General features: G+C 35.7%; 3 protein-coding genes across 3 annotated transcripts; 1 reads left to right on the top strand and 2 right to left on the bottom strand.

The window, feature by feature from the left end:
* Positions 1 to 2606: 2606 nt before the first annotated feature.
* Positions 2607 to 6224, bottom strand: LOC130990213 (pentatricopeptide repeat-containing protein At1g80270, mitochondrial-like). The gene is made up of 3 exons (XM_057914440.1): positions 6033 to 6224; positions 5115 to 5688; positions 2607 to 4152 (listed from the first exon to the last, which is right to left on the bottom strand). The coding sequence occupies exons 1-3, from the start codon at positions 6065 to 6067 to the stop codon at positions 2902 to 2904; spliced, it is 1860 nt and encodes a 619-aa protein (XP_057770423.1). The 5' UTR covers positions 6068 to 6224; the 3' UTR covers positions 2607 to 2901.
* Positions 6225 to 22698: 16474 nt separating this feature from the next.
* On the top strand, positions 22699 to 28224 carry LOC130990215 (pyrophosphate--fructose 6-phosphate 1-phosphotransferase subunit beta-like). The gene is made up of 16 exons (XM_057914443.1): positions 22699 to 23009; positions 24130 to 24291; positions 24388 to 24509; positions 25669 to 25722; positions 25818 to 25924; positions 25999 to 26104; positions 26218 to 26281; positions 26395 to 26483; positions 26564 to 26695; positions 26841 to 27011; positions 27103 to 27218; positions 27293 to 27403; positions 27499 to 27584; positions 27720 to 27764; positions 27852 to 27920; positions 28001 to 28224. Exons 1-16 carry the CDS (start codon positions 22838 to 22840, stop codon positions 28075 to 28077), a joined length of 1683 nt encoding a protein of 560 aa, XP_057770426.1. The 5' UTR covers positions 22699 to 22837; the 3' UTR covers positions 28078 to 28224.
* A 341-nt stretch (positions 28225 to 28565) lies between these two features.
* On the bottom strand, positions 28566 to 33254 carry LOC130990214 (CDPK-related kinase 1-like). Its single transcript, XM_057914442.1, has 11 exons — positions 31972 to 33254; positions 31197 to 31327; positions 30880 to 30921; positions 30660 to 30768; positions 30483 to 30561; positions 30102 to 30398; positions 29790 to 29902; positions 29561 to 29668; positions 29408 to 29470; positions 29150 to 29317; positions 28566 to 29073 (listed from the first exon to the last, which is right to left on the bottom strand). Exons 1-11 carry the CDS (start codon positions 32458 to 32460, stop codon positions 28936 to 28938), a joined length of 1737 nt encoding a protein of 578 aa, XP_057770425.1. The 5' UTR covers positions 32461 to 33254; the 3' UTR covers positions 28566 to 28935.
* Between the last annotated feature and the right edge of the window lie 33134 nt (positions 33255 to 66388).

A 66388-nucleotide genomic window follows, 5' to 3' on the forward strand; every position in this document is an offset into this window, starting at 1 on the left:
AATAGATAAATGTAAATACTGAAAATAATAAGAACACAAAGAGTTTTACGTGGTTCGTAAAATAATTTCTTACGTTTACGGTCAGTCGATCACACTGGCAAATCACTGGGCTTGTGCTTGTGGGTGCACAACAAACCTTGCTTCTGAAACACTCGTTTCAGAGCCAACACACTGGGTTGGACTTTTCTCCTTCTTAACTCGCAGTTGCTAAGACAACACACATCTAGCTTGCGGAGGTTAAAATTCTCTGAGTTCAGACAACCGTCTCGAACTCTCTCTATCTCAAACGCTCTTCTCACTTTGGTAGAAAATGGTTCAAATCTCTAACTTAAGATCACTGAGAACAGGCTCTCAAGTAATCAAAGTCCCTAGAAGCTTCTAAGAGAATATGTGTATATCAGGTGGGTTGATATTTAGCAATGGGAATTCTCTTGTTTGATTCAAGTGTTGTGGCTAAGTATAAGTTGAGTCTTGAGTTTGGCAGAGCTTCAACGTATGTTCTTGCATCGGTGAGGTCGAAGGTTGACTCTTGAGCTATATTTATAGGCGAATGAGGATGAATAGATCCGTTTGAGGGGATCTTTCAATGCTGTCTGCCGTTTGACTTGTCATTTCAAATATGGCTCAGGTCTTCGTCCTCTATCTCCTTTACGTCGAAAGAGGCATGGTCTTTCTAAATTAGAAGATGGTGTTACAGTGTAAGGTAACACGGAAAAGGAAACTCTGCAAGGTGAAGGACGATTCACCATATCCTTGAATTAAATGCACTGTCCTTAGCATTAAATGCAGCGTGTACTGGAAGTATTCAAGTTGTCCTTCGTTAACACTGAGTGTGTTATTCATTACTCCAATTTCAGTTCGTATCTGCACTATCAGTTTGAGGTTTCTATTCGAAGCTTTCCTTTCAGTTATATCATAAGTATTATACTCCCTCCGTCCACCAAAAATATGCCACAATTTCCTTTTTCGTCCGTCCACAAAAAATATGCCACATCCATTTTTAGTAGTAGGGTCCACACCATTCCACTCACATTTAAAGTGGGATCCTTACTTCACTACCAACTTCACTCACATTTTATTAAAACTCGTGCCGAAAGTAAAGTGGCATATTTTTGGTGGACGGAGGGAGTATGTCTTATTCATTGTCCTCATGTTACACGAAAAATAGGGGGTCTCACTGGAGCGCGCCCCTATATATATATATATAGGGGCGCGCTCCAGTGAGACCCCCTATTTTTCGTGTAACATGAGGACAATGAATAAGACATATAATACTAATGAACAAGACGTATATCTAACGAACAAGATGTATATACTGATGAAAAATAAAATTTAAAAAATTCGTAATGAATAAGACATATATACTGATGAACAATACAGTATATACTGATGAATAACAAAATTTAAAATATTCTGCTCCCTCCAGGATTCGAACCCTGCGAAAAAAAATCATCCTCCAGATACAATATCAGCCATAGGATTGATAAAATAAACGTACGAGATCGTGCCCTAAATCTCACTAAAATTAGGGGGTCTCATTGGAGCGGCCCCATATATATATATATACATATATATATATATATATATATGAGAGAGCGCTCCGATCCAATGAGACCCCCTATTTTTGGTGAGACCTGAGACACGATCTCATGCGTTTATTTCATCTATCCTATAGTTGATATTGCATCTAGAGAGAGAATTTTTTTTTTCTCAGGGTTCGAATCCTGGAGGGAGCGAAATATTTTAAATTTCGTTATTCTTCAGTATATACTGCATTGTTCATCAGTATATACTGCCTTGTGGCCCTTGTTCATCAGTATATATGTCTTATTCATTGTCATCAGTGTCTCACGAAAAATAAGGGGTCTCACTGGAGCGCGTCCACACACACACACACACACACACACACACACACACACACATATATATATATATATATATATATTGCAAAATATTGAACATATCAATAATTTTGATAAACATACGTATTTGTTGAAAATCTCGCACTCCAGGTTTCAAACTCCAAACCAAAATACTTGTTCATCCAAATTATTGATTTGTTCAATGTTTCACAATTTCACAAAATATTTAATGTCTCAATGGAACCTAACCCAAGAGCGCCTATATTATATGTATGTGTGTGTGTGTATAACCAGTCAAAATTCTTATTAAAAATATAAGTATTTATTGAATTTTTAGTTTATATATATATATATATATATATATATATATATATATATATATATATATATATATATATAATTATTACATTGAATTAATGGAATGAAAATATATAAATTGTATGAATATCTTTTTATGTTAAAAATTGAATATTTATTGCATTTGATCCGGATCAAATTGATCCAAGTAACATCACCCAAATATATTAGAGGTTAAATCAACATTACTTACAACATTACTTAATGGCTAAATAATAAAATATAATTTAATTTTTTAATACTTTTATTATTATATCTCGAACTATCCATTTCAACCTCTTCATCGATTTACTATTTACACTTTTGGCATTTTAATTTCAATAATGTTTTAATGTACATGAGACTAGTCTTATATAGTGTTGATATCTAATTTTAAGATCCAATAGCTTTGTACATAGAAGATTGATAAAACATAACTAGTATATATAATTACAAAATAAGTTGCTGAGTCAATTAACAAAAATAAATAAAGAAAGCAAGCTTGCAAGGGCGAGTCTCTCCAAGTAAGCCCACTTTTCGCAACCGGGGAAAACTGATATGAAACTGAAGCCCTCAAATTGCTTCATCAAGCGGCCTAGTCGATGAAGTAGACCATCGAGTAGCTCAGAATAGCAGTTGCAGATAGCTAAGAAAACAGCCCTCAAAACTCCTTTTTCACCTTGAAACCACCATCCCTCTTCCCCTACGGCAGCGACTTGGCTGCCACCGCCGCGGCCGTAAATTTACTTGCTCGAGCCAATAGAGCAGCCAGTTTTTGATCTGGGATGACATTATCGGCCTTCATCCTCTCCCTCAACCCATAAGCCGGTGCTTTTGCATTGATGTAGGCATAGAGGAGGGATCGATAAGGCCGGGCCGACGATGTGAACCCGGTCCGTTTCATCTTGAGAAATATCCTCTCAGCATTTTCCACATCCCCTTTCCCTGCATAAGCATCCAAGATACTCAAGAAAGAACCAAGAAGATGCATCCCCCTTCTATCTCTAAGAGCCTTCTGAAGAATGGATTCAGCTTTACCGACTTCTCCGCCTCGAGCATAGAGTTTCACGAGCGCGTGCCAGGCTGGTGGCGTGACAGTGACGCCACTCTCGGTCATCTGTCTCACGAGCTCCTCCCCTTTATCCAGCATTTTGTTGTCTGCATACATATTCAGCATCAAAGCATAATGCTTTGAAGAGGGCCTCCTCACAATTCTCAGCAATTTACTGAAGGCCGCCTCAGCATCTTCGATTCTGTTGAGGCGTCCCCACGCTTGGATCCCGGCTATGCACTCTGCCATATCGGAATTGGATTCACATTTTCTCCAGATTCTCACAACTTCCTCTGCCCTTCCAAGGGAACCATAGATGGGAAGCAGAAATCGACAAGCCCAACGGTTTTCAGCCAAATCGCCTCCTTCCATATCTTTCAATACAGCCTCGGCTTTAACTTTTAGGCCGCTGTCAACATAAGACTTGGCCACGGAGGCCAAAATATGCATACTAGGTTCTAAACCGTCGGACTTCATTTCTTCTAAAAGTCGCTCCATCCCACTAATATGACCAGACTGCCACTTCGCGTCAATCAAAATCTTGTAAGTGAAAGCTGACCGTTTGATATTTTCTCTCTTCATCAACGACAAGACGTCAGCAATTTTCTTCCTGTTGGTCCTCTTGTACAGAAGTAGCAACTGGTCACAAGAAAAGCATGAAATGGGGAATAAGTCCTTCATTTTATTGAAAAGCTCCTCGGCTTTGTTCACATCTATTGCAGTGACACAAGCTGCCAATAGAGTTCGGTAGACAACTTCAGTTCTTAGAGATTCGGGAATAATCTCCTGAATGTACTTTTCTGCCTCGACTATCCCACGCACTTTGGCAATTAAATCAACACGAGAAGCATAATTGCTTTCGGTTAACTCAGTAAGCTTTCTTGAATCCAACCACTCAGAAAGCTGCAAAATATGAAGAGAAAACAAGTTAGCTCCTTCAAACCACCAAGACATAGAGAATGCAAGCTAGGTCAAGTATTAGTATTAAGAAAATTCAAGCATAAAAAGGAAAGACGAAGCTGGCTTCACAAAGCAAGCAAAGCCATCATCAGATTGCATCATTTCCCAACCAAAAACTAGAATCCAAAACTATCCACACTTTGGTTGCAGAAAGCAAGCTAAGTTAATCAGATTGCCTCATATCCCAACCAAAAGCTAGAATCAAAATTTCTCCACTCTTTGGCTGTATTAGCCTGTTTACATTCAGTAAGGAAGATTCAAGAAAAAGCTTCCTAGTGTAAGAAGCACAACTAGTATGACATAAAGCACTAAGACTTATCAAAGAGTCAAAGATAGGACGAGAGGCAAGATCTTAGTCGGAGAACAAACAGGTACTACAAACCTCATTGTACAACACGAGTAGAAGTAGATAGCAGCTATGGGAAACGGATATTCTCAAAGAAGACTAGACTAGAAATCTTTAACCGGCCCTAATAAAAACCAACGGGTTGACAGATTGTTGTCCATGAACTGCGATAAAAGTTGAACTGAGCTATTGACTTCCTAGAGTAAGAAGCACAATTAGTACGACACAAAGCACCATGACTTAACAGATATAGGACGGGAGGTAAGATCTTGGTCGGAGAACAAACAGGTATTAAAAACCTCAGACGAGGAGAAGTTAATAGCAGCTGCTGAGAAATATGGGAAATGGATATTCTCAAAGAAGACTAGAATCTTTAATCGGCCCTATATAAACCAATAGTTGACTACAGAGCACATTGGTGTCCGTGAACTGCAATAAAAGTTAAACTGAGCTATTGTCTTCATTTCGTGAATCTAAAGCTAATCAAGGATACAATGAAAGCTGAGACAAACATTAAATAAAGTCTATATCACGATAGTACAAAAATGAGAGCACAAACCTGCAAGGCCTGGCTGAACATTCTCCTCTTCCGAAAATGCAATATGTTTGCTGATACTTCAGCAAGGGTCACCTCATTTCCAGCTTCAACCCACTTCTCCAAAGCCCTGCTCACTGGTAACCTGGTATCAGCAAGTATAGCTTTAGTCATGCCAGAAGGGGCTTTAATTTTCCGAGTTTTCTCCTTCCCGGCATCAGCCTCATCAGCTCCTGAAATCTCCAACTCATTCCGCGTATAATCGGCAAAACTCTCACCCAAAGTGAGCTCTGACTCGAAGATCGACTCATCATCCATCTCATCTCCAGATGCAGCGTCCTCGGCTGCATCTTGTCGAGCTTGAAGGACATGAAATATATCGTGGTGCTCAGCACCAGCCTGGGAACAAAAGGTGTGAGCTTTCAAGTGTGATTTTGAAGGAACAGATGTGTTGCAGAACCTTCGTGAGCACATTGTTGAATCCAATACTTTTCCTTGAGATTCAACAGTTTCAGCATTGCAATTCTCAATTAAACAATTTGCTATCTCTGAATTTACATATCTAACTCGTGAGGTCCCTGAATTTAAGCCTCGGCTCCTGGAAAGAAAATATAAAATAAAATAAAAAACCATATCACAATTGACAACGGGATCAAAAATTTGCATGCTTCGTTTTCAATTAGGTCACAAATATTCCAGCAATTAAACAAGAACGTAACGACCAGCAACAATGCCGAAATAAGAGACACAAAGGGATTGATCAAATGTGCAAAAAGCTTCTCCGAGAAATGCATAACCTTTCAACTGCTTCATTTGAAAATTTTCACCAAAGTAAACACTTCAGATTTCACAAAAACTAGAATTGCAGGTGCCAACCCACCCCTCCCTCTGATAAATAATATAGGTATATATATGGTAAGAATTGAGAAATTGGTGAATTACTTGAGATGAATGGACGCTCTTCGAATCGCCCACATACTGTTTGTCGAAATTCCTAAAGTTCACTGCAAGAAATTAGCAATCATGACAAAGAGTAAAACGAGAGAGAAATGGATGTGAGAATTCTTTAAACCCTAGAACCCCACTTGGGAAGAAATGTTTAAGAAAATTACGAGGGTCAAACCATGAACTTAGTTCTCAGCTTTCCGAGCTTCTAAAGTGTCACATCAGCATTGGAAATTCACGTACCTTTTCTTTCTTTTCTAAGGGTTAATTGCATGAAAATACACGAACTTTAGTCACTTTTTCATTCTGCACACCGACTTTGAAATTTACATTTTAAACCATGAACTTTGCATTCGTTCCATTTTTTCCTTAAAATTCACCTCCGGCCATCGGAAATCTGAGGTGGCGCCTTTTGGCGCCACGCGTATGTGACACGTCATTAATGTGTGCTGACGTGTCTTTAATTTAATACTCTCTCTCTATCTACTTCTCTCTCTCTTTCTTTTCTCTCTCTCTAATATTCACCTCCGTCCCGCGCTTCCCTCGTCCCACACAACTCGAGCCGCCGCCGCCGAGACCCGCCTCCACGTCGCCATAGACGACGTCAAAGAAGCAAATAAACTTCTGAGAAAGATCGGTATAGTATCCCTCTCCGACGTCCATACCTTCTTCCCGGGCGAGGCACTCGACTGCTCGCTGCACATCCTCGCCACCAGCTTTACTCGTATCCAACAAGTTGCAATCCACCTCGATCATACCTTTACCGTGAGCAAGAGCCATAGACTGCATGGATGGAAGCCCGCCGCTTCTGCCGCTGATTCTCTTTGCTATTCTCCGAACAACAGCCATGTCAGTCGAGAATATTGGGACGTTGTAGTTTTCGACCCACTGTGTGGCTCCAACGACAACGACCCCTTTCCTCGGAACAGCACGAGGAGGGCCCTCATCGGGTTTCAGCTGCAGAGTTTCGGATTGGAGGCTGCCGCAGATGGAGTTGGCTGATGAATCCCGCAGAAAGGCAGAAGAACAGAGAAAAGTTCAGGTGATTGTCTCTTGAGATTTTTGATGTCATTAGAAGAAGTTTTTCTTTTAATTTTACTCCATTTCTTCAACTTATGAATGCAGTTGGAGAAACGAAAGCAGGAGGATGAATTAAAGTAAGTCATGCAACACGAAAAGCATTTGGAGCGCATCAAGGTATTAGATTGTTTCTCTTAGCATTAATTCTATTTTAGCACACTATTATCAACAGGAAAAGCATTTGGAGCACATTATTATCTTGGCATTTTCCCCGGAAAATCATAAATATTCTGTGAGTTGTTGAAGTTGTCTTGAACAATCTATAGCTGTTACCAAATTATGACACCACCAATATTCATTCTTCTGATCTAAGAAAATTTGTCTTCAAAATTTCTGTTGGCTAGAAGGTTTTACGTTTTTCTTTCCTAAAGGAACAATGGAAGAGTTCTTCTTCAAAGCGGAAAGAGAAACCGACTGAAGATGAGGAGGGGGGAAAAAGAGGAGGAAAGGGGGAAAACGGAGGAGGAAAGATAAGAAATCACGCTATGAATCCGAGGAAGCAGAAGCTGAGGCAGACGATCAAGAGGAGATGGATTATGATGACAACAGAGAGCAGTATAATCAGACAAATGATGTCGACGACAAAGAAGACGCTCCTCAAGATCTTCTTGCAGCAGCTGGGCTAGAAGATAAAAGAGAAAAGTTGATGAAGAAACAAAAAGATGATAGATTAAGAGAAAAGTAGCCGAGCGACCTCCCCTCGACTGATCGTAGTTCAGAACTTCAGAACAACGAAGCTGCCGCTGGCAACGGTGCTTGGGTTTGGAGTCCTTCTGTGGGCTTCTTTGACGTCGTCTACGGCGACGTGGAGACGGGTCTCGGCGGCGGTCCGTGCGGCGGCAGTGGCGGCGGCGGCTCGAGTTGTGTGGGCGAGGGAAGCGCGGGGACGGAGGTCAATATTAGAGAGAGAGAGAAAAGAAAGAGAGAGAGAGAAGTAGATAGAGAGAGAGTATTAAATTAAAGACACGTCAGCGCACATTAATGACGTGTCACATACGCGTGGCGCCAAAAGGCGCCACCTCAGATTTCCGATGGCCGGAGGTGAATTTTAAGGAAAAAATGGAACGAATGCAAAGTTCATGGTTTAAAATGTAAATTTCAAAGTCGGTGTGCAGAATGAAAAAGTGACTAAAGTTCGTGTATTTTCATGCAATTAACCCCTTTTCTAAATTTGAATTATGGTGAAAAAATGCACAAAATTTATAGAAAGTTCGAGTAGGTGCGTTGCGGGGGGCGGTACTCGAGCAATACTCGAGTCTTCGAGTATGCTCGAAGGGGGGAGATGGAAGGCGCGTGCAATTAATTAAAAAAATAGAGAAATTTGAATTTAAATTCGAATTTTGACTGCTTTGCCTCGATATTTGTGCTTTGACCGATCGTTTCTAATTTTTTTTTTCTTCTTCTCCTCTTTAAAAAACCCCATCTTCTCCATTTTTCTTCACACATCTTCTTCTCCAATTTTCTTCTCCTCCATTTCTCTTCAAGAATTTTCTTCCTTCATGGATCCACACAACCCTTTCTACGATCCAAATTGGTGCGCCGATCTCTCCTCCGATTACCATCCCGATATGGGAGGAATCAACTTGGAGGAGACCCCGCCCGAGGAGGAACCGGTCAGTGCACAGCAGAGTGTCTCCCAACCAAAGAAGGGCGGCCGGGGGAAGGAAATGGCCACCAAAATCAAGCACGACAAAGAAGGAAGAATCCGTCATACTTACCTTCCCGAGCATACGGATCTCATCGTCCAAATTTGGGCGGAGGAGACCAACGACGCGATCCGTGGGACGGATCAGAAGGGGGAGGCGTATTGGGGCCGGATCCGCGCACGTGTGAACCCCATCCTCGGCGTCGACCTTAAGATTCGGCAACTTCAAGGCCACTGAGCCTGAGTAGCAGCGGATGTGCGTCTCTGGGAAGCTATTTAGGTGGAGACGTGCAACAATTGGTCATCCGGTCATTCGGATGATATGCTTCGTGACAAGGCCCAAATCCTCTTCAAGGCACGAAGCCCACAGAAGGCCGCATTCAATTTTTGGAACCCGTGGAAAGTTCTCCGGAACAATCCCAAGTTCAAGTCGATGTACCTCCTTGGAGACGTGCATGCCTCTAAGAGGACAAAGACTACGAAAGAGGGCGGCTTCACCACTTCGGCGTCGGGCGAGGAGATCTCTTCTTTCCGGCCCATTGGCAACAAGGCGGCGAAGGCGGCAAAGGGGAAAGGGAAGGCATCAGCGTCGCATATGAGCTCGGATCCTCCACCGGAAATAGTGGAGAGGTTGGACAGGTCCGACCAGCAGATGAGGGCATTCACCGCCCAGTACCAGCGAAGGAACGATATCAAGGAGATGGAGCTCGATATGCAGCTCCTGAACGCGGATACGACGCACATGACGGACGCACAAAGGGCATTGCACGCGTCCATGGTTGCCGACGTGCTCAGGCGTCGTAATCTAGACTAGGATTTTAATTATGTAATTTTAATGATGGTTTTTTATGATGTTTTAGGTGTTTTTAATTTTTATGTAATTTTTTTTTAAGTTTTAGGTGTTTTAAAATTTTATGTTTAATGGCGTATTTAACTATTAGAAAAATATGTTATTTAATTATGCAATTAAATTTAAATGAAAAACATAAAAATCAAAACTAATGTTATCAAGTAGGCTATCAAGTAGGCTATCAAGTAACCCCATTGCGGATGCTCTTATAATTTTCTTCTGAATTGACAGTTGAAAAATTAATTAAGTTAAATATATTAATTTTTACCTTATATTAATTGTTTAATGTATTTTAGCCCCCTAATTTTTTTTTTCTTGTTTGAACAATATTTTGGAATATATTATTTTTAATATTAAAATATCTTTTATATTTAAATTTATGAAATTATTTTTTTGTACCCCCAATTTAAAAATCCTGGATCCACCACTGCTTCCTCCTCCGGCGCCGGCTTGTCATGCTTGATCTTGTAGGCGATTTCCTTCCTCCAGCTATCTTTCTTCAATTTGGCAGCACTATGAGCCGCCGGTTGGAGGATCATCGCCCAAGTTACATCCCGTAAAATCGGGATGATAGTCGCCGGAGAGATCGGGGTACCAATTTGGATCATATATATTTGGGTTGTGTGGATTCATAGAGATTGTAGAGAGAGGAAGAAGATTGAAGATGGTGGAGAGGAAATGGAAGTGGGAGAAATGAAGATGGTGGAAATGGAAGAAATGAAGATGGAAGAAAGGGAAATTTAAAGAAGAGAAAAAAAAAAAAAAAAAAAAAAAGGAAAAAGCCAAATAGTCGAATGGACCGAATTTCAAAAAAAAATCAAAAATGCCAAAAATTTGCCGAATTTCAAATTTGAAATTAATTTTTTTATTATTATTATTCTGGCGCGTGTAGGGAAGATCGGGTATACTCGAGCGCTCGAGTATCCCTCGAGTAGGGCGGCCTTGCAACGCCCTACTCGAGTAAGGGCCATCGAGTAGGGCGATTGACAAACATGGTTTTCATACCTCAATTCCACATGTTTTGTTGTCATTTCCCTTCATGTTTTGCTTGTGAATGCTTGTTTGTGCCCGAATATTTAGTTTTATGAAGATTTGATATCTTGGTGTAGTTTTGGAGTAATTTCAGGAAAAATAAAGGATTAATTGGAGCATTTTGAAGATATGAGATTGAAGTACGTCTCGAGAGGAATCCGTGAGCGCAAACGGCGACCAAATCCGAGTCCGGACGAGGGAGAACGGAGCAAAACGAGCGGACTGTGCAAAACGCCCAGTACCCCGCGGTCACCACCCGCGGCCGCGGGGTGGGACCGCGGGTCAGCTGTTCCCAATTCCAGGGGTGTACCGCGGTCACCACCCGCGGCCGCGGAGCGGGACCGCGGGTTCCCTGAGTTTTGCCCACGTTTGAGCACCACGGGCGCGGGCCATGACCGCGGGAAAAGAGCGGAGTCGCGTTTTTTAGCCCTTAAACCCCTTTCTCCCCCTTTTCCTCACATTATTCATCATCCCCAACATTCAACACACCCATTTCCATCTTCCCCAATTCCTCCACACCAAACCCTAGCCTCCATTACCACATCTTTTTACCAAGATTGAATGCATTGAAGAGGAGAGAAGATTGAAGAAAGCTCGTTAATAGGATTTGTCACTTCTTACTCTCTCTTTCATTTATGTATTTCTTTGATTTAGGTTTGTTGTTTGTGAACATGTTTGAATAAATCCCCCATTGGTTTGGGGATTAGGCTAGTTGATTATGTGATGGATTGATTATTATGCTTAATATATGTCTTGATTATTTCCTTGTTATTATCTTTTCAAGCCCTAGCTTTAATTCTTGTATGGATTGTTGGCCACTTTCTATGCATTTCTAATTTGTGATTTGAATTGGGAGAGGATAATCATAATAGATTAGGAGCTTGAAACATATTGACTCAATAAACCGGGAGGTTGAGAGTTGGGTGAGAGTTTACCGATCCTTTGTGCTTTTGGGAGTTATAGGTTAGAAGTTGACCGGGGACGGCAACTATGACCCGTAATCTACCGTTTTAGTCGTCCGGGAGGGGGCTAGAACTAGTGGGGAGATCACTCTAGATAAATAGGAATATCAAGACTAATATTGAGCTAATTTGAAGTCCATTGCTAATCCATCGATGCCTAATCCCTAAACCACCTTCATCACTTAATTAATCCACTTTGTTTGATTGTTCTTATTTTGTCTTTGAATTTGTTAGTTAATCAAACCACTCACCTCCTTGTTTAGTCTAAATAGCTCTAGCATAATGAATTAGGATAATCACTAGATTGAACTACTAATCCTTGTGGGATACGACCTTGCTTCCCTATATTGCAACTACACCGTATACTTGCGGCGTGGTGAAAATAATAGCGAACAGCGATGTAGATGCTCTTAGACCAAAATTAGATGAACTTTCGACTGTCAACTAAGCTCTAATTTCGCCGAAAGTCAAATTCAAGTGAAAATTTCAACAAAAATATAAATTCATGTATATTTTGACTTAATTAAAAGTTCATGTGAAAATACAATTTTTTCCAAAGTTCGTGTATTTTTTGGTCATAACCCCTTCTAAAATCTCCTATAACAATAAACTAATTTCTTATCTTTTGAGGGTCCCACCATAATACACACTTCCTTTATATATCTAAATATATGTTTCCTAATTAATTTTATTTAGATTATTATTTATATATTTTGTTTTATTTTTAATTTAAAATTTTATATTTTAATTATCTTATATGACAAAATAAATTAACTTCATAATTATAATAATAATTAAAATTACATTACTAATATTAAAATTACATTAATTGAAAGTGCATATACATAATAATTCAAATTAATATTGCTTAATTGTAGGCATCTGTGGCATTGAATTGTGCTCAAATATATTGTGTCAAATCATGTTGAAGTTGGAGACGAGCTTGTTTATTTGTTAAATTGTTGTGATTTTGGAGATAATTTTCATTTGTTTTCCAATTATTAGTACCCATTAGTATTGGTTGCTGAGAAGTTGTATCTACTTCAGACCAGTTGATCGTTTCTTTACCCTCATCCTCAATGTCATATTGTACAAAATAATACATGTGAGCATTATATTGCAGAGGTCTTCTTTGAAATAATACATGTGAGCATTATATTGCAGATGTCTTCCTTCAAATAAGATCATGCGGGACTTTGAACTACTGTCAACGAGCTTGTAGTACTCCAAACACTTTTTCGATGTCTTTTCTTGCAGTCTCTTGTCTCTGTGCAAATTTCTGTCTCATCGAGTCTCTTGGTGTTGGGTATGATGAGTTTAGAAATAATCCCAACAATAAAAGATAAACAGAAATAGTAAAACGACACAAGATATACTTGGTTCGATCATAAATGATCTACATCCACGGTGGTTGCCCGGTTTTCCACTATGTTTTGTGAGAAGTTTACAATTACAAGTGAAGAGTTAGAATGAATGAATCCCCATCTTTCCATGTATAAGAGCCCTATTTATAGGTGACTAATTGGGCCTAACCCTAAAGCCTACGAAACAGAGAAATAAGGCCCAAATCGGTGACATGGCTGAATCTGACAAAGCTAGAGGCCATAGTTGGAATCTGGCGTAGCTGGAGGCCAAAGCTGGCACCTGGCATAGCTGGAGGCCAAAGCTGCAACTGGCAAAGCTGGAGGCCATAATTGGAATCTGGCGTAGCTGGAGGCCAAAGCTGGCACCTGGCATAGCCGGAGGCCAAAGCTGGAATTTACATGGTGTACAGCGCTGATGCATATTTTACTCCTCATCAGGGTAACTCTTGACGAATGAAGCCCAAGTCAAATAAATTTCATCTATCAGATAGTATCCTTTGTTATACGTCCGACCATTCACCATGAATTGAACTGGTGGCGCGTTATTCTAATGGAATAGATTAAATAATGGAGACTCGTGAAGAACATTGATATCATTGCTTACTTCGGAGACGCCAATGAAAGCATGTCATATCCACAAAGTTATCGATGCCCCTACTTAAAGAACTATTACAGGAACTCTGTGACCACGTCATGTATAGTACCCTTTGTAAGTGACGGGACAATTCCTCCACTCCCAATGCATACAATTGAGACTTCCAAATATTCCCAAGAAGCCATGTCTTTCTTCATGCATTTGTACCAAGTGTTTAGTATCTACTGCATTTGGAGTCCTCAAATATCGATCACCATAAATGGCAATCCTGCAAAATTCATGTAGACATTCCAATGCAGTACTCTCACCCATCCGCATGTACTCATCAAGTGAATCACCGGGATCCGCATATGCCAATTGTCGAATAGTTGCGGTGCACTTTTGGAGTGGTAATAAACCATTCCTTCTAGTTGCATCTTGCTTTAATGTGAAATGTCAAGATCGTTGTTGCCCATCGCATCAACGATCTTAACAAATAACTCTCTTCGCATTCGGAACCAACAAAGAACAAGATCTCCATCGTAGATGGTTCGTCACAGAAGAATCACAAACGAGACCGTTTGATAGCCCACCACTTTCACGCTCTCTATCCCTATATTCTCTAGGACCGTTTCTTCCTCGTGAAGTTTGAGTCGTTGCTACGTCTGCATCAAGCATAGCAATCATCTCTCGCATAATAGGTCGGTTGCCGAATCTCGAATGTATTGCTTCCATATTTCATCAATTTCGTGTGGACTAGGAATGAGTGAATATGATGAAGGGAGTCTGAGATTTTTGTGGTTCAATGAAGAATGAAGCACTGTATATACAGTGATAACATTTATGACCGTTAAATGTCAGTTATTGTGGTTGTTGGATTATAAATCTATATTTATTAGGGAAAATAGCTTCAAAATCCACCAAATTTGAGTGAATTCTTGTTTTTCCCATTACTTTCGAATTTCTTGTCAAAATTCATAACCTTTGATCCTATTTGTGATTTTTCCTTAATGACGTTATCCGACCATAAAATTGATGACGTGTAACTTACGTGTCATACTTATGTTGAGTGGATTAAATTAGGATTAAACGTCATCGCCTTGAGACTAAATTAATTAGGGTAAATAACGTCAAAATCCACCAAGTTTGAGTGAGTTCTTGTTTTTCCCATGACTTTCGAATTTCTTGAGTCCATCTTGAAGCTCTTGTGCCAAAGTCTTCAAATCTGAATCATCTTCTCCACAATCCATTTCAGTGTTTGGTTTTTCCTTCATTTTGTTGTTATTGAGAAGCCCTAATCCAACTTCACAGTCTACAATCGTCCCAGTATAGCAACGGTATGAAGCACGAGGACATGTATGAAATCAACGCTCTGAATTTTTATTTGTGTGCGAAACTTGAATCACAGATGGGAGCCCATGGCCACAGAGTATTCGAGCGTGATGATGAATGTGAGGTAGGCATGGGAACTCCAAATTCAGAATTGAGAGTTTTCGGGAATTTCTCTTCAAGAACCCTCATTTGAAAAACTCATCTTCAGAATCTGATTTAATCCCCGAAATTAAACCAAAACGATGATGTTTAAGGGTTAATTAAACGAAGTCGTTTTACTCGCCAGGTGACGTAGTGTACGTGTATTTTTCAATTGCCATGTAATCATTAATTTGGAGAAATTTTCAATTTATGGAAAAATTGCAAATCAGATCAAATGTTATGAATTTTTATGAGAAATTAGAAAGTCATGGGAAAAACAAGAATCGACTCAAACTTGATGAATTTTGATGCTATTTGCCCTGTTTATTACAACTTTAACCATTGAATGCCAGTTGTTGTGGTTGTTGGATTATAAATGTACATTTATTACGTTCTAAAATCTTATATTTAATAGGAAAATGACTTACGTATGATTGGACTTACATGTGATTGGCACCTTCGTGTCAATTGATTCGATATTTGTCCAGCATATACAAGGAACGAGTGGTACAAAAAAATTAATTCGTATCATTCGTGCCAAGTACGCAGGCAGAGACGTATATTACGTTGAGAAAGAAAATAATCTTTAGTTTTCCCCAGTTCATCAATGCCGTCCCCTGAACGATGCTTTTCTCGAGTGCGAGAAAGTGAATGAATGATGAAAATGAAATTTTTGTTAGATTTTGTGTTCATTGCGTGTTGATTTGCTCATATGATTTGTAGTTGTAATTATATTTGTTGAAAAATGAAGAAAATGAAACAAAATGTGGATTCTAATTTTGTAAAATCAATTATACTTAGACTTGGTGGAACAAAATGAAAGTCTAAAGTTTTTTATTGTTATTATTGGAATACATTGCGTCATTTTTGTGGAACAACTAGTACCAAACGCCATATTCGTACCATTCGTCCAAGTACTTGCGTGATAGCACTTGACACGAATGGTATGAAATTGCTTACTCAAACCATTTGTTCCAAGGTTTGTCGCGCCAGCTCTTGGGATAATGGTACGAATATGCAGTTTCGTACCAAGGTCTGTCGCGACAGTAGGTGGGGTGATTGATACGAAATGACATATTAGTAGCATTCGTCCCAAGAGCTGGCACGACATATCTTCAACGCCCCAAGAATGTATCTGTAGATACACTTGGTGTGAATGGTGCGAAATGATATATTTCATACCATTCGCTTGTATAATGTGCAACAGAACTATGAACGGACATAATGGATGGTGTTAACGGGTGCGGTTGGACCATCCATTCCTCCGGTTGGAGGATGGTGCAAATTCATTTCATTCAAGATCTGCATAGATCTAAATTTGCATCTCAACTTGAAGAATCAACATATATGATCTGTTGAATATGCATGACGAACAAGAACTCCAGAAGTCCTAAGACTCGATGAACTAAAGAAAGCTAGCTGAGTTGAAGAGCGAAGCTTGCTGAAGCCGAAAGACGTTGGCTACTAATATGCCATGAAACCCTAGCGGATGATATACCATGTTAATCGAAAGTCAAAGATTAGTTTGAAAGTGAAGTCATCCTACGACCCATTGCAAACGAATCTTGGATCATTGATTGCGAATCCTGCAATATCTGGAGTTGGTATAGACAAAATATAGATATGGTCAGAATGTCAAAATTCTTTTGTACGAAGTTACAGAGTGTAGACAGTGACATTCCATGGATCAAAAGGAAAGATTTCAACGACATGCAATCGAATTTCGAAGACGTTCTCTCCAACGGAACAATTCCAATATGAGAGTATAAATACCCTGCCACTCCCACTAGAACAACTATCAGAAATGTTGTACATTTGAATTCTCAAGTAATCAAAAGTCATAACTTTCATTCTCAAGAGCTTAACGATTTTTGAAGAGGGGAGTCCTATCAAATTTAAGTGATTTCATGTGGGATTTTAAGATCTATTTTCCAATAATTTCAAACAAACATTCCCTTAGTTTCTAAGTGATTTTCATTGTTAATTCTCGGCCTAGATTCAAACACTCCGACTCTTTAAATTGTTCTTCATTGTAACAGTGTGTTTATAGTTATAAACTCGTCTTCAAACACTCACCCCTTGTATAAGTTAGGTGTTGTTGTTAGATGTCTGTAAACAAGTAAGCTACAAATTCGTAGTCTGAAAGCTAAATTATATTCGGAAGCGACCGAGTAAATCGTATATAACGGACAAGTTCGTAGTCAGTAGAGTTGCTAACTGATCACTCTAGATAGACAAATATTATTTGGACTACCAGTCAGTCGACTTAAGTTATCTTAGCTGATATTTACTTCTGTTGAACTTGTCTTAAGCAATATTTAGTAAGCAACGAAAAGTTTGTTGTAATACACCAATACGTACTCGCTCGGGACTAACACCTATCATCGATTTTTTCTTTTTTTTTCTTTTCAGAGTTTGTAGTGTAAAAACGGTGTTCTTGAAAATTTTGGTGACTTAAGTAGTAAAATGTCCAAGTAATTTATACTTTTTCGTGGACTTAAATAGGGGCGAGAATTTGAATTTCTGATCGAATTTTGGCTCAAAATGGACCGATCGAAAGTTTGGATTTTGAAGAAAAATGAATATGATCTAAACCAAAATGTTCAAAAATTCGAATCCGAATATCCAAAAATTTTATGATCAAATTCGATTCGAACCGCAAATTTCAAAAGTCCAAAAAAAATATGAAATTTAATATTATATATATATATATATATATATTATAAATAAAATATATATTATAAAGATACTCTATTGGTCCCCTAAAATTATGTATTTATTTTTCTTTTTGGTACGTCCTCCAAATATATGCATTTTCTATTTTTGAACATAACCTTGTACATAATTGGATCCACCCTTATAGCTTATACTTATTTACCTAGAATCAAATGAACAATACCCTAAATGTGAGTAATCTTATTCAAGCGGAATATGTTCTTGGTGTAGCGTGATTGGGGGAGCACTACTCATTGTCTTATCTTTTGTGCTAGTGTCAGGGATGTTTGGAAGAAATCTAGCTGGTGGTTCTTTATCAAGGATAAAGCAAGACACTCACTGGAGGACATTTGCCGCACCGTTCAGCATGTGGCTGGCTCAGAGGACTTCGAGATTTTCTGTATTGGTTTGTGGCGGGTATGACACTGGTTATGTGAGGTCAAGCATGGGAAGGCTGCAGCTGGTTTGCTCGATTTCTTGACCGAATGTGAGCTGCCTATCAAAGCATTTAAGGAAGCGCAGAGTAAGGTTGATTCTCAGCTGCAACTTCTGCCTAAGGAAGGGGATAAACGCTGGATACCTCCTCGTCGCGGCACTCTGAGACTTGACGTTGATGTCTCTGTTTACGATGGTAGCAGTGCGGTTGGGGTTGGCTTCCTGATCAGAGACTCGGCTATCCTCGCGGTGGTGGCACGGCGGGTTGGCTGCACCAAGACCACGCTGATGGGTGAATTACATGCTTTGATGCTTGGAGTTGACTTCTGTTTAGAGAATGATTTGGGTCTCGTGATTGCATTCTCAGATTCTCTTCTTGCGGAGAACGTCTTGCATGAGAATTATCGAGAGAGGCAAATCGTGCCGCTCATGCTTTAGCGAATTTCGCCGCTTGATCGAATGGTGTAATGATCTGGAAGTCGGATTTCCCAATCTGGCTCACAGATATTGTTCATCGTGATTTGATTTAATATAGTTGTTGCGTTTCTCCTAAAAATATATATATACTATTAAAATTCGTGTCAAATAATTATCTGCATAATTTTAGGGGACATAAATAGTAATTCGAATTTCAAATTTTGAATTTTTCCACTTTTAAAATATAGTATCAATCAGAATCGATACAAAAATTCAAAATTTGTGAATAAAACTCAATTCAATTTGAAAAATCCAAATCGAATTTTGAACATTGGTTTGGTTCGAAACCGATATTTATATTTCATGTATTTTGCTCGCTTGATGCAAAACTGCAAAAGTGTAGGTACGTCTTATGTCAAAATTTAAATTAATTTGTAAATAAATGAAAGTTGAAGAATTTTGAAATGATGAAATTTAAGAATATATCAAAGTTCATTTAAATATAAGATATGTTTACTTTCCATTGATATGAAATGGTGTCTCTTCTAATACAGGAGACTAAAATCACGTCCCAAAATACCAAATTAATTAGACCATCCACAGTGGGATACTCGATCCTACTTACTCGAGCAAGTTGGGGATCGAGTACCCCACAACAGCCGAAGGTAACTCGAGGGAGATTCGATTTTTCGGGTAAGGCCTGATGGCTGAAATGTACGGCGCGTGTACCACACACGCCAATTAAAAAAAATCGAATTTTAAATTCTAACGGCTCTTTGCCGACTTAAACAAAAAAACAAAAAAAAATTAATTTTCGATCATTCTACCGTTGCCTTTTGGTTTTTTTTTTTCTTCTTCTTTATGTACTCCTTCCACCATTTTTGCATTCACCACAATCATCTTCTTCCATCTTCTTCCTCATTCTCTCTCAAATTCTCTCAACAAAAATGGATCCATACAATCCAAACTATTACAATCCAAATTGGGTTCCCGACCTCTCCGGCGATTATCATCCCGATTTTTCGGGTTTTAACTTGGAGGAGGAACCTCGTCAAAGCAGCAAGGAGGAAGAGGCACCACCCGCCCACAGTGCGTCGAAGCCCAAGAAAGGAGGGCGGCAGAAGGTGATGGCCTTCAAAGAGAAGGCGTCAGCTCCTATGCCGGAGGAAGGAAGGACCCCCGTCACACCTACACCCCCGAGGAGACAGACCTTATTGTCAGAATTTGGACAGAGGACACCAACGACGCCATCCGGGGTGTCGACCAAAAGGGGAGGCCTATTGGCAACAGATTCTCGATCGGATGAACCCCCTCATCGGCGCCAACCTCAAACACCGCCAAATAAAGGGACACTAGGCCCGAGTAAGTGCAGAGGTGAAGTTATGAGAAAATATCTGGGTGGATACGTGCATCAAGTGGCCTTCGAGCCATTCTGATGACATGCTCCGACAGAAGGCCCAAACTATCTTCGCCGCTAGGAACACTTCTGGCCTCTTCACCTACTGGAATGCATGGAAGATGCACTACAAGAAAACAGGCAATTAACGACCAAAATTTTCGATCGTTAATTTTGCGGCCTTAACGACCGATTTATTTTTATTTTTTATTTATTTTTATTTTTTAACGACCGAAAATTCGGTCGCTAATTATTTTGTTAATATTTTAATATTATATTTTTCTTAACGACCGAATTTTCGGTCGTAAAAATTATTTTTTTATATTTTAATTATTTTTTAAAGTTTAACGACCGAAAATTCGGTCGTTAATATATATATTTTTTATTTTTATTAAAGAAATGGTTTTTTTTTAATTATTTTTTTAAAAAAAAATTAAATTTTTTTAACGACCGAAGTATTCGGTCGTTAATATTAATTTTTTAATTTTTTTAATATTTTTTAAATAAAAAAATATTTTTTTTAATTATTTTTTTTAAAGACCGAATTTTTCGGTCGTTAAAATTAATTTTATTTATTTTTTATTTATATTAATTAATTAATTTATTTATTTTATTTAACAACGACCGAAATCGTTAATATTAATTTTTCAATTTTTAAAATTTAAAATTTCATTTTTATTTTTATTTTTATTTTTTGATTATATATATATATAAATATTTAATTATTTTTTATTATTTTTCTATTTAATTATTATTTTTTAATTATAGAGAATATTTTAAAAATGATTGTTATTTTCATAATATTATTCTAAAAAAATAGATAATATTGATTGTTAATAAAAATGTGATATTATTTGCAAATAATAATAAATTATTATATTTATATTATAATAAATTATTAGACTTATTAGATTTTCTAAATTATTAGATTCATTATTTTCAAAATATTAATAATTTTATTATTTTAAAATAATAAAATTATTTTTCAAATATTAATTTTATTAATATTGATTATTTGATTTAATATTGATTTTGTTGTATATTTAATTGTTATTTTTCATACTCATATTTTCTTTTCTTTTTTTAATTACGATAATATTAATTTTTTATTATTTTAAATTCGATCGTATATTTACCTTCAATGTTTCGCAGGCACCACAAATCTTAGTTATTATCTCGACATATTATAAGGTTATAAATGATTAATGATATTTTATATTGAATGAGAGTTTAAATGAATTAATAGGTACTATATATATCAATAATACGAGTGTTCTGTACTGGTAACTACTCGTAAGGAACTTCAAGGTTAAGCGTGCTTGACTTAGAGTACAAGTAAGATGGGTGACCTACTGGGAAGTTCGTCAAATGGTATGCAATTAAGGTCAAAATACATTAGAAATACACTAAAAATACTTGTGGGATACAAAGAAAAAAAAATTATTTTTTTAGAAAAAAAAATATTTTTTTAATTAATTTTTAACGACCGAATTTTCGGTCGTTAAAAATAAAATTTCGGTCGTTATTTAAAAAAAATTAAAAAAAAAATTATTTATATTTTTTATTTTTTTTTTCTCTTTTTAACGACCGAAAAAAACGGTCGTTAAATCGGTCGTTAAAAATATTAATGACCGATTTTTGGATTTTAACGACCGAAATTTCGATCGTTAGAGCCGCATTTTCTTGTAGTGATGCTCCGGACCAACTGGAGGTTCAAGTCTATGTACCTCGAGGGAGACGTGCATGCCTCCAAGAGGACAAAGACGTCGGAGATGGGTGACTTCACCACCTCGACGTCGGGCGAGGAAATCACGTCTTCCCGGCCGAATGGGAACAAAGCGGTGAAGGCGGCGGCGAGGGTGGCTAAAGGGAAGGGGAAGGCGTCGGTATCGCAAGCCTCGGAGGCTCCACCCGAAACCAAAGAGATGTTTGAGAAGTCCGACAGCAAGATCACCCGAATCATGGAGATGTATGACCAAAAGAATGCCCTCAAGAGAGAGATCCATGACGATCGGGTCATGTTCATGAAAACTTCCGACATGACTCCGGAGCAGCTAGAATGGCACAAGGAAGGGGTGGCGGAGATCATAGCTAGGTGAAGGGGCGATAGAGACCAGACAGGTTTTTTTATATAATTTTTAATTATGTCTTTAGGTTTTTTAAAGTAATTTTTAATTATGTTTTTAAGCTTTTTTTTCTTTAATGTAATTTTTAGGTTTTTAAAATTAATGCAATTTAATTTTTAAGTAAATTGTGTTATTTAAAATTGTGCAATTAAATTTAAATAAAAAATATAAAAATTAAAACAATAAAGCAATCGTACTTCATACAAGAAGAAAAAAGTAAATATCTTGTACCATGACTAAATTAATAAATTCGTCTTTATCCCCTTTCCTTTGTGAAACATAAATTCATTTATTCTTCATTATCATTTTTTAATTTTATATATTAAATCTCAAAAATTATTATTGACGACATTAGTTTTATAAATTAAATTTTGATTTGTACGTTCATTTTTTTCTTATAACTTCAAATAAAGAAATTAAATTTATAACTTTAAATTTTTGTGGTATTAAAATTAAAATAAATGTATAAAATAAAAATAATAAATGTTTAGATTAAACGAGAGTGATGCTTATGAAGTGTGGTGAAGTAGTAGGTAACTAGGTATGGCATATAATTCCTGATCACATAGTTATTATAATAAATTGACGAAGAATATATAAGAGTATATTTCCAGTCCACCACCTCAGCCGCTTCTCCTCTCGTAGCGCATAAGACATTCCGCCACTCTCTCTCTCTCCTCTCTCTCTTTCTCTCTCACAGTGTGTGTGAAGTACCGAGCGCGTTGCCGATAAAATGGTTGTGAACGGATACGCGAACGGAGCGGCGGTGGCTCCGCCGCGATTCGCCACGGGTTGCAGTGAAGTGCAGGCCAGCCGCCTCCGGCTGTCACTTCCTCTGCCGGAAGTTCTCAAAAACTCTTTCCAAGTCGTCGACGGTCCGCCCAGCTCATCCGCTGGAAATCCAGGTTCGCGATCTCATCTATAATAATTACTTGTACGTACGGTTTCGACGATGTGCTGCGCATGCATTGTGTGTGTGTGTGTGTGTGCGCGTTTTAATTTGGGGGAAGTTGATTTACTCGATCACGAGCGGTTATGATTTAGGTATGATTTAGCCATGATTCGAAACTGCGAAGGATTGAGTTTGTTTTCCGGTGAAAATTTCTGAACCGATGGTAAAATTTGTAAGCAAATGATCTGTATTGGTTGAAAAATGTTTTGAACAAACAATATTATTCATGTTACGAAATGTTCCGAGTCTCAATAGCTATTAAAATTACAATGTTCTATCGAAATTATCATTTTAACCGAATTTTGAGAAAACTTTAGTGTTTCTGATGGAATTTCAATAATTTTTCTGCAATTTTTGAATCACGAATACTGACGCGCGACGTCATGTTATAATTGGCATTGTTTATGGTTAAGTTAATTGGTATATATATAAGGTTGTAACTTTTCAGATGCTTGGTTAAAATTGCATTAATTTAAGGTCAAGGTTGTGATTTTTTAATTATAATGAATCGAGAATTTATGGTCTACTATGAGAAGATCAAGTTAAAAAATACTCTACATTTGAATGGTATTATTACATGATCAAAGGCCATGGTCATAGGAGATTGATGAGATGTGTAGGCAAAAATTGAGAAATCAATTTATAGCTCGAGTATTTCGCCAAACTAAGGATGATGTGTTTCGTTGGAAGTTGATTTTTACAATTAAAAAGAAATTAGAAAAACTTATATCATAAATTCACTCTCCACAACAGCAATTGAAATGTCCGACCTAGCTCCTAACAAATTTCGGAAGTGATAGATGAAACGACGAGCTTCTTTTGATTTCCAAATCAGCTTCTTGCGAGACACATCAACTCAATTGGCCAGAATTTTGACTCGGATTATAGATTGAACAATCGGAATTAGTAAATATTATATTTGTAATATTTGTAAACTCAGACTAAAAAGTCATCATGTGATCCAAGCTGGAGCTATTTTTAACAAAAATAATGTAGTGCATATGATGCAGAGAGTTGTAGTCGATAATTTGCATGAGAAATTGATTCATTTATGTGCATTAATTTGTGAATAGATGAGATTGCAAAGCTTTTCCCAAACCTCTTCGGACAACCATCGGCAATGCTCGTGCGTAGTAGCACGTCGGCAGCTGCTTCCGATCAAAGCTTAAAAATCGGTGTTGTTCTTTCTGGAGGGCAGGCTCCTGGTGGACATAATGTGATATGTGGACTTTTTGGTGATCCCTTTTTTATTTTGGTTGTAGTAATTACAACTTCCTACTTATGGTTTTATTCAACTTCTGGTAATACTTGTCTTTTTAAAAACAATTCAGACTATTTAGAGGAAAGAACAGAAGGCAGCGCATTGTATGGTTTTCGAGGTGGTCCAGCAGGAATTATGAACTGTAAATATGTTTTCTTGACATCCGACTTTGTGCGTCCTTACAGAAACCAAGTAAGAATCCATCTTCATTGAAACTATTATCATTAATCTTCTATTGTTATTGTAAAGTTAATCTTTGAGTTGATATAAATATAAATATATCATTCATCTCTTCTTTATGGTGTTGCTATTATTAATTCTCAATTTTCATTGATTTAGGTCCCACCATGTAAATCCGACGATGAAATAATGAGTCACTTTGCCAGAATTTACATTATTCAAGTATAAAATTGCAAAAAAAAGAAGAAAAAAAATCCTAAATGCTAAATTGTGTAAGGTGGGACATACAGGGACGGATCCAGAATTTATTAATGAGATTGACAAAAAAATAACACTTAGGTGCATTAAATTTTATACACCAAAATAATTTGATTTTCACATAAATTGTGATGGTGAGACTTCAATGCAAAACATTCATTAATAACTGAGTCTATATGAGAAAAAAAAAATAATTGAGTCTATATTTATATTTGAAAAAAAAAATAATTAGGCTTGCACTAGGTTAGTGTCCAGTGCAACCATTGAATAGATTCACTGGAGATATAAATTAAACTTTATTCAAAGTTGAAGGTTTTTTATGTAAAAAACCTAAAGTTGAAGTCACAAACTAGGGAGTGTTCTTTTTGATGAAAATATTGGAAATATATATACTTTCACCCATTTTTCACTATTTTCATATGTTTTATATGGTATATAATTTTTTTTCGAGCATGATAGAAATTGTTTCGAATGGTACATTTTCCCTAAGAAAAATAGAGAAAAAAAAAAGGGAGATCACTAAAATGAGATAGTTTTTTTCGTTTTCTCTTCTACTTCATTTAGTTATGATAAATTTGCAAAAAAATAAAACCAAGCCTTATTATAATAATAGTACTCCCTCCGTCTCGGCTTTTAGTATCCAACTTTCCTTTTTTGGCCGTCCCACATTTTAATATCCATTTCTATTTTTGGTAAAAGTAGATGGAGCCCTTACTCCACTTAAATTATTTTAACTCACATAAAATGTGGGACCCTTATTCCACTCACAACACATCAATCACTTTATTAAAACCCGTGCCGTTCTCAACTGGATACCAAAAGCCGGGACGGAGGGAGTACTATTTTGATTCAGACCATTGTTATAACTGTTTGCTTCCAACTTTTCTTGGTTTTTACTTTCTTCTTTCAATAGGGTGGCTTTGACATGATCTGCAGTGGGAGGGACAAGATAGAAACCCCTGAACAAGTAGGTCATAATTGTTCCATCATTAGAATTTCCCAATAAGGTTGTTTAGGAAGTAGTTACTTAAACAGACATGTGTATATTGTATATAATGTCAGTTCAAAAAGGCCGAGGACACGGTGAACAAGCTTGATTTGGACGGACTTGTTGTCATAGGAGGAGATGATTCAAATACCAACGCATGTCTTCTTGCTGAGAATTTTAGGTATGATTCATCCTATTGTGTCCGCTTCCAACTTCATCTCTTTTTCAATATTTTTCACCGATAAACAATTTCAGGGAAAAGAAAATCAAAACACGAGTCATTGGATGCCCCAAGACAATTGATGGTGACCTGAAATGCAAGGAAGTTCCGACAAGCTTTGGATTTGATACAGCTTGCAAGGTCATCTTTTCTTGCAAATGGCTATTTGTGTTTTGGTTCTGCTTTTCTAACTCTTTTTCTAGTTTAACCACAACCACTCGGAGACTCATCTGTCTATTTATTTTTGGATTCAGATATATGCAGAAATGATTGGAAATGTTATGGTAGATGCTCGTTCAACTGGGAAATATTATCATTGTAAGCGTGGAGTTGGTCATTCTTTGTCTAAATTTCGATTAGTTCGAATCTCATGTAATTTTGGTTACTGAGCGATGCACAGTGCTATCTGACTTAAACTGCATCCTGTGCAGTTGTGAGGCTTATGGGCCGAGCTGCTTCGCATATAACACTGGAATGCAGTTTGCAGACTCATCCGAACATAACCATCATCGGTGAAGAGGTGATCTGTAAATAATTACTTGTATCAAGAACTAGTTAAGTTTAAATTGAATGATCCTTTTATCCACTCTTATCATGAAGGTTGCAGCAAAGAAGCAAACTCTGAAGGATGTCACAGATTATATCACCGATGTGATATGCAAACGCGCTGAACGTGATTACAACTACGGGGTTATACTCATACCAGAAGGCTTGATTGATTTCATCCCCGAGGTTTATAAACAAGCTACAATAAGTTTTACATGCTGTATTTATCTCATTTGGATACTTTAGTCCTTCACTTTCCATTGCTTGTTTCAATCATCATCAAGTTGTGAACAGCAAGCTCTTGACATTATAGTTGGTTGGAATTTTACAGATTCAACAGCTGATCTCTGAGCTGAATGAAATCCTTGCTAATGATGTTGTCGATGAAGGTGGAATGTGGAAGAAGAAACTCAGTAGCCAATCTCTCCAGCTTTTTGAACTTGTACCACAAGCAATTCAGGCACAATTGCTACTGGAAAGAGACCCTCATGGAAACGTGCAGGTAGTGACTGCGTGGCTTTCGTTTCATATTATCCTCTTATGCTGAATTACTAAGATTCAAGCATGAGAATGATGTGATTCTTCTTACCTAGGTTGCTAAGATAGAGACGGAAAAAATGCTCATCGAAATGGTGGAGACTGAATTAGAGTCCAGAAGGAAGCAAGGTCTATACAAGAATGAGTTCAAAGGCCAATCTCATTTTCTCGGGTAACTAGAATATTCGCGCTACTAGATTCATAATATAGTCTCATATCAGATTTAAGTTACCGATTCTTTTCCAGATACGAAGGTAGATGTGGTTTACCTTCGAATTTTGATGCCAAGTACTGCTATGCATTGGGTTATGCTGCTGGGGCTCTACTTCATTCTGGAAAGACTGGCCTCATTTCCTCTGTTTGTGCCTTGCTCTTCTATTTAGTTATGCAGCAACTGCTTCTATTTGTGACATCTATACATATCCAATGTTGAATTCCTTGTGTATGGCTCTGGTCGGAAACTTGACTGCACCGGTCGACAAATGGACTGTAGGTGGAACAGCATTGACATCTCTGATGGATGTCGAAAGAAGACACGGTATTGTTCTATTCCGTCGTAAGATTGTGTAAAATACTGAAAGATGGGGACATAAATTACGACGAATAACATGCTAAAACTTGGTGGTTTAAATGATTTAAAATGGCCTATCTGTGTCACTTTGTCTCTCTATAGGAAAGTTGAAGCCTGTGATCAAGAAGGCAATGGTGGAACTAGAAGGTAATAGTCATCATCAATCTACCACTCATGTTCCATGCTCTTATTTTTCTTAACAAACACTGAAAACATTTGTTTGTGTACAATTAGGTGCTCCTTTCAAAAAGTTGGCATCAATGCGCGAAGAATGGGCCCTCAACAATCACTACTGCAATCCAGGTAAAATCCGGTTACAACGACGTCTACCTCACTCTCTTCTCGTCTTAAAAATAAAGAGTCTACTCACTGTCTTGTTGCAGGTCCCCTTCAGTTTCAGGGTCCAACTTCAAATGTCTCAAACCACACTCTCATGCTCGAACTTAATGCCTATGCTTAGTTTCTGCAATTTGGCTTGCTACTCTGTTTTCTTAGTCTTCACTTCAATTTAAACACAGTTTTCATGACTAAACATTTTATGATATTCTGAATATTTGAAGGAACCTTTTTTTATGGGATATAATATAATATTCTGTAAATTATTCAACTTTGATTAAATTCTGTTTTACAAATATGCTTTTATAATTATTGAACTTTTAAATTCATCTCATTTCGCTAACAAATTAAAATGACTTGAATTCCAGCCCAATTTAATGCTAACATGGCCGTATGGAATTTTGCCCTCCTATTCAAATAATTTCAATAGAAAATTATGACATTTTGGTAATTTAAATTGGGCCAAAATTAGACATCATTAGCAAAATTAAATTAAATTCAGTAATGGTCGGATAGATTTTTAAATCAGAATTTAGATAAAGTTTGAATAATTCCAGGCTAATATCCCTTTTTGATCAATTATTTGTCGCATCATTTCAGTGAACAGCTGCAGGGAACTAACTCTTGCCACTTATATGATTTATTGAGAAGCTACGTGCAGAGGTTACACAAAGTAATACAACAAAGGCACAAGCTGTAAATCTAGACCTGAAATACACTTTGCTACTAACCCAACCCACTCTCACCTATACATTCATTCCTCCACATCTCATTGCCAGAATAGAAGTTGGGGCGAAACGAAAAACTTACACGAACGAGACATACTGAAGGCGGCCGCTGCTGTAGCTTTCAACATCCCAACAATGGTATGTGCATGGACGCGGTGGGTGCCCGCCCCTTGTTCAAGCAAATGTTGTTGGAGACTCTGAAGTTCTAACCATAACCGGCTAAGTGAATAGAACGAGCTGCGGATGATGATGCTTCAAGCCTTTTGAAATGAGCGGGAGGACACCCCGTGTAGAAGTCTTACAAACCCCAAGAAGCTGAGCTTCCCGTCCGAGTGCCTAATCCAATCTTGTAGAACTACATGGACCGGAACAGATGGACTAAGTCCGAGCTCCTGTCGAAATAATACAGGTTGAGGTCAGAAACATCTTGCAGGAGAGCATAAATGAGAGAGAGAGAGAGAGGCATACTGAAGCAAGTTCCTCTATCATAATGGGCCTGTTCCCATCCTTCTCAAAGAATTCGTAGGCGCTGCGTGCGTGTTGCTCCCAGCTAGCGATTCCTTCCAGCTGGTGTACACTCACTGCTGCAGCGCAGAATTCTTCGAAATCGAACTTTCTGTACTGAAGAGAACTCACCTGCATTGAACGAACATAAATTTTTGCAAGCAGAAAACCATGATGCTGATTACTTAAAGACTGAACTGACAGGGAAGCTGAAAATTTTACCACATTAACATATTCGAGAACACGTGAATCCTTCACTGCATCAGTTGAATTCTTCACCATGGCCTATAGACAAGGTGGTTATAAGATAAACGAGAATAAGCATCAAGTTGGTGTAAATTAACAAACACACACATACGGAGAGAGAGAGCTGACCGTTTTGAAATTCTGTAACGAAATAAATCCGCTTTTACTTGGACCTAACAATGCGAACTGTTCTCGAAGATAGGCTAGTTGGGGTATCGTCAAAGTTCTTGCAAGAGCCTGTCGCGATTGAAGAAAGAAACTCCTATTATTTCACTATTTCTAAGTACAATCTAGGATTATACTCCGGCTCAGATGAGATGTTTATACAAAACCAAAGGGAGAAGCATCGAATACATACCCCTAAAGCTGCCTTTCTCAACGAAGAAGAGCATACATAAGCTTTTACAAGTCTATACATAATCATATCCAGAGGAATTTTCACGTCATGATGACCAGCCAGCCAAGGATGACCTACAGAGGAGAACGGGATTAGCACATTGTACAACCAACAATGATGAAACCATTTCATAAGTCGAGATACTTCCAACACGACCTAATACATCATATCAATAAGAAAAGCGGATTGAAATATCTACACTGTAAAAAACTAAAGCTTAGATGGCTCAGGGACTAAATCGTAATTTAAAACATTTAAAATCGAGCAACTTACTAAGAGCCTGAGCTGCAGTTAGCCTTTTACGATAGTCCTTGTTCAATAATTGTTTCACGAAATCTATGGCATCAGGAGACAAATTTGGCCATGGATCTTCCTCAAAACTTGGGTCAGCTTTTAGAACAGCCCGGAAGATTCCGGATTCTGTCCTTGCCCAGAAGGGTCTGCTTCCACAAAGAAGAATATAAGCAATCACACCAATACTCCACATGTCGGCCTCTGTTCCATATGATCTATGCAATACTTCAGGTGCCACATAATAAGCACTTCCAACAATATCATTCAGTCTTTCATCTGTCAAAATCAAAATATCCACACAATCAGATTCAACTGCATCTTAGCAGTGAGAAGACAAAGTGTATATAGCAAAGACTAGACCTGGCTTTACGTAATCAGAGAGTCCAAAGTCGATTGCCTTCAAAGAGGAGTGCTCGTCTTTGGAGACAAAGAGAAAGTTCTGAGGTAATTTAAGAATATGCATGCCGATCAGGTCAAAGAATGCCCCCTTAAACTAAAAATGAGGAAGGAAGTTTAGTTGGAGACATCAAGATGTACCTCGGGCTTTAGGTCCCGATGAACCACACCTTGGAGATGACAATATGCAACAACGTTTAAAATCTGTACCATCACAACTTTTGCATCTTCTTCCGCATATTTTCCACCCCTGGAGCAACAAACAAAGAATCACTAAAGAGGACGAGAAGTGCAAGAGATCTTTCACTAAAAATTGAAAGTTAAAGAAAGAAAAAGGAACAAATGAATAACCTGTCCTTACCTAGATAGTATGCGATCTAGTAGTTCTCCTCCGTTGCACAACCTGTGAAAGAAACGGGAAAGTTATGGAAGAGAAAATCATGACATGTCATGGATAACATGTCACATGGTGTGCATCTAATAAAAATGCACACCATCAAGCCGTCGGAGGGGTCTAGACGTGTAACCCCTATCGAGGTCCAGAATACCAATTGAATTTTGTACTCGTATTGAATCAGCACATATCAGAACACCATAAGTTGATCAAATAAGAAATGCAACAAAAGCAGACTCAGGTAATGACTAAAAGGGAAGAAAAGATCCAAAGTCCAAGCTTACTCCATCACTACATAGACATTTTCTTCATCCTCGTAGGCCTCATAGAACTGCACTAAGTTCTTGTGCCCCGTCAGTGCACGTAGTATCTTTACTTCTCGTCTCACATCTTCTATAGCAATTGCAGTAGTCATCTGCACAAATTATATAATATTTCATTTAGTTGTTTTTTAGTATAGCCCTGCTTCGTACATCAAATTCTGCCTTTAAAGCACATAAAAGTAATCAAAAGCAAAACTGTGCATCATAAAAGTCCATGAGAGTGTTACATTACTTCATGACACGATCGCACAGACGAGTAGCCGAGAGAAACAACAAACAGGCGCCTATAATAAGATGATATAAACATGATGGTTTAAGCAGGGAAAATAGAAATCATGGTTATCATATCAATTTCAATCTCTACTAATCATGTATTATACAACGCAATTGATCTTATCCTAAATCGAGTATTGATCCCATAAACAGCATGTACCGTGAGATCATCAATCTATTTAACTACATTTTGTAAAGCTCCAAAACACACACAGAAGATGCAAAAAAAATCATAAACAATGCACAAAACACAGACAAAGTCCCAGAAAACATACGAGCAACGCATTCATCATCCAGAAAAGCAAGAACACTTTCCAAAATTTCAACCAACTGCAAAATTCCATTTATGCACACCACTAAAACTACTAAAAAAAAATAATAATAATAGAGACAAATTCACAGGATCTCTCCACACTGAAAACACACACATTTTTATATCTTCTTATCATCAACAACAAACAACCTTCGATTTCGGGATAACTTTAACAGCCACATCCTGCCCTCTCAAGCTCCCCTTCTTCCCTTTAGCAGAGCAAGTGTAACCAAAGTGGCCCCTACCAACCTCCTCCCCTATCTCATAGTGACTGGTGAAACTCTTCGAGTACCCAAAATTCTTATCCAACCCAACAATCTCACACTCACTCCCTTCAGGTATGGTGGCCTCATTGGGCTTCACAGAGCCGTGCCTCCTAGCTAGCAACGCTTTGATGTGCTTCGCCGGCGACGGCGGCGGAAACGGCCGCTTCAGGAACCGGAGAGGGGTCGAAGTAACGCTGCTGGAATTAGCAGGGGAGTTCTTGAATAAACTAGGCAATGGGCTAGGGCTATAGAATGGGAATTTGGGGGTTTTGCCAGTTGAATTGAGTGTGAGTTCATTGGTCTCACCTGGGTTTATCGAATTTCCAGAGAGATTATCTGGTGTTTCAATGGGTTTTCCATGACAAAGTCCCATGGAATCAAGAGCCAAAAAGTTGGAAAAATCGAGCAATTTATGTAGTCAAAGATTGGGGAAGAAATTCAAACCATTTCAAGGTTGAATTCACAAGGGTTTTACCAAGGACTTAATTTTGAGCTTGATCAGCACAAGCCCAGAAAGAATTTACCGCAGAATTTGCCAGTGGAAATGAAATCCCACGGCAAATCCAACAAGGGCACCAAAAACAAAAGCCCAGAACAAAGGGGGAAAATATATAATTATATAAATATTGTCAGATGACGAAAAAGGGATTCTTTTGCGATGATCAAATGCCGGAAAGATTTTAAGCAAAAACAAAAAATATGGAACAAGAATCAGAGGTGTGATCAGCAAGAAGAAATGGGTAGAAATAGCAGCTATGGAATCACTCAAAGCAGAGAGAAAGAGAGAAACTTGACAATAAAAAATGGATAAAATTTAAGTAGGATAGCAGAAACAAGGAAGGTAAAGAAATGGGACTCAGAAAAAGAGCACAAAAGCGAGAAAAAAGATGCTTGGCAGAGGCAACAAGAAAAGAGCACAAACTCCTTTCTTACACCTGCTTTTTTCAATCTTCTTTTTTTTTTAATCTTTTCCTAATTTAATTTGTTTTCCCACTTTTATTATGCAAGAATTTCACCTTTTTTTTTCTTGTTCTGGGATTTTGTTTTTGGGTAGTATGTGAAGATACATCATTTTTTTAAAGGGCCTCTCATTAATTGTGCGTAAGTGATAATATATGTGGTGGGGTTAGGGTTTGGATCATTCCAGCCTGTCTTCATTGAGAGAGAGAGAGAGAGTAGTAGTATACTATTTCATCTGAATACAACTAAGATAATTTCTCTTTTTATAATTAATCTCCTGTGGTTTGATCTTTGACTAGCTTTTTGGTTTCTGGACTTTGAATTTTTGGAATTCCCAGAAAAGAAAAATAAATAAATAAAAATATTTTTTATGGCTAATCTTCTTCTGTGAGTTAAAGCAAGACTTTCAAACATCTTAATTAGGGATTATTCTTGAAAATTAGCGAATCAATACTCTGGTGATTAGTGCTCAAAAAGTCAAAATTGTATTTTTATAGAAAAATTAGCGAATTAAATCAATACTCTAGTGATTAATTAGTGCGGAAAATTGTGTTATTTTTATAATGTACATTATCTTATTATATAATAAGTATAATATTGGTTGATCCCAAAATTATATATCTATTTAATTACTCAAGTTAAAAATGTTTTTACATTAGCAAATAAGAATATAGTACAAATTTTGTGATTTTACCTTTTGTTTAGGAAAAAGAGAAATATTATATTAAATCTCGATGAACAATGTCTGAAAACCAACTAGAAAAGTTTCATTTCAAATCATTACATCATCAAATTAAGCAGCGAAATTCGCGAAATAATAGGCGGCTCGATTTGTCTCCCTGCGAACATAACGAAAATCAAGAATAATGTGCTCCTTTGCATGAACAAAAGTCGTGTAACGCTCATCACAAAGGGAATTCATACCCTTCTACTCCTCATGGACGGCATGCACTGCCATAAAGTACAACAATCGGATCAATTATTGATCATCTTTTTTATATAAAAAAATAAAAAAATAAAAGGATCAATTTATTTTACCTTTTTAAATAGGAAAATGAAACTGTTTTGGCGAAAAACTGGGAGAATATAGAAATATTAGCCCACAATAGTTACACGAATAAAGATTTAGTTTAATTAATCACGTGGTAAATAATTAGAAATTAACAAGTGATAAAATAGATTAAGTTAGATCTTAGGCCACCTTACCGAAATCATGTGTCATTTTCCATTAACAATAAAGTTCAATACTTTGAAGGAAGATATAAGGAGGCTTTCGTGCAAAGGATAAGGTTTTGAGCTTCTAAATTTTTTGACATTCTAATAAGAAAATCAACATTCTTTTCTCCCAAAATTCTATGTAGTTATGTAAATAATAAATACTAATCACCAAGCACCCATTCCAATCCACACAATGACTCAAAAATTTGTTATTTTTGGACGATGTAGTGTAACACCCTAATTTTCATAAACTTTACTATTTAAAAAAATTTAGAGAACAAAAGATAGTATAATACTCCCTCCGTTCCCAAAATAAGTTCCTCTTTGGGGACGACACGAGTTTTAAGGAAAAGTGATAAAGTGTATTGATAGTGGAGAAAAATATGTTATAATTAGTATTGAGAGTGGTGAAAAGGTGAAAAAATGTTATAATTAGTATTGGGAGTGGTGAAAATAAGAATAAATAAAGTATTATTAGTGGTGGGGTAGTTGTCCAAAAATGGAAAGAAAGAAAGATGAACTTATTTGAGGGACGTCCCAAAAAGGAAAAAGATGAACTTATTTCAGGGACGGAGGGAGTAGTAATTTCTTGATTTATAAAGAAAATTTAAACTAATTTCAAAGTCAACTTGCCAAAACTAAAGTAGTATCATAAAATAAAAATAAAACTTAACAAGTTCAACTAAAATGTTCAATGTAAAATCCTTATCCCTAGTCATTCTCCACATCCATGACCACTTCGACTCTGAAACTATAAAACTGAAAAAAGATAAGGGATGAGCATATTGAAAAATATTCTCAGTGAGGAACATACCGAAAATATCCATATACGTCACATACGTAATCAAATCACGTTATCATACTTGCAAACATACGCCAAGAGACCGGAGCCCCTTGACAAACATAATCATAGTTTGAGTCGATGGCTTAAGTCTCATGACCAAACACAAACATAGATCAATGACTTAGGTCTCATGATCGCACATAACATCATAGATCAATGGCTTAGGTCCCATGATCGCACATAAGAGCCCAAAGTTTTTTTAGGCCCATAACTTTGACTGTTTTGCAAATGTAGGACAAATTTTTTCGGGCTTGCAATTGTAGGACAAATTTTCAAAAATTGAGCATAAGTAGGACAAATTGAGCCCGAAAAATCAATTTGTCCTGCAATTGTAAGCCCAAATATTTTTGTCCTACATTTGCAAAATGACCAAAATTACTGTCCTAAAAAAATAGAGAGAAGAAAGATTTTTTTAAAATTTTAATCTTTAAATAAATATAACTTTTACATTTCAAATCAAATATTTACACAAAATATATCAAATTAAAGCTCTTATTGTGATCTTTATTTTGATATGCATATTAAATATTTTGAGTGGCAATTTTGGAGTGACAAGATATTAAATTTTGCCACGCAAGAAAATAAAATATAGGGGAAGAAAAAAGAAATAAAATAACCCTTAAAAAGACAATATTTCAATTTGAGTGGGGAATTTGGAGTTATAATAAAATTCAAGGTTTATTTATAAACTGTATTTTTTTTATCTTTTAATTATTTTATTTTATTTCTTTCTAAAATTGTAAAATTCGACTAATTATAAAATATGTAATATGCATATCAAATTAAAGATCACAATAAGAGCTTTAATTTGACATATTTTATGTAAATATTTGATTTGAATTGTAAAAGTTATATTTATTTAAAGGTTAAAATTTTTAAAAAATCTATCTTCTCTCCCGTTTTTTTAGGTCCGTAATTTTGGTCATTTTGCAAATACAGGACAAAATTTTTCGGGCTTGCAATTGAAGGACAATTTGATTTTTCGGGCTCAATTTGTCCTATTTATACCGAATTTTTGAAAATTTGTCCTATAATTATAAGTCCAAAAAAAAATTATCCTATATTTGCAAAACATCCAAAGTTACGGGCCTAAAAAAACTTTGGACTCTCGCACATAACAACATAGATCAATGGCTTAGGTCCCATGATCGCACATAACAACATAGATCAATGGCTTAGGTCCCATGATCACACATAACAACATAGATCAATGGCTTAGGTCCCATGATCAATCGTAACATAGCTTAAGTCAATGGAGTAGTTCCCATGACCAATTGTAACATAGCTTAAGTCAATTGAGTAGTTCTCAGGACTTAGTCATAATCATAAAAAGAGATGCATGTAAACATGTAATCAAACATGAAAATAAAAACATATATAACCATACGAATAAGCATAAAATCCATCACCTTAGTGTCGAAATAAAACAAATCCGGAATGAAGGTCTTAATCGCACCGCACCGATGAGTTTTGCGGAAAAGAAGAGATGAAAAAAAAGGTTGGTATTAAACGTGAGAGGAGTTCTGCGCATGTGTTTTCCTTAGGGTACTAATTATGCCTCTATTTATATTAATTTCTAGAGAATTTTGATAAATATAAAGATTGTATTATATGTATATCTCCTAATAAGATAAGGAATAAAGATGATAAAAAGAGTTCTAGTTTTAATAGGAATCGAATTAACAACAACAACAACAACAACAATAATAATAATAATAATAATAATAATAATAATAATAATAATAATAATAATAATAATAAATTAAATTAATGGTGCATATATATATATATATATATGTATCATGTAATTATCTAACAAGTAATAAGCTATACTCGAAAATACTAATAATTAAACTTACATAATAAATCTAAATATTTGGGGTGTTACAACCTATCCCACTTAAAATAATTTCGTCCACGAAATTTCTAATCATGCTTCATTCGTATCATCTAAACAATTTCACCATTACAACTATTTCTAACGAAACTAAAACATAATAGTACTAGAACATAAAGGCATCATAAAAAAAAATATGTCATGTAAAACATCATAACGGTCATATGCTTAAGCAATTAAAACACATACCTTGGAGTAGATGCAGCACATGAGTTTCGAATTACTAGGCTTACTTATTAACCTTTTAAAAAAGTCATTCATTTTTTTTAAACACGAGTCTACAGGAACGTAGACCCGCTCTGATACCACTATGTAACACCCCAATTTTCATAAACTTTACTATTTAAAAAAAATTAGAGAACAAAAGATAGTATAATAGTAATTTCTTGATTTATAAAGAAAATTTAAACTAATTTCAAAGTCAACTTGCCAAAACTAAAGTAGTATCGTAAAATTAAAATAAAAATAAAACTTAACAAGTTCAACTAAAATGTTCAATGTAAAATCATTATCCCTAGTCATTCTCCACATCCATGGCCACTTCGACTCTAAAACTGCAAAACTGAAAAAAGATAAGGGGTGAGCATATTGAAAAATATACTCAGTGAGGAACATAACGAAAATATCCATATACGTCACATACGTAATCAAATCACGTTATCATACTTGCAAACATACGCCAAGTGTTAGGTCCGGAGGGTCTCGAATAGGTGTATGAAGGGGGGGGGGAATACACCTATGGGCTATTTTTCACTTTCTCCACTAAAAACAGAGGGATCTCAAGAATGAGATCAAAACGAAACTTTACACGCAAACTATGACACCTGTTGACTGAAAAGAGTTTTGACCAAACAGGGTAGACGACTGATACTGAAAACTCTTCAGTAAGGAGTTATCAGTTAAGTTACTGGAACTTAACTGATGCACGTAAGGGCTTCAGTCGAGTTTGCTAAAACAGAGATGATATAAGTCTTCCTGACTATCAGAGGATAAATCAGTTAGACTAATATCACACGCAGCGGAAATAAACTTGTTTCGTAATAGCCTCGGTTGAGCACGTTGTTAGTCTTAGGTTTCTCTTTGCAGTTATTCAGTATTCAGTTTATCAACAGTATGAACATAGATAGGTATGTAAAGACTGAAAGCTGTAAATAACACAAAGAGTTTTACGTGGTTCGAAAAACACTTTCCTACATCCACGGTCGATTGATCAGACCAACAATCCACTCCGCAAGTGCTTAACTGGTGCACTGCAAACCGAACCGTGTGCTTGCCGAGTGCACACAACCGTTCCACTGAAAAGACCTTTCTTCAGTACCCACGCTTCACTCGCGTCGGATTTCTCACTCCTAGCACGACCTTGCACTAGGATCTCACGGAGTCAGAGTACCTTCCTGGACTCTTTTTCCACTCAAACACTCGGTTTCTTTCTTACGAAAGGAGGTTTGAAAAACTTGCCAACTGTACTTCAAAGAACAAGTTCTTTGGAGCAAGTTTTGACCTGGGCTTCTGGGTAAACAGATATATGCCTAAGGTCTAAGAGAATGTGTGTAATCAGCAGTGACTGATTTTGGCTTTGGAATTCTCTTCTTTGATTCAAGCTTTGGGGAGTTTAAGCTTTAGGCTGAGTAGCAATTTCGGCAGAGCTTCAGCTTAGGTCGTTGAATCGGTGAAGATTGAAGTTGATCCTCGAGCGTTATTTATTGGAGAGGTCTTGAATAGATCCGTTGGCGGAGAATGTCTTCAAAATTTCTTCCGTTGTAGAGCATTTCGAATTTGGGCTGAGGCTTCAATCTTCGAGGTTCCTTGTTTGGTGGAAACGGCTCTCTTGAAAGATAGGAGACGTGACGTCTCTGATAAAGTAGCCACCAAATAGGAATGACCTCTGCAGAGAGGGATGATCCTGAGATCTCTGCATTTAATGCGGCTGTACTGTGTAAGCACGTGGCTTCCTTTGAACGTTGGAAGTTCAGTTCGAGGAAGAATGTTTAACTGATACTTGACTTTAGTATCAGTCTGTTGAGTTCACGGAGCACGCATTAACTAATAAGTTCTGAACTGATTCTTCAACTGATACTTCAGTTGGTATCTTCAGTCTTCAGTCCTTCGGTCCTTCAGTCTTTAGTCTTCAGTCTTCAGAACTGCTAACTATACTAGAAACGAACTCTAACACTTGAGTTCAAAACAGTTCTAGTCTATTACAAATTAAACCTAAGGATTTTGGTATCATCAAAATAAAACCTGATATTCCATGGGGTTCCCAACAATTTCCCCCTTTTTGATGATGCCAAAACCTTACAGCAGTTCTAAGCAAAACAAAGACTGAACTCAGAGCACAAGTTCTAAAACAGGGTGAATACAATTCCCCCTTAACAATAGAACCTAATAACTTGTACTTCAGAGTTAAGAACACAACAGTTCAAAACATGAACGAGGAAAAAGACATTAAACCATAATTAGAGCCTGGACAAAAAGTTATTGTCTTCAGGTTGAGATCAAAAAGAAGTTCTTTTCATTTCAATAAACTGACTGATGAGACATCAGTCGAGGTACAGAGCAAACTTACATTGGAGTACAAAAATTAAAAACAAAAACTCATGGGAAAATCCATGGACTCCAGCAGTCTGCTTGGCTGCGCCTTGAACTTCTTGATCTTCATCTTCTGTATTCAGTCTTCATGTTCCTAAGCTTGTTCTATTCCCACTTGTTTTCCTTCAACTTGAGGTCTTTACTGGAACGTCCTCCTTTCTACTTCTGGTGATCCTTTAGCTTTACCATCTTCAGACAAGAAAGAAGATCAGGGAAAACCTTTCAGAAGGTTTTTCTCTGACTTCCTACTTTTCCCCCCTTTTTGGCAACATAAAAAAGAGAGTTGATGATGGAAGCTATGATCGAATAGGACTTCAACTCTGACTCTCAAGCACTTGTGGGAGAACTTGAGAAGAGGAGTGGTCCTTAGATGCAGAAGGATGAGGACTCCAGTGAGGGGAGAGGGAGATGAGAGGGGAGGCGGAGAATTGAAGGAAAGGAAAGTATGCATAGCATTTCGGAGATATTCATGAAATGCGGCTATGCATACGAACCTGAGGGAGAGGACGAGAGACAAGGAGCGGTGGGGAAGAGGAATGAAAGAGGTGAGGCGGGAGATGAAAGAAATGCATGACGAGCCTTTGGTGAAAGAAGTCATGCAAAGGGCGGCTCGTCCTACATGTAAGGGGTGGATGTGAGGATGAAAAATCGAATCAGTGGTAGTCGTGAGGACTAGCACTGTCGATGTTGCGCCGGCTGACAACGAGCTCCTGCTCATTGCTGTTGCACCACACAGAAGCTTTACAAAAGGTGCAAAGCTTGCCTGAGGAACAGGTGAAGACCGTCTTCTTGAGACAGGTGCTTCAAACCGTATGGTCCGGGCATCAGGATGGAAGACGCTCGCGTCGATGGATACAAGTGAGAACAACGCAAGCTTTGACATCGGAGGGACGTTGAGTTTCAGTGGAAGGGTCCGGTGAAGACCAAATATGTGAGCGTCATTCTTGTCTGGATCCATAGTTGTGATCTCAAGGTGGCACAAATTGAGAAAAAACGTAGTTCACCGGTGGGAGAAGACTCATTTTTCAAGAAAAGATGGCTGCTTTCTCAGAACCCTAGGTGGCTAGGGTTCCAAAGAAAAAAAAAAGAATAAAGTTGTACTCCCTCCATTCACAAAAAATAGTCAATTTTTGTCATTTTGAAATGTCTACAAAAATTAGTCCATTTTTATTTTCGAAAATTATCTATCGCATGATGGACCCTATTCTCCACTCAATATAATTAATTATCATTATAAGCACTATTTTTTAAATGAGACTTTTCCTAAACTCAAAATATAATAATTATTTTTATTAAAACTCGTGATGTCTCTTACTGTGATTATTTTTTGTAGATGGAAGTATGATTATATTTTAACACTTCAAAAATTGAATATGTTTCATATCCCCCACGTCGGTTTAAACTCGATATACTTGTTAAATCAAGTAATGTAATTCTTGTAGATGATTTTTTGTTTTAATATTAAAAATTAACTAAACATATGAAGTATTGTCAGCAATACTATTGGAACAACTTACAGAATTTAAAATTAATATTATATAAATTGAAAATGTCAAAAGTATCATGCAGCAAACTCAAATAAATAAATGCAAAATAGCACTTATTTCTTCCCTAGTATGGAGCAATTGGCAATAGTCAAATGACATAGAAATTTCAATTGGATACATGACCGTGCACATGAAGATCAAGATTTCTTCTTCTTCTTTTAATAATGAAAAAACTAAGTATAAATATGACTAAAATAAACAGCTTGACCGCATCAATAATTATGCATAAATTATTAGGGCATGCAAAAGTATTGCTTGTCTCATCTTTCTGATAATTCCTTCAATTATTATCATTATTTCTTTTTGTTGAAGTTGATGGCCTATATGTTCACCTCATGATTAACTACCATTTTAATTGTAATTTATTAACAATTAGTAGTATATATATTACAATATCCAAGTAATCACAAGCCCTCGAACACCCTCTCAACCACCACTCCAGTTGGTGATAATTAAATATTTGTCTTTTAAATTACTTAACAATTAGTAACGTTTCCTTCGCAACTATTATTATTATTATTATTATTATTATTATTATTATTACTTAACAATTAGTAACGTTTCAAGCCATGCAAACAGTTTTCTTCTTCTTCTTCTTTTTTTTTTTGGGGGGGGGGGGGGGGGGGGGAACGAGGAAAACGTCGTTGGCAATAAATCGTATATCTACTTTTTTGCAATAAATCATACTCCTATATACTATAAATATAAATCACACTAGAAAGGGAAGAAAAAAAAAAGGAATATAAGGCCCTTACCGTCTTGCAAGAATTCGAGACAGGGATAGAGTATAAGTAAATAAATTAAAGACAAAAACTTGGGTGCAATTATTGGTTAATAATCAATTATATAATTCTAATTAGGATTTAGTAATTCATAATTAGTAAATGATCCATTATCAGAGTCTAGTAATCTATAATTATCATTTATTATTTCATAACTAGAATTTAATAATTCGATCATAATTTAAATTTAATTAAATTCCTGATGAATTAAAATACACATTACTGTCATTGTACAACCGAATCAATTAGAATATAAATAATTTCGATGGAGTATTTAAGCATGGTCACATGGTTATAATTAATTAGCAGTTTGTTTTGGATTTAGCTAAGTGTTGGTGGCCTATTTTTCATAAATGGCATTCAAACGCTATTACTCCTACGTAGAAGACTAAGTTTGTTACGACTGCGAAGTAATAAATTTCATAATATTAATGTGCTTTAATAGCCTGCACAAATTTGATTGAATATTGGTTATATATTTCAAATTGCAACTCATTAAAATCTATTATGTGTATACCATTTATTTCAAATTAAAAACATTCCAATTTCAGGTAAAGGATACTAATATAGACCCATGATAATTCTTAGTGGGTGTTTGGCCAAGCTTATTTTAAAAAGTTATAAGTTTCAATAACTTATAAGATATTTTAAGAGTTTATAAATTATTAAAGGATTTAGGTAATTGAGTATAAGCTCAAGAGAAAATTTTGTGCTCCTTTTTAAAAAAGCTTATAAATTCATCAAAACATGAAACATCGTCTTAATTAAGTATCCCATAGATTGAATTTATAAAATTGTGTTTAAACTTGTTTGATTATCGATTAAATCGGTCTGTAGATGAGATTTAGTGTCGAGAAATTTATTCTTTTATTAGGTTGTTCATTTTTTAGTATTTGTTTATTTATCAAATTAACTTGATTTGTATATAATTGTAACTTCAATTTTATGGCCGAGTGCAAAATTATTCAACGCATATTAAGATGAACATAATTTTAAGCTTTATATAATTAATCTCAAGATAATCATCACGAGCGTCTGGTGTTTTTTTAAGGGCAAAGGTGCAAAAACCCCCCTATCGTTGTAAGCGGTGCACAAAACACCCCCCATGGTTTTATTAGGTGCTGCCAAACCCTTAATGTTTCAAAATTAGTGCAAATCACCCATTCACCAGACGGAGGAGACAACGCCGTCTCCAGAAATCAAATTTCTCTCTCTCTTTTTTTTTTATTTTTTTTTTCATGTGTCCTAATAGATTCAATTGTCGTAGAGATTTGAGGACCATGGGATCTCCTAATAGATTTGGTAATTAAAAAGAGAAATTAAAAAAATGGACTGTGGGACACATGAAAAAAATAAATAAAAAAAAAAAGAGAGAGAGAAATTTGATTTCTGGAGACGGCGTTGTCTCCTCCGTCTGGTGAATGGGTGATTTGCACTAATTTTGAAACATTAAGGGTTTGACAGCACCTAATAAAACCATGGGGGTGTTTTGTGCACCGCTTACAACGATAGGGGGGTTTTTGCACCTTTGCCCTTTTTTTAACCATTGTCGCAGAGATCGAATAAATTATTATTATACGTTGTACTTTACGGCAATTTCTTTTTAATATAATATTTGAAGGAAAAGGAAAATACGAACAGAAAAGAACAAATTGATCCATAATATATGTAATTGTGTGTATGTGTGAGAAAGTGTGTAGTGATTGTCATTATCAAGTAAACTTATCTGTTTTGGGGTTACCTCAGTTGTACGAGATCAGGACTTGAAAATGATTATACGAGGATAATGACTCCTTTTTATATTTTCAGATAAACGTTACATTATAGGTAAATAAGCATATCTTTTTTTGGAATGCATTTGTTATATACTCACTCTATCCCAATGAAAGCACTGCGCTTCTTTTCGACACGTGATTTAAGGGAAATAAGATTATAATGTAAAAATGTGTTGGGCCACATTATTTATAGTGTAAAATTATTACCAAAAAAGGAAATGCACCACTTCCGTTGGAACGACTCAAAAAGAAATACGCACCGCTTTCGTTGAAACGGAGAGAGTACAAAATACGATCTCTTCAAATAAAGTTTAGGAAGTAATCAGTCACGAGATAGGTTAGATACCTTGAGAGCAAAACACCGACAAAAATATTCTCGATAGGACAATATTTTCAAATTTTTGAGTTTTATAAAGGGGTATTGACCTATAAATATTTGAATTTTTTCTATTTTTTGATTTTGCACCCCAATTTTAAAATCTGCCTATAAATACCTAAAATTTGTATTTTTTCTAATTTTGCATCCGACGAATTTTACCATCAAATCGTTGCTGACATAGCTGCTGAATTGAGAAGAAAGTTTGAAGTGTATAATGAAGCAGATAATTTTATTGTCAATGTGGGATATATAACATGTAATTATATGATCTAGGATGTCAATCCGGCTACCATGTTGGCAACGATTTAGGGATAAAAATTCGTCGGGTGTAAAATAAAAAAGAATACAAAGTTTAAATATTTATAGGCATATTTTAAAATTGGGGTGCAAAACCATGGGGAAGAGTTTCAATATTTACAGGCCAATACCTTTTTATAAAAGACAATTTCTTATAATTTGATTTGGTGATGGGGTTTTATTTTCTAAATTTTGAGTTTTATAAAAGACAGTTCCTTATAATTTGATTTGGTGATGAGGCTATGTTTTTTAATTTTTGATTTTTATAGTAAAAGACAATTCATTATAATTTGATTTGGTGATGAGATTATTATATAATGACTCACACAAAATACAAATACAAATAATCTCACGATTTCAAAAAATAAAACTAAAAATATTGTTTGATAGGGGCTTAAGCCCCGCCGACTCCACTTGAGCCTGCCCTGGTTACATTTATAATTATATAAGTTGAGTTATTATAGTCCCCAAGGGGACACCAAGCGGTGCGACCTCCTGTGTGTGAACAGTGAGGTCCCGGGTTCAAACCCCACTGCTCCCCCTCCCCAACTCCCCCAAGTCAAAAAAAAAAAGTTGAGTTATTATACAAATTAAATTAATGGTATAAAATATATTTCGATGAAACACTATGAAGTCGCTGTACATTATAAATTTGCTGTAAAAAAAATGAAGAATTCAAAATGGAATTTTTCGTGATTTGTGGAATTAATTCCAGCTTTGAATTATAAATTCATTCAAGAAAGTGATGAATTCACCGTAAATCTAGACGATCTAAGAGTTAAAAATAATTCTATTTTATATTATGTATACATGTACTCATTTGAACCATTTGTTTATAGCCCTATACTATATATACCTAAAAATACCAAAATCAAATTAAACTATAAAAAATATAAATCAAAACTATTAAGAAAAGTTATAAATTAAAAGTGGTAATGTATCTTAACAAATAAAGGGTGTAATGAACTTTTTTAAAGGGAACATCTCTAGTTATCTAAAATGGTACTTCTTGTTAATTATTTTTCACAGATAGAGATCACATGCATATATCGAAGAATTAACTTCGTAGTATGTATAAGTTTCAATAAACAAAAGAAGGTAAAAATAATGAGGTGGTCTAGGTACACCGAGGTATACCGTACACTCGGACTGACTTGTATCCAGATCCTAACCCGCATTCTGATTCAAACCCGTATCCTGACTCAAATTATGTAAATGTCACTATTCGGTTATACAAATGACACTGTCTCTAATTGACACTAATCTGTTATACAAATGACACTGCATATAAATGACACTATAACATTGTAAATGACATTGTGTATAATTGACACTATTCAAAAATATAAATGACATTTCATGTAATTGACACTATAAGATTGTAAATGACACTATAATATTAAATAACACTACAACATTAAAGATGACACTATAATATTTTAAAATGTTACATTGTCATTTATATAATTGAATAGTGTCAATTATAAGCTGTGTCATTTGTATAACTGAATAGTATCATTTATATGATTTGAGTTAAAATGCAAATTTGAATTAGCATGCGGATTAGAATCTGAGTATGGATTAATTCGAGCGTACGGTACATCTGAATGTATAAAAAATTTTGTGAAAAATAATAAACCCACCAACATTAATTGATAATTGACAAATATTCACATGCCTCACCCCTAAAGGTAATCTTTAGGGGGGAGGGAATTTATTCCCATTATCTTGATGTGATATTTCTGGATTCTTCGAACTTTTTCGGCACATTTCTTTCCATTCTAATTAATTCTTAGTAGCCAGATTTATTCTTAGGATTCTCTAAGTTCTTTTTATTTTGTTCAGTATCATAGTTATCTTTTATTTAGACCAGTATCATAATTATCTTATTATCACTCCATATATATCTAAATTATTCCACATACTGAGAATAATATTATCTCCATAATTTAAGTAACAAAGCTGAGACATTCAAAAATCCTCATTTGTAAAAAGTCTTGGATTCATTCCGCCTACATGAGAATAATATTATTAAATAAGTTCAAAATTAATTAATTTATCAATGAAAATGTTAGATTGACTTAGATTATTTTTACTTATCCATCTTATCACTCAGAGTAAACACCCCGATATAATATATCGACTAAAATGATGTCAGTAAAATTTGAGCTCATAAATTTTCTTTTCTTTTCTTTTTTTGTTGAAGAGACATTCAGTGTATTTACGATATTTCAATTAAAATTTGGTTATTTCAAATTCAGATCGGTCGCTTGCACGAAAAATAAATTGGAGCTGACGATAATTTGTTAATCAGTTAGCAAACTAATTAAAAGTGTGGAAGAAATTAAACTAGATAGTGATTCTGATTTCACACACTTTTAGTAATCCCTTTTCTGTAAAGAAAAAACTGATTAAGACACTAATTAGAGCAATTTATTTGCTTTCGAAGCAACTGAAGAATTAAGAAAAAGACCGCGCTTGGTCTGTTGTGGGATTTTTCAATTCCCTCTTTTGAAAGTCCCTATGCAATAATAACTAATTAAATATATTGATTTGCTTAATTAAATCTTAATTGTGCCTGTATCGCCACTATGTAAAGACAAATTTCTTGAATTAAAAAATAGGACCCTATAATCATGAGAATGTAAAAACGTACAGGGCTCTTTTTGAGCTAATAAAATAATTGTAGAAACCCTAATGAAAACAAGAATTTGTCCCCCTTTTCTTGGCATAGTGGAGCATTTGTCAAAGGCAAAAGAAAGGGAGAATTAATTCTTATTCTTTGATACCCTTCTCTCCTCCATATCTTTATTTTTGAGGAATAAAGTTCATTTTCAAAGAGTAACATTTTCTAAAAGAGTTCTACACATATATTCCATCTAAGTTTGTATGTGTCAACTATATGTTCAGTTTTTACTATACATCGTCTTGTTTATAAAATATAGATCCCTATTTAATTTTAAGGACAATTGTATAAAATAATACTCCTAGTATATTATATATTTAGAAAAATATTTTAAAATACTATAAGAAAATACTATTTTCATCTCATAAAAATAGCCCTATTTTATCATTTTGAAACTGCCACAAAAAATTGTCCTATTCAATTTATAGACACTAATCACAACAAATTAATACTCCATTCGTCCACGAAATGAGTACTTATGTTTTCTTTTTAGTCCGTCCATGAAATGAGTATCAATTTCCCTTTTAAGTGGACCCACACAGTTCTTTAATTAATACCCTCAAAACGTGGGACCCTTATTTCACTAACACCGCACTCAATAGATTTTTTAAAACTCGTGCCGTCTCTGAATGGGTACTCATTTCATGAACGGGGGGAGTACATGTTAGGGACAATCATGTTTTGTGTCCTCATCAACTTTAAGCACTTTCTACAAAATAGGATTAATATCCTGAAAATATAAGAACTATCACCGAACTTGCATTTTGCACATGATCTTAAAAATAGCTCTACAATACATCACATTTTGATTTAATTGCAATTTGCACACGACGAAAGTTCCGATTACAAATAATTTTGACCGGCCATGACATGGACATTATCTAACATTACATGGCATGATGCGTGACATTTTTTATAAGTTGGCACGACACGCGTTCAAAACAACGTCGTTTCGATGTTTTCTTCAATTTTAATTAAACTAAGTCTGATTCCCCAATTATACACGCCCTAATTCTAATCAGGTTCTTCAATTTTGCAAAGTAAGTTCTCCACCACCACCACCGTTTTCCCTCATCTCCACCACCACCACCACCACAAAAATCTCCACCACCACCGTTTTCCCTCATTTCCACCACCACCACCATCACCATTTTCCCAAAGAAAATCAAAGACTAAAACTCCCCAATCGTTGGGCAAAGATTTAGAGGGCGGCGTTGGCTTTGGTGGATCTGTTGCAGGGGAATTCAGCTTTGTTTAGGTCACAGAGGTTATCTCGGATCGGGTGGAAATGGAGGCGTACCAGGTGATGAACGCCGCGATCTCTGATGGGGAACACGTAATGCGCGGGGTGAGTGAAGGCTCTAGCAGTGAGATAGAGCGGCAAAGTCTGATCGGAGCTCTTGAGCTAGAGCGTTTGAGTCGACGCGAGGAGGCGGGGTCGTCGTCTGTGAAGATTTGGTGGTCGACGTCTAGGGTTTCGGCGGTGCTGGAGCCGTAGTTGATGAGGAAGTGGTTGGCTGGGAAGAAGGCGCAAGCGGCGGAGACGAGAGAGAGAAGGAAGACGTGGTAGAGAGATAGTATTTTGGTGGTCGCCATTGGAGCAAGCTTCATTTTGGTATTCGCTGTGTTTAGTCTTTAGACTTTTTTGGCAGCATAGTTTTTTTATTTTTTTTATTTAAAAAAGCTTGATAAAGCGACGTCGTTTTACATGACCGTCGGTGCGTCCACATCTGTAAATTTCGGGAGACACGTCGTCTAAGATTTAAGGGATTATCAACGCAATGTGCAAATTGCAATTAAATCAAAAGGTGATGTATTGTGGAGCTATTTTTTAAGGTCGCGTGCACAATGCAAATTCGGTGATAGTTAGTGTATTTTCAGGCTATTAACCTCTACAATATATCTTTAATTTTTATTTTCTCTTCAAAATCCTTAACTTTCAGTTTTTCCATAAAATGTCCCAAATTTTCAACATTTTTCAAAAAATATCTCAAAGTTTTGTTTTCTATTAAAATATCACCAACTTTCAATGTTTTTCAAAAATAAAATAAAATTCCCTCCATATTACCAACGATTACAATGTCTTTCTTTTGTTGTAATTGCAACACCCCAAATATTTTTCAAGTAAAACTTGTCTATAATGTGTCATGTTGAAACTAGGGGTGTGTATTCGATTTTTGTTAAAATCAAATCAAACTAAATTTATATTTGATTTTTTTGAAAAAATCGAACCGAATTGAATTAACCGAATAAATCGAACCGAAAAATCAAAAATTTTAGAATAAAAGCCGAACCAAATCGAATAACCGAAATAATAATAAAAAAAAACCGAAAAAACCGAAGAAAGAAAATGAAAAATAAGAAAAAAATAAAATTAAATTGTATTTAATATCAAAATTATATATATACCTATTTTAATATAAAAATTATATATCAATATGTATATATATTTTTATATATAAAGTATATGTATATATATGTTTATGTTATTATTAAATAAAGGGCTAATTCGCTCTAAATCCTTAAATTATAGTCATTTTCCGTTTTTCCCTCAATCTTTGAACTTCCCACAAAAAACCCCCAACTATTGATTTTTCCTAATTTTCCCATGACGGGTTTTCCGGCCAAATTCGAAGTCGGAATTTTCCTATGTGATATCATTCACTTAATGCGTGGCAATACGTGGCGCCAACGTGTTCTATTAATGCCAAATCACCCTATACGACGTCGTTTTGCCTTGGAAAGTTTTAAAATGAGGTAAGAATATGAACGGTCACCTTGCAAAGACAATACGCAGAAGAGAAGGGAGGAAGTTAAATCAAAGCTGCGCGTTTCTGGGTGATCGGCGACAACGTTCAAAGGGTTTAGGGACGGTCGAAAGACAGTAATGGCAGAAAGGTGTGTCCTTGACGTCAAAATCACGGCAGTCGACAGCAGTTGGTCGAAACACAGTAATGGCAGAAAGGTGTGTCCTCAATACTTCAATTTCTTCCTCTACCATATCTCTTTCACGTCGGAACGGATTGGTCGGCGTCCTCGACGTCAAAATCACGGCAGCCGATGGGCATTTACACATCTTCTATTGATTTTTCTCCAAATAGTATTGTGTGGTGGAGCTGGTGAAATAGCGATTCAACCCTATCAATAACTGCGAATTCTTCAGTTAAAGTAAAAGCACAAGAAATTTTCTTCAATCATTGCAAGATTTCGCAGAATTCGTGAGATTTGTTGAATGAGGGTTGACGTCGTTTTTGCCCTAATTTTAATTGAAGAAGAACAACCAAAAAACGACGTCGTTTATGTACAATAGATACTACGTCGTTTTATTAAGTTTCCGGCGTGTCCATGTCAGTTAATTCCGATTCCACGTGTGATCGAATTTGGCCGGAAAACCCGATCATGGGAAAATTAGGAAAAATCAATAGTTGGGGGGTATTTTGTGGGAAGTTCAAAGATTGAGGGAAAAAAACGGAAAATGACTATAGTTTAAGGATTTAGAGCGAATTAACCCTTGAATAAATATAATTCGATTTTCGATTTTGTTGGATTTTACAGAATAAAACTGAACCGAACTTAACTGAAAATTGAATTCTTTTGAAAAATCAAACCGAAAAAATTGAACCATATTTCAATACTTCGATTTGGATTGATTTGATTATTCGATTTTGATTATTTTGCTCACCCCTAGTTGAAACGAGATGATTCTACTCCTAAAAACTATAGATGTAATTGCAACAAACTACAGTGCGGTGTTCTTACTATTAAAATAAATTAAAATGAAATTGTGATATTTAATATAATTAACCTTAAAAAAATATTATCCATCACTTGTAATTATATATATTTACGAAAACCCCAGCATTATAAAAAAGAAGATAAAAGCCCAACACGTACTCATACTCACACAGTGTATGAATGAGTAGTTGTTAAGAAATAAAGAATTATACATGATCACATGAACATGGAAGAACATGGGATACAGTGGAATTTTGTTGTTTGTTACGCAGCCACCCCCAAAATAATTCTTTCACAAATAATAAATACACATATTATAGTTTTTGGTGCTTGGTCCATGGTTGTTATTAACGGCTTTGAATAAAAAATAAGAATCCAATGGCGATGGGAAACGCCAATCACGATGAATACGCATATTTCTCAATCATGAATGTTCTAATTATATTTTCTTGATTGAGAATATGAATGTGATGATTTGATTAGGTTGGGAGAACAGAAACATTTATTCTCGAATTTATGAAGTTAATATTATAGTGTACAGGCAAATCAGTGGATTCAATAACAGGTTTAAATTTCACTAACCAACCAATGTTTTTTGGATAAAGTTTATTGCACATATGTTAACGATCTGGTCCAATTTGTTACCCCCTCTCATTAACTCTTCTCATTTATGACCCTTTTTTTTTATAAATGTTTTGAGTAAATTTATTTGGATCAAATTGACCCTGATTAATGAGGATAAAATAGTCATAATAAGTTTACCAATATAGGAGAAAGTTCTATGCAGAAATAAATGTTTGCAAAAAAAGGAGAAGCAATCTCAGCCGTTGATCTTATCTAGACTAACGGTCAACGTTCGTTCGTTTAACGTTCAACGAAAATTATTGGTATGTTCAACCGCATATGCTGACATGTTCAGTGTTTCTCTACTTATGTATCATTCTCCATGGAAACCTCCATTCTCTACTTATGTATCATTCTCCATGGAAACCAACCCTATATATATATAGGGGAGAGTTCAATGGAGACCACTCCCCTATATAGAGAATGAAGACCAAATCTGGTTCCTTGATCTAACTTAATCTAATGGTGGTAATTTAATTGATTAATTTTATTAATTTTCATTTATTTTATAATCAAAAGGTTAAGCATGTCATTTTCTATTTAACCCTAATCTCACTATCTCTCTCATTCACGCTCTATCTCTATCTCTCTCTCTCAATCACTCTCCCCCCTCCCCCGCCGCCTCCATCTCTGCTGCTCCGCCGCCTCCCCATCTCTCCTACTGCTCCGCCGCCTCCTCATCTCTCCTGCTGCTGCTCCGCCGCCTTCCTCCCCGCCACCTTCCTAATCGCCTCCATCTTTCCTGCTGTTGCTCCGCCGCCTCCCCAATCTCCCCAAGCCGCGCCAGACCAGCAGCGCCGCTCCCCCACGCCCGTCCCTCTCTCCTCAAAATCGCCATCCCTTCCTGCCTTGGTAATGGTCGTCATCGCAGGTGGAGCCACTGCCACCGCACCCTAGATCCCTAAATCTGCACCATTTTCTTTCGATCTCCGGGATCTCCGGCGACCACCGCCCTCCAGTTGTCGCCGCCTTCTCGCACCAGTTCCAGTCACCACCGTCCATGATCTGCCGCCTCCAATCCCAGATCTACCGCTTACCCTCCATGATCTGCAGCGGCCTCCACGCCCTAATGGAGACCGATCTCCCCTACTGAGTTAAAATAGCGCCGGACAGAGAAATCACCCCCTATTTTCGATTTTGTGAGATGAATTTTACCATTTTGGTGGTTCTGTGCTACAAAATTTTAACTTTTGTATAAATTCTGTTGGTTGATTTCTGCAAAAATAATGGAAAAATTTGGTTGATTAAGGAGTTTGAACCTAATGTTCGTAGAAAATATTAATGAACGTATTAATGTTCGTTGATATGTTCGTAGAAAAATGAATGAACATACTAATGCTGGATGATATGTTCGTAGAAAAACAAATGAACATATTAATGTTCATCGATATGTTCGTAGAAAAACAAATGAACATACTAATGTTCATCAATATGTTCGTCGGAAAACAAATGAACATACTAATGTTCACCTATTATGTTCATTGACGGATCAGGTCCCAGAATTGGAAGAGAGTAATTTTCGGGATTTGTTCAACTAGATGCCATAATTCGTGGATTTGAGTGGACGTTTTTGCCCTTTTTGGATTAAATAAATGTAATTATTTGGATTAAATAAATGTAATTAACCATTATTTAATTACATGAAAAATCAAATCAGGAAATAATCTGGATCATTGATTGGATTGAGTTGAATGGCCTTGATTTGGTCTTCATTATCTATATAAGAAATGGTCTCCATTGAATGCGATCCTATATATATATATATATATATCTATTAAATTAAGTTTAAATTTTGAATTATATATATTACTATTTTATTTAAATAATTTAATATATTTCTAAAAATAGAATGAAAAATTATAATTTAATTAAAATAAATTACTATTTTTTAAAAATAAAACTATCCACTTAATGATATTTTTTAAAGAAAATTTAATGATGAATTATTATTCAATTAATATATATATATATATAAATATAAATAAATCCAATCAAAATTCTTATTAAAAATAGAGAACATTTAATGAATTTTTTGTCCCAATATATAATTCTGCAAAAATAGTGGAATGAAAAATGTATAAAATGTAAAAATGTCTTTTTATATTGAAAATAGAATATTTATATTGCATTTGATCTGGATCAAATTGATCCAAATAGCACCTCCCTTATGTTTTCACCAAATGATTAAGGATAAATTATCAAGATTAATTTTAGTAAAAATTAATTATTTTTATTGATATGTGTGCTAAAGCCTAAAAAGACTTGTATTACTGGAGTACATGGTTTGTGAACAAATTGAAGCAAAATTTATTTTATTTTTTACCAGTTGGGATACAAAGAATAGTGAAGATTAAATAATAAAACCTCTTCATTTTACACAGAGAAGGTTCACTGATTGAGTGTTTCCAAATAACGTTATTTGATTGCAGGGGCTGGTTCTGGTTGGGTTGAGTTTTAACGCCTCTAACCAAAAAATTTAATCTTATAGTATTTTTCTTTATTAAAAAAAATTATGAACAAGGCGTTGTCGTGATTCAAACCACGACTTTATTAAATTAGCTTGGTGAAGGGAAGAGTAAAGATTAAAAATCTTTGGATTCTATAAAACTTGCAGCATCTTTTTTGAATTCATCATAAAAGAGTTAAAGAGGTTAGGGTCTGAAATTTGCAGGCAACTCTTTGGCTTAATTTTCATCATGTTTTCATATATTTAGTATTTTCAGGATAAAGTGTATGTACTTTATTTTTTATTTAGATCAAAAAATGCGGAAATTAAAATGAACTTTCTCTGTAATATATATTTTCATAAAAATGTGTAAAGCTAAAGCTAATGCTTAAAAAATAATAGTAGGCGCCAAATTAAGGGAAAATATTTATACAATTGCAAGATATTTACATTGACTTTTTTAATTAATTAATTTATTAATAAAGTTGGGAGAGGAGGAGAGTGGGGATTGAGTCTCGGTCTCTCACCCTTTAGAGATACCAATATGTCTATAATAATATATTTATATTTTTTTTGAGGGAAAGATGTAAACTATCATTAAAAAGATAAATTAGAGTTCACATCAATGGGAAACGCCCGAGCACAAAAAAAGAGCGAAGAATTACATGAGGCGAATTTAGCTAGTTTATGAGCGGTAGCATTCCCCTCTCTAAGAGTCCAGCTAAAGGCAATAGATATTCGTACTCGTCCCAAAAATCTGTTTGTGCGTGTCGAATATATTAAGGGAATAAGGGTGCGTTATCTTTAGTTGTAAATTTATTATGGGAAAAAGAAGGATAAATAAAATTTTACCCTTTAAATTTTTTCTTTCTTTTCCCATATATCCTATTTGACCCTTACTCATTCCTTATTTACATTACAAAGAAGAGATAATATTATCCTTACAAAAATGATGTAAAATGGTGTGATAATATTATCTCTCCTTTATAGTGTAAATGAGAAATTAGTAAGGGCCAAGTAGAAAATATGGAAAAAGAAAAAAAGGATTTAAAGGATGAAATTTTGTTTATCTTTAATTTTTCCATGATAAATTTACAATCAAATAGAACGCACCCTAAGAGAAACGAAAATATTTACATGTAGATAGTAATAGTCAAATTAAATAATAATTATGACATAAAACAACAATTACTAGTCTCTTAATTAAACACTTTTACTTTTATTCAAGCATCATTGCAATATATTGTTAGGTGACCCACTATGGCCGGTCTTCATTTAGTTCTGACCAAATGGACAAAAGTGACCGCCATTTTCGATTTTAATCATTGAAAATTATTTCCTTTTTATTCACATTAGAAAATGGGCAAAGTATATTTTTTTTTAAAAAATAAAAAAATGGGCAAAGTATAAGGCCATCACATCAAATAACATAATATATACTACAAATGTCTAATTGCTTTTGGACATAAAAATTAAGAAATTTGTAATTAATAGATAAAGTGAATTAGTGGAAATTATTTAAATATTAGGTATAGAGAGAGAATATATTGCCAAAAAATGAATGAGATATTTATAATGGGATGAAGGGAGTATAACTTATAGTCTTTTTTGCGTTTACATATTTTATTATTATTAAATAAATAATTTTAAAGATCGTATGGTAGTGAATTTAAGCACGTGATCTTTTAATCTCAAATATTAACCACTTTATCACCATATCAACATACGCACATATCTTACATGTTTATTAATAAGCTATATATGTTTTCCAGCTCTTTATATTAGCTTATAAATTACAAATACAAAAACATTGAAGAATTATATATATGTTATATATTTTATGTAAACATTATCCATGAATATCACTCTTGTTTAGTTCGTGTTAGAAATAATTTTTACTATATACTCCCTCCGTCCACCAATTCAAGGCCTAGGGCAAGTGTAAATTACACTTGCCCTAGGCCTTGAATTGGTGGACGGAGGGAGTATGATTCTAATACCTCGTAAATTGATATTGATGTTATTAATTTTTGGGTTAATTACGCCAAAAATCATGAACTTTGGGTCCATTTTCAAATTTTCCATAAACTTTTTTTTTAATAAAAAATTCCCTGAATTTAATGCACTGAACAATTTTTCCATGACTTTTTTGCTCCGGTGATGCTCCGGACGGACCTGTCGCCTACTAGGCATTAAACAAAACTACGTCGTTTTCACCCTTAAATGAAAACACGTCGTTTTGGGTGGCAAACATGATAAACTACGTCGTTTTGGTTCTTAGGGTAAATCTGATTTAACCCTAACCTAATTTGACTGTAAAATTTGTATTTCACTAGTGCAAACCTTGACTGCTACTGTTTGAGAGAAATTGACGACGAGAGAAGACGAGAAACTACTGCCGAGAAGAAGACAGAGAAGGAGACGATAAATTGACTTCTCATTTGGAGGCAAAATGGGGGTCAAGTTTTCATCTATTCCTTCAACTTTTCATTTAGCGCCCATAGATTTCATCGTCATTAGCGTCGCCCATAGCATTCACTGATCTAGGCTTCTTATGCGCCTTGAAAAATTGAATCTTTAATTTGTTACCAATTTTGATTTTGTGTTTTGTATTTACTTGGAAGCGTCTGTATAGATATGAAATTCTTGTCAATAGCATTCACTGAATTTGTGTTTCTTTCCTTTGTAGTGATGAATTTGTGTTGTACATTCATCATGGTGGCAAGTTTGTTAGATTAGGCGCTGGCATATTATACTCTAGTGGTGAAGTTGTTGCTAGGTTTAGGTTTGATAAATATAAATTTGGCTATCTGGACTTAGAGGACGAAATCCAGAAATTGGGGTACGTTTCATGGAATTGTATAGCATTTAAGGTCCCTAAAACTCTAGTTTTCATGGATTTGGTTGATGATAAGCAGGTCATGCAAATGATAAGATGCATTATAAATACTTGTAGATCCATAAGCATATATGTAGATAATGGGAAGATGGGAAATATGAAGGGTGTTAAGGCAGTGACTCAAACTGTGACTAAGACAATAACTACTACTAGGAGTAGTACTGATAAGGGAAAAAGAAAGGTGGAGCAGTGCAAAGGAAAGGAGAAGGTGAAACAACACAAAGGAAATGAGAAGGTGGAGCAGAGCAAAGGGAAGGAAAATATGGAGCTTGAGCCAAAGAAGGGTACAGAGCATGTAGATATAGGTACACCTATTTTGCAGATGAAAGAGCTGTATTATACAGATGAAGATGATGAGGATTATTGCCCTCATCATGAGGAAGAAGAGCTTCTGGAATCAGATGATTCATTAGGAGATGAGGAGTTAGGATCAAGAGATGAGGAGTATGAAGAGGCAAGAACTAATGTCAGAGAAAGTTTAGGTGTAATAGGTGATATGGAAGAGTTGAAGGGGAATAATGAAGAGAAGTTGTCTAAATATGAAAATTCTTCTGACAGAGATGGGTCTGTAAGTAGTGACTCGGATGGTAATGTGGTTAGGAGTAAACAGCCTAAAGTTGTTCCTGATCATAGGAGAGAAATTTCAGAATTTAATCTAGTATTAGGCATGCGATTTGAGGATAGGATGGCAATGCAAGAAGGCACTGGTATCCTGGAATATTGTAAAGGGGCATCCCATACATTTTAAAGAAGAATGCTGTATTTCAGGATCTACCCACTCAAAGAACCCACATTATTTCCGCAACAACAAAGAGTTTCTTTAAGGAAGAAGAGAGAACAGAACTAAACTAGAAAGAAAATAACGTCACAATCACCTCTTTGCTGGAGCATCTCAAGAATCTTTGCCCAGGATTGAGGTGGGTTCGTGACGTTTTCATCCCCACTCGAATTCCGCATGTACATTCAGGGAAGGAATCGAGTGTAGCCATGGAAGAGGCGCCATTAGATGAAGATGGCGAGAAATTCATTTGAATCTTCTCGAACCCTAAGCGACGAAATGAGGAAGAACTTTGTTAATTTTCCCAAATGTATACCTAAATAGATTATTAAAAAAAAGGAAGAAAACGATGTAGTATTACGACTGTGAGAACGGCTTTCTTAATACCGCCGGCGAAGACATGTCACTTTTAGATGACTTAAAGGGTGCCATGTCAGCACTCAAATTGGGGCTTATTCAAAATCATGGAAAAATTGTTCAATGCATTAAATTCAGGGAATTTTTTATAAAACAAAAAAAACAAAAAGTTCATGGAAAGTTTGAAAATGGACCTAAAGTTCATGATTTTTGGCGTAATTAACCCTTAGTTTTATAAATTACATAAAGATCAAAGCCCATTTTATTCTTTTATTCATTTATCTGAAGTTACAGAGAAAATGAACAAATTGAACTTTAATTTTTATGTAATTTATAAAATTAAATAATATTTTTAATAATTTTTGAGATATTAAAATTAAAATAAATACTAATGTAAACTAAAGGAGAGTAATTCTCTCTAATGATGCTTACATAAACAAACTTTAATTGTGTGTTTGTATTTTATATACTTGATGCTAAGATAGTCTTCATAGGGGCATGATCAAGTAAAAACTTTTCTCTCATATATGTAACACAAAATCAGACAATCTTGATTATTGATGATAGGGATGTCAATTCAAACCCTACTGCTCCCCCAATTCCCCCAAGTCAAAAAAAATCATAAAGATGTTAATTCAGCCTGAAATTCGTGAGTTGGCCTGAAAATAGCCCAAATTCTAGAGTTGACCCGAAAATATTGTTTTTGTTTGACATATATAAAATTTTTCTCGTTATTTGAATTTTTTAACTTCATTACTTTATTTCTAAAAGTTAGTATAACAAGACATTTTTTTCCAAAAATTTGTGAAATGTATTTTTCACTTCGCTGTGTTTTCAATCTAATACTTAATATAAATATTTAAATGTAAAAATTTAAAAATGATAATTATTTAAGAAAAATGTATGGAAACCCATTAAAAGTAAGATGTAAATTGGACAAAAGTGATAGGGTCTACACCTTTTTAAAAGTAAAATTTTACCTTTTATGAAAATGGGCCATCGTTAATGGGACGATCCAAAATGAAAAATAAATAATGTTTAATGGGACGGAGGGAGTATGATAAACACTCATTTTGCATTGCTTTTATTGATATTCTAGTGCTTGAAGTGTTATAATTATGCCTAATTGTGATATAATTCGTTATGAGTTTTTTTTATTCTTTTGTGATATTACGTTTGGGTATAGTTTTGACTATTTTGGTATATGCTTGAGTGTTTTAGAAGCATAAAATCGATAATGAATGTTCGACGTTCGAGTTTGTAGTGTTCTAAGCATGAGAATTGAAGAAAAGAGCTTGAAAAACTCAAAAAATAAGGAAACAGGACGAAACCGACGACCAGGAGAGAGGTCGCCGAGTTATAGAGCAGAGCAAAGAAGGATCTTGGCGACCAGTTGGCTATCAAACGCCTGGGTCACCGGGAATTTGGCAACAACGGTGATTGCCGAGCGTAGAAGGGAGTTTGTGCATTGGCTGGCGACAATTGCCGCCTGTGGTTGCCGGGGATCCACTTTTTCTCGATTTTTGCAATTTTCGTTGTGTTTTTGGGTTTTAGAATGAGTTTTACCCTTAAGCCTATAAATAAGTGTCTTTGTTGACCTATTTAGGGTTCCACATTCATATTTTCTTATTCATAGCTTTAGAACTTTATTGTTTTATAGTCTTTAGAACTTAGATCAGATTTCTGCAGGATTGAAGATTCAAGCTGTCACTTTGGTTTTATTCTGGATTTTATTTAATTCAATCTTTACAATTGCTTTCCTTTTAACTATGTTTTTGTTTTCTGTTATGATATCTGGCTAATTTTGTTATGTGATTCTAGAGTTTATACATAGTTGATTGAATATGTGTATTTTATTTTTTGATATCAATTTGCTCTTCAACTTGTAATACATGATTCTTGGTGCTTGATTTCTTGTGAATTATCTACTCAATAGTTTGCATGTCTAGCTATTCAGCTTCAGACTTGAATGTGATAATTGTTCAACCGATTCAAGAATGTATGATATAGTATTACCTTGAGACTTGAATGTGATAGGTTGGCTATATGAAGCTATTCTTTGTTTGCTATTTGAAATTAATGTATTGATAGATAATTTATTAACTACTTTCATAGGAATAGTGAACTTTCATCAGGGTTGAATTAATATTGGTGATTGAATCGATAGATTGAATGCACGTGTTTAATTAATAATGGTACATTCTCTAGGGTCAGTGTCTATTTGATTAATTCTCTTGAATTTATTTGTTCGATTTTGAGTCTTATTTTTTATTATCCACCACATTTTTGTGTTTGCTTGGATATTGTTTAGGATTTATTACGATTACTCAGAATATTTTCGCTTATTAGTCCTTGAGGATACTCATTTGCTGTTTATACTTCAATTAGATCATGTTAGTTGTGGTATTTTTGTTGACAATGAATTAGTGACAGAGTATTATGTAAGTCGATGTTGAAATATTACTATTTATGCGTGTATTTGTTTGTTACAAATATAAAATTATTGAGATAAATATATATAGTTTTTTAATAAATTTTTCGAGTCGGACGGGACTAGCCCAAAACCCGAATATTTAGAGTTATGGTTGAGAATTTACAGTCCAATTTTTTTTTCCAAACAATTCAATAAAATTAGCCCGAAACTCGATAAATTGACAAGATTAACATCCTTAACTGACATTTGTGATTTACAATTGTCATAAAAAAATATGTATTATACGCTCTATCCCATTGTCCCTCCCATTCGAGTTGTAGTTTGTTTTGCATTTTCAATTATTTATATATTTTTTTTTTGATCGGATAAAAGAGATTTCATTAATAAACTTTCAGGTCGAACCACAAGGTACCAGAGGTACCAAGTGTACAAAAACGGAACAAAAACAAACAACGGATTGGGCGGAAAAGAAAGACCCCATCCACATGAAAACAACGCCAAAGTCACCCCGAAAATAACGGACTGCCCAATCTCCAAAACAAAAGAAAACTTGGAGCAGGAACTTCATCTGCATCCCAATCTTTAAAAGCCCAAACCTCTAACAGCCGAGAACCATCCTCGAAACTCTTGTTCCTGCGTTGTTTGGTTCCAAAACGGACGCCAAGCCCACAATCTCGCCTTAATCTCTGCCATCATTCTATCTTTGTTCCAATTTCCTTGATTGAAAATACAATTGTTTCGAATCTTCCAAATACTCCAAATCACACACATCCAAACAGCAAGGAAGAAGTCCACATCCTTATTACTCCCCAAATTCACAAAAGCATTGAAATGTACTTTTGTTTTGAAATGAAAGGCTGCTTGCTTCCCAGTCCAACTCAGGATTTCATTCCAAATTTCATCAAATGCGCGCATGTGCCCTCAGTTACTCTTATATTTCATTCCAAAGAGTTGGAGAAGAAGACAAACAGTTTCTCTTCTCCTTTCACCAAATAATGTATTAAGAATAATTATCAATATTTAATTTGGACATATTTCAATCTTCATTAATATGTGTGCTAAAATATAAAACGCGCATACAATCGGATGAGAGGGAAAGATGGAAGATGGAACTTGAATATATACATATTTCAATATCATGATCAATGGTCCATATATATATATATATATATATATATATATATATATATATATATATATTTCTTACTTGGAGAAAGAGGGAAGATGGAACTTGAATCTTAAATTTCACTATTTATAAATAAAAAATATTTACATATGACTAATCAGTGGTCCATATTGTATTTTACATACTATGACAAGAAATATTTATATATGAGCCTCCATCAAAATAGCCTGAAGGTGGGATTAATATAAATTAATTTCTTACGTCATTGATTCTTACTTATACAAGTCTTGAGTTATAGGTAAGCTACACGTTTGAAATGGTTAGCAATATCATTAGAGTAGTACTAAAACCGTCCTACTTACATTATACATGTTTGTTCCAAAATAGAATGATGTTTTGTTAATCATGCTTTTGTAAATATTCGTAGATAAATTTGTTCTGAATAATTTGATATAAAAATATGTTGGTAGGATTAGAAGTCTGGCTTACCTTCATAAATGTCTTTTTTGTCATTTTCTTCTTTCTTTTGTCGTCTCTATTTATTTATATCATATTCTTATATGTGAAGAGGATTATAATGCGAAATAATAATAAATTTGACAATCATTGACTCTCAATTATTGCTAAGAAATCGAAAAGATTTACATTTTCAACTATGGAGACAAGTCAAGCATTTCTGCACTTCTTTCACACTGAAAATAAAGAAAGAAGAAAAAAAATCATCCAACCTAAGTTTAGATTCTCATTAAGAAGGCCCTTTTACATTCTTTTGAGGCCCATTAATTTTATCGAAGGTTTATAACAGTATGGGCTACTTAAATATTTCTGGGCTATGATCCATTTTTTATTTTCACTTGTGTATATGACCATTGTAGTCAATTCAACACCATAATTTTTTTAGGGGTAATTCAACACCATAATTTTACATGACAATATATCATGATAGTGCGTAGAGGGCGAGATTTATAATATTATCATATTTTAATCGTTTCGATACGTTAAGAGAATTATAATACTCCAATATTGTAAAACGGGTAAAACATCTACTTTCATTCGTCCCACTAAACATGGCTCCTTACTTTTGGGTTAATCTATATATTTAGGGCCTGTTTGATTGAGGAATGTAGAATTGCATATATTAACTACAACTGGATTATTAATCCAGATTTTGTGATATTAAGTAACTTAAGTATTGTTTGATAGCTTGCCAGTAATGTCAATATAACTCATTTTTTATGTTTGATACCCTTCACAAAAATTGGGGCCTTAATTACCGATTGTTTGATGTACATAATAAGATGTTGATTAGCAGTTAAAATTACCTTATTGCCCCTTACTTGAACACGAAAATTACCCTAATCTACCCCTCTGCGAAATTTGGGGGGAAATATAATTTCAGCGCCAATCTCAATTTTGGCTAGGGCACGAGGTATTCTTCGCGTGAATCTTCCAACCTTCAAATCGGCTGATGACTGAAGAGATGTATTCTAGATGCTCCCCGATGATTAACTCCTTCAAGCGTGTTTAGTTACCTTGCAATTGAGTCCTGCTTTCGTTCCCATTCAGTGTTCGTCGCGTCGTCACAAGAAATCCATCAATACCATGAGTGCCTTCAATCAAGGTTTTTTTTTTCGTTTGATTGTTGCGAGCTTTCTGGCCGTGCGCTCGTTTCTGTTGTGTAAAGTTTTCATTTTGGGTAAATATCGATTGTAAACATGCATTTCAACCTCGTTTTTCGTTTATCTTCAGTTTTCCAACTTTGCGGTTTCGATGTATTTTAATTTTCGGTCCTACTCTGATTTATTATTCATATGGATTCTGCTGGATTCATGTTTACTACTGCAATTGCTTATCCCTCAGTTGCAAAGTGAATATAGTCATGTTGATGCTCTTCTGCGTAGCCATTGATGAATGTATAGTTGTTTGTGTGCCTCTTTGTTTCAAATCCCTAATTATTTGCTTGGTGTCTTGCTTGTGTATGCTCGCACAGCCTCTGCGAGTAATGATTTGGGCACTGCAAAGTCCAAAAAAAATGAAAAGACAAGACGTAGTTGGTCAGTAAGGGAAGAGGGGGTTCTTATTGCTGCGTTGAAGGAGCTCGTTGTGCAGGGCTGGCGGTCGGACAATGGTTTCCGAGCTGGCTACCTAGGAAAGCTTGAGGAAGCAGTAAAGAGTGCGTTTCCAGGAACCGATCTAAAGGGCATCCCTCACATTCATTCGAAAATAAGCACATGGAAGAAGAATTACGGTTCACTGACAACAATATTGGGCAAGAGTGGAACAGGTTTCAACGTGGATGGAAAGTTTATGATAGATTGCGACGCCGAATTGTGGGAGCTAATTGTAAAGGTAAAGCATTATGTTTTGGTTGATATATGTGAAGCCACCCTATAGTTATTGAGTTTGTAATTATAATTGAGTTGTATTGACTTTCATTTGATGTGTGTAGAATGACCCGAACGCGATTACTATGCATAAGAAGAGCTGGAATTATTTGGAAGATTGGAAGAAGATCTTCGGGAAAGACCGTGCAAATGGGACTGGAGCGGAGGATGTTGCGGACGCAATCCACGAAATGAATAATGGGGATAACTTTGATAATGAAGAAACGCGGGGTGATCACCATCTCCATTTCGAAGAGGAAGCGGAGAATGAGGGAGCCGACGATAGTGTCTGTCAGCCGCAGAAAACAGAAGTTGCTGCAAGATTAGCGGGCAAGAAGCGTAAGGCCAATGACGACCTTCAGATACTCATTGATGCATTGGGAGAGATTAGCAAAAATGCTGACAAAAGAGCAGACACAATAGCGTCGCGTATTGGCTACAAACAGGACTTAAGCAAGGCAAGAAAAGAAGTATATGCCCAACTGAACAACATGCCCACTTTGACAATCAATGATCGATTTGTAGCGTATGAACTTCTGGCAGGTGACAAACAGGGTTTGGAGCTATTTATGGGACTACCGGACGATGCTAAACCACAGTACGTCGTGCACATACTCATGTCGAAGAAACCATAGGATGGTCACTTTGTGTTTACATCTATTTTGGGGTACTTGAATGTAAAGGAGAATTACATTCAATAATATTTTGTAGGAATCGTTACTATGGGAATGCACAATCTATGTTACATTTATGATTGTGCTGTATATGCTATTTTGTTGCAAAAAAACTCTTGCTCGATGTTTATAAACAGTGCTCATAAGCTTATGTTATGAAATGAATTATATATATTCTCTTGCTTCCACACTTTTGTTAGTTCCATAATCAGGCAATTTGCTTATGTTGGCATAAATAGAGTTGTTAGAATATGGCAATTACATTCAGGGACCAATAATTCAGAACTTCCATAAGTTGATAACGCGAACATGGTAGTTATTATAGATCAAGCCTATTTACAGCTGCATAAAGTTAAAATCCCTAATACATATGGGTTTTTTCTAATTCAAAAGGAGCAGCGAAATGCCATGTTCTTCCTTTAACAAGGAACAAAAAAAAAGCACGTGTGGGCAGGTTGTAGTTTCAAAAGAGCGTAATAGGTTTCGGAGACAAAAGATCAACATGCCGTCTCGACATTCCACACTTGCTTCAACCCTTCACATCACCTAATTGAATGGGCTTGACGAAGCACACGAGCTATGCTCGGTGCTTTTCGCTTTACCCTTACCAATTTCGGGCATCCTAGGAAAAGTGTTTGCCGGTGGGATCGCCAAACGACGCTCGATTGGGGGCCAAACATAGTAGAGATGATTAGTTGGTGCTGCATTTGGGCCAATGTTGGACTCAGCGTCATCAACGAAAACTAATTTCCGTGCAGTAGGCTCTTTCAAGACCGGAGATGTAGCTTCGTCATCGGAAAGGTTGTTGCAAGCGTTAAGAACGTGAGGCCGCGCAGCGCTAGGTGAGTCCGATATTATGATGACGGTAGGGGACAGTTCTTGCTTGATAGAGTTGTAGCCGAAAAGGCGGCATAGTCGGAACCATAACGGATCTCCCTGTTTATAGTATGCTCGTGTGAAAGGATCATCCTTTTACAATAAACCAAAGCAAGAAGCATTCAAGTTAGTTTTGGTGTACCTTAATCAAATAACAAACATCAGAACCCTTCACATTTGTATAACTTTTCGCTTAAAAGAGGTTGCTTACCCTGAAGATAACATCCCAGACTTTGTCATCGGCAGTCACGCGATTGTTTGGCACGTCCCAAACTGTCTCAACGCGACTAGTGAGCTTCTTGAAGCAGTTGTAGCGCATCCTTAGGAACTTCACGCGCTCAAGAACATCGCTGTACGTCATATCCGCTGCCATCTCCTTGTTCAGAGCTTCCATAGCACATATTAGAGCATGTGGCGAGTCGGCTGGCGTAGGAACTAGCTTACACTCATCCTCGCGCTCAACGAGCCTATTGATCAAGTAGTTATCCTTGACAAAATTCCAGTTGTAGTTGTACAGATACCATTCTTGATCGTGGCTGGAGTTTGGCTTCATGATTCTTCCTTTTTCTCTTTGATGGATTTTAGAAGGAAGGGAGCACATTTACATGACATCCACCCAACACATATATATAATATTTTCATGTTCAGCACTAATCTAGATGGTGCCTGCTTGATTTGCAATTAATAATGGTGGTTGAAGGTTGATACAGCTTTAATATGAGTTGACACACACAGACTACTTCTTCCAAAGAATGCGCAGCCAAAAATCGCAAAAGATTTAGAATCAAGAGCTGTACATTTATTTCTCTGCATTTTTTACATCATTTCCTTATATTAAATGACATCCACCCAACACTTCATACTCCATAATCAATAAAATAATAGCTAATGCAACAGAAAGCTAATTAAGTTAATAACAAAAAAACACACAAAGGCAACAGATCGAGGTAATTAACTTAAAAACACACAAATGTTGAAATTTGCCATGTTCATT

Source organism: Salvia miltiorrhiza, chromosome 6, assembly GCF_028751815.1.
Source record: "Salvia miltiorrhiza cultivar Shanhuang (shh) chromosome 6, IMPLAD_Smil_shh, whole genome shotgun sequence".
Taxonomy (NCBI): domain Eukaryota; kingdom Viridiplantae; phylum Streptophyta; class Magnoliopsida; order Lamiales; family Lamiaceae; genus Salvia; species Salvia miltiorrhiza.

Bases quoted from the DNA above. Each gene is read 5' to 3' on its own strand.
- LOC130990213 (XM_057914440.1), bottom strand. From the start codon at position 6,067: ATGTGGGCGATTCGAAGAGCGTCCATTCATCTCAA. The intron at 5,689-6,032 runs GTAATTCACCAA...TTTTCTTTCCAG, and splicing joins AGAGCGTCCATTCATCTCAA to GAGCCGAGGCTTAAATTCAG. The intron at 4,153-5,114 runs GTTTGTGCTCTC...CATATTTTGCAG, and splicing joins TGTTCAGCCAGGCCTTGCAG to CTTTCTGAGTGGTTGGATTC.
- LOC130990215 (XM_057914443.1), top strand. From the start codon at position 22,838: ATGGTTGTGAACGGATACGCGAACGGAGCGGCGGTGGCTCCGCCGCGA. The intron at 26,282-26,394 runs GTAAGCGTGGAG...CATCCTGTGCAG, and splicing joins AACTGGGAAATATTATCATT to TTGTGAGGCTTATGGGCCGA. The intron at 26,484-26,563 runs GTGATCTGTAAA...CTTATCATGAAG, and splicing joins TAACCATCATCGGTGAAGAG to GTTGCAGCAAAGAAGCAAAC.
- LOC130990214 (XM_057914442.1), bottom strand. From the start codon at position 32,460: ATGGGACTTTGTCATGGAAAACCCATTGAAACACCAGATAATCTCTCT. The intron at 29,669-29,789 runs GTATGTATTCGA...CAATCGCGACAG, and splicing joins TGAGAAAGGCAGCTTTAGGG to GCTCTTGCAAGAACTTTGAC. The intron at 29,471-29,560 runs GTCAGCTCTCTC...CCTTGTCTATAG, and splicing joins CGTTACAGAATTTCAAAACG to GCCATGGTGAAGAATTCAAC.